General features: G+C 40.2%; 3 protein-coding genes and 2 long non-coding RNA genes across 8 annotated transcripts in view; 2 read left to right on the forward strand and 3 right to left on the reverse strand.

Annotated features, from left to right (window-relative positions):
- The window catches only part of LOC124272951 (proton myo-inositol cotransporter-like), an 18,911-nt gene extending 10,952 nt beyond the window's left edge, over positions 1 to 7,959 (forward strand). Inside the window, exons 7-10 of the mRNA XM_046708197.1 lie at positions 157 to 283; positions 4,141 to 4,370; positions 5,934 to 6,082; positions 7,370 to 7,959. Coding sequence (XP_046564153.1) covers positions 157 to 283; positions 4,141 to 4,370; positions 5,934 to 6,055 — 479 coding nt within the window. The 3' untranslated portion in view covers positions 6,056 to 6,082; positions 7,370 to 7,959. The remainder of the gene's footprint in view (positions 1 to 156; positions 284 to 4,140; positions 4,371 to 5,933; positions 6,083 to 7,369) is intronic.
- Positions 7,960 to 18,779: 10,820 nt separating this feature from the next.
- LOC124272962 (GTPase IMAP family member 7-like) lies at positions 18,780 to 37,389 on the reverse strand. Of its 4 annotated transcripts, none has more exons than XM_046708210.1 (9): positions 37,218 to 37,389; positions 32,370 to 32,626; positions 31,469 to 31,584; positions 27,826 to 27,995; positions 25,643 to 25,871; positions 24,698 to 25,080; positions 23,108 to 23,195; positions 22,240 to 22,355; positions 18,780 to 21,533 (listed from the first exon to the last, which is right to left on the reverse strand). In XM_046708210.1, exons 8-9 carry the CDS (start codon positions 22,349 to 22,351, stop codon positions 20,578 to 20,580), a joined length of 1,068 nt encoding a protein of 355 aa, XP_046564166.1. In that variant the 5' UTR covers positions 22,352 to 22,355; positions 23,108 to 23,195; positions 24,698 to 25,080; positions 25,643 to 25,871; positions 27,826 to 27,995; positions 31,469 to 31,584; positions 32,370 to 32,626; positions 37,218 to 37,389; the 3' UTR covers positions 18,780 to 20,577. The 4 variants fall into 4 exon arrangements, with proteins under 4 accessions (XP_046564166.1, XP_046564174.1, XP_046564162.1 ...); XM_046708218.1 differs by lacking the exon at positions 37,218 to 37,389 and adding an exon at positions 36,966 to 37,030; XM_046708206.1 differs by lacking the exon at positions 37,218 to 37,389 and adding an exon at positions 35,395 to 35,512.
- On the reverse strand, positions 24,909 to 32,606 carry LOC124273028 (kinesin-like protein KIF17). The gene is made up of 5 exons (XM_046708245.1): positions 32,370 to 32,606; positions 31,469 to 31,584; positions 27,826 to 27,995; positions 25,643 to 25,760; positions 24,909 to 25,080 (listed from the first exon to the last, which is right to left on the reverse strand). Exons 1-5 carry the CDS (start codon positions 32,604 to 32,606, stop codon positions 24,909 to 24,911), a joined length of 813 nt encoding a protein of 270 aa, XP_046564201.1.
- Positions 37,390 to 38,647: 1,258 nt separating the features above from the next.
- LOC124273049 lies at positions 38,648 to 42,831 on the forward strand. The gene is made up of 4 exons (XR_006897528.1): positions 38,648 to 38,755; positions 39,422 to 39,542; positions 40,485 to 40,622; positions 41,831 to 42,831. It is a non-coding gene; the product is annotated as an uncharacterized LOC124273049 (long non-coding RNA).
- A 29,102-nt stretch (positions 42,832 to 71,933) lies between these two features.
- LOC124272995 overlaps positions 71,934 to 72,089 on the reverse strand; it is a 4,931-nt gene continuing 4,775 nt past the window's right edge. The window contains exon 2 of the long non-coding RNA XR_006897517.1: positions 71,934 to 72,089. This exon is cut by the window's right edge and continues 2,471 nt beyond it. This is a non-coding gene — a long non-coding RNA (uncharacterized LOC124272995).

A 72,089-nucleotide genomic window follows, 5' to 3' on the forward strand; every position in this document is an offset into this window, starting at 1 on the left:
AACAAAGATTTTCTCAATAATTTCTGGGAATACTATGTACTGTTTAACTCGTCTTTGTTTAACTCGATGAAAAGTATTAACCGTATTTTCAATCGTGAAGACATGAGAGTGTTGTGGCAACTAATATCAATAATTGCTGTATTCTGTTGTCACTAGGTCAGTTGATTGCCTTGGTTATTCTTGGACTTGGTTTCTTCCTCTCAGCAACTAATTCTCCCGCTGTCAGCGATGACATTCAGATAGCCATCAATAACGCTACGTCTACACCCATGTGTAATTTCAGGTAATGAGTCTGAATGATACATTTATTCAAAATCTACTTTGCGGATGACATTCTCTTTCTAAGTCAATTCTGGTTTAGTACCGGTAAAGACGCGGGTTAGAATTGGTCTTCAGCAACCCGTGCTTGTCGAATGTTGCGGTTGTTGACCACTGGATTGTCAAGTACAAACTCGAATATTATTTACAGCCCTCCGGAATATATCTGTCATATTGCTGACAGCGGTCTTAAACAGCAAGACCGCCTCCGTGGTGTAGTGGTTAGAGCGTCCGCCCGGAGAGCGGAAGGTCGCGGGTTTGATCCCCGGCCGCGTCATACCAAGAGACGTTAAAATATGGCACTTGTTGGTCCCTGCCTGGCACTCGGCATTAAGGGGTACAACAAGGACTGGTCGGCTCGGAGTCAGTATAATGTGTCTGAATGGGATATTCATGCTTAACTGCTGCATGGTATCTCAGTGAGCTATAGCACTATAAAACCAGCTTAAGTCTGGGCTAGTACAAGCAGCCACACATACACACGCATGCACGTCGTCATATGAGCGAAATATTCTTAAGTGCGACGTTAAACCCTATTTCATCTCACCTCACCCTAAACAGCAAAGAAACAGCGAAACAATTCTATTTGAGAACTGCCATTACAAGCTTAAACAGGCACTTGTATAAAAAATATACTCATAAAAAAAAATTAAGCAACAAGTATTTTCAATGTAATATCTTTATCAATCTAGATAGCGATTTTTGGCGACATGTTACTGAAAGGTAAATATTCAAAGAATACATAACCTTTAGTGACTGTCAAATTGATTTATCTGATAACATTAATAACATCACCCGAACACAACCACCATCAGAAACAACATGCAAAATGTGTGGCATGAATGTGCTCCATTCTTCGCACATGCACCCTGATCGGTGTAAACCTACATGTAATCAATCCTCTGGTGCAACAAGCGGGTCCTAACTTCATTTTTATGGATGATAATGCCTAAGAAAGAGTTGCTAACGATGTTGTTTAGATCAACAACATCACACATATGGACTGGCCTGCAAAGTCACTTGATCTTAATCCAATTGAACATGCTTGGGACATTATTGGAAGTCGTGTTTATGGTCTCCATGTTCGCCCAAGACTCTGGATGACCTTGAGCAGGCGTTACAGAGAGAATGGCAGAACATTCCACAACAGCAACTTTAAAGGCTCATTTGGTTAATGCGTAGACGTGTAGAAGGTTGCATTTGTGCTCATGGTGGTCATTCGCGTTACTGAACACTGCTTCACTGTTCAAAACTGACTTGAACCTTAATGTTAACATTTTGCTCCATCAATGCAGCACATTTTGCACGACTTTTTCACAGGTACACGCTTTTGATGATTTGTAAGTCTATTATTGCTCAATACCCTTTCATTTCATTTTGTTAATCGTGTGTATACATCTTTCACCTTTCTATTGCATCATTCCACGATTTGCTATTTCAATAAATGAAAATGTAATGAGACTAAATATTTGTGTTGCTTAACTTTTGTGAGGGAGTACATAGCGACATAGTTTCATGTTAACATGAAACTCAGATAACAAGTGCCAAGGCAGAATTCGCGGTTTCGGGAATCAAATGCATAACAGGATTTGAGAGAACATTCAGTATAAACTGTTACACAAATGAGTACATATATTCGGAAACACTGCATTATACACTAAACACTTCTACAAGATGGTAACAAAAGTGTTGCCTTGCCCTGCATTGCAGTCATATGTAAATTAGTATACTAAAGCGAGCCATAACCACCGGATCACGTTGTTTGACAAGCATGAATTACTGAAGACCAATTGTAACCAGGATCTTCATGGAGTGAAGTATAGTCGGCATCATTAATGAAGGGTCAAGCTATTGGTAACACTATTTCTCAAAGGATGTTAAATCTTCGTTTTTGTTTGAAATATATACAACTAAATGTTTTACAAACTTTCTTAACATTATGGAAAAACACACAGGCCGTTGTCATTATTACGTTCTTTAACGTCCGATACATTCTGTTACAAATGGCACATTTTCGTTTCAAATTGTCAATGTGGAAATCCACCTGCCACTTAATGTCAATGATTTCCATGGAAAGTGAAGGACAATACATATGCATTGATGCTTTTTCACTGTCGTTCACTGTTCAGGTACCTGTTTGAAATCGCAGCTTAAAATGAGACGTTTTCGGACACTTGTTGAAATGGGTCAGGCTATAGGCCTTCTGGAATCTGGGCAAACTCAGCAGCAGGTTGCTGTCCGCTTTAATGAGAGTCAGAGTGCTGTTGGTGGTATTTCAAACCAATGGGTGGGTAGAATAACCACGTCGACCAGGTCGCCCCAGAGGTTCCTTAACGCAGCAGATCTTCAGACAGAACACTTCAATGTTAACAATGTAAGGATATCCAGGAGCACCGTTCGTCGACGTTTAGGGAAGCAGGACTCCGCTGTAGGCGACCTGCAGTTCGTTCCACCACTAACACCACGTCACAGGCAGGCGCGTTTGAAATGGAGTAGACATCATGGCCGCTCTAATCAACGTCAATGGTCTTATGTGGTCAAATTCACAGATGAAAGCAGATTCAATATGTCCTTCCATGAGGGTCGGCAGATTTATCGTCGCAATGGAGAGCGAATCACAGATGCAACTTTGGCCACGCATAACCGATTTGGCAGGGGGTCTTTCACCGTTTGGGCAGGGATAACTCCTACTAGACGTACTCCACTGCACGTAGTCTTACCGGACAGCGTTATCGGGACGAGATCCTGGCTCCTGTAGCAGTACCATTCCTGCAAGCTAAGCATGGCTTTCATGGTCGACCCTCATTACTGCAAGACAACGCTAGGCCTCATAGGGCCAGGATTGTCACGGAATTCCTTAGGTAGCAGGGTGTAGAGTGGATGGAGTGGCCAGGATGCTTGCCAGACCTCAACCCTATTGAGCACGCTGGGATGAACTCCGTCGACGTGTGTACACACGTCTCCCAGGACTCCGCATTTTCTAGTAGAGGAATGGAATGCGATTCCGCAAGCCTTCTTTATGAACTTGATAAGGAACATGAGAACAAAGTGCACCTATTTCTTGGACGCGCGAGGAGGGTACAAAAGATATTATATGACCGAGTGCTTCATGTTTGTTATTTTCATTTTGGGGGGTTGGTCTATTCAATTGATGTTTGCTAGTGCTGTTTGAACTTTTTGTCTGTATGTCACGATGTGTCACGTTTTTCAACACATTAAACATTGTGGTGACACTCTTAGTTCTATTATTTATTAATTCTATTATTCTTTACATGTGCTACCCGTGAAGGTCCAGGTTAGAATGAACCTTCAGTAACCCATGCTTGTCGTAAGAGGCGACTAACGGGATCGGGTGGTCAGGCTCGCTGGGTTGGTTGCCACATGTCATCGGTTCCCAGTTGCGCAGATCGATTTTCATGCTGTTGATCACTGGATTGTCTGGTCCAGACTCGATTATTTACAGACCGCCACCATATAGCTGGAATATTGCTGAGTGCGGCGAAAAACTAAACTCATTTACTCACTTTGCATGTGCTATATATCGTTTGACCCTTTATTAATGACGCCTAGTATATATTATAGTTTTCTCTAGTCCTTATTCAACTTGACTATATTTTCCCCCCTTACATATATGCCGTTATGGCATTGTTTCGCTAACTGAGCAGATTCTTGTCACACATGTTGCTACCGTAGTCATTTTTGATAATAACTGCATTTATTACAATTAGCAGGTGCACATGAAAACAGTATATTTCATCTCCATAGTCACAAGGACAAAAGCCATTACATCTTTACTATGTCAACATATATATATCTTTTTAGAACATGTGAGCAATGCATCGACTCTTCACAATGTGGCTTCTGCTACGACGTACTCTCAAGAGCCTCGTGTGTACCCTTGTCGGTAAACGGCAGTGCTACAGCGGGGAGATGCTCTTCCTCCGTCTCTTTTAACAGTTCAGACTTCACCCTGGAGACACAATCCTGCCCAAGTGATTATAAATGGATTCCAGTGATTGGTTCTTCGCTATATCTGGCTGTATATGGCTCTGGTAAAGAATTTGTGACAGGAATCAGTTTTTTTGTTTTCTGTACTATTTATTATTCTGTTTTCTGAGTTTCTGTATTGTGTAAACGATGCACACCTTATTTAGTAAAATTTATTGTGTATCCGTAAACAGTAAAACGATGAGCTCATGACCCTTTAACTGGTGACCTATGGTATTCTCTACATGGTACATCTTCTCGACTACCAAATAACAGCTCTATTTTCACAGCAGAAGCTAACGCCATATTAACAGCTCTTAAATATATTAATAAACACCGTAAATATAATCAATACCTAATCTTTTCCAATTCTCTTTCGCGCCTTCAGGCTATTAAAAGTCTTTCTTGTAAACATCCACTTTTATTAGAAATTATTGAATTGTATAATGAGCTTGCTACTGGCCAATGCGACATCGTCTTTTGTTGGTTACCCAGCCACGTTGGCATTTCTGGGAATACAATGGCTGATCTTGCTGCCAAGGCAGCACTCAATAAATCTGTGACACCACTTCTTATTCCATACTGTGATTATAAAGCTAGCATTAGAACCTACATCCGTGGTCTGATGCAAAAGAAGTGGGACGCCTAAGTAGGTATCAACAAATTGCATGAATTAAAACCCTATATTGGTTACAATTACTTGGGTTGCCAGTCCAGATTTGAAGAGGTCATCATGCGACGATGTCGTATTGGCCACACAAGATATACTCATGCATACCTTTTTGAAGAGGTGAGGATCCTCCGTTTTGTATCCCTTTTGATGAGACAACCACGGTCAAGCATGTCCTGCTTCACTGTGTTGAATTCTCCGTCATAAGGGATAAGTATTTCAAGATCAAAACAGTAAAGGACCTTTTTAATAAAGTTAATCATCATTTAATCATTGATTTTTTAAAAGCGATAGATTTGTTAAATGAATTTTGATATACGTTTTGTAAAGTTTTATAATTGGTAGTAAAGATTATCAACTTAGATTGTTAGTGGCTGTATCCTCAAAGGGGGTTGAAGTAGCGCAAAATTATTGTCCTCAAACTTTCAAAGTAACATTTTCACGTTCCAAGTTTTTTAAACGTAGTATTTTTGTTATTTTAAATTTCGGCTAATTATCCTGTCATCGCCGACGGCTGAAGGGATGGTGTAAATCCAGCTAGGCTCCATGCAGGTAGCAAAAGGTAATGTAAGTCCCCATGGTCCCTAGTATGGTGATCTACCTTCAGTTGTTGGCGATCTATAGCCCGTGTTTTATATGCTGTATTGTCTTCTTTAATTAAAATCTTTTAGTTTGACATGCTAGTTTTATGTTCATATATGTGATATTCTAGTATTTTTACTGTCCATCGTCGACAGGTTTTACTCTCCAAAATGTTTTCATTTTTCATTGTCTAAATTGTTTTCGTCACGATATGGCTGAGATATTGCCGATGTGACGTTAAATTTTCACTCACTCACTCACTCACTCACTCTACATGCTACAACATTTAAATTTTGTGAGTTGCTTATCTTCAAGACCATTGTATTCTAATGGTAAACCTACATGGCTGTTTTAAAAGAGTAATTTGTGTTTCAGGGTGTTGGTGTTATCTATGTCGTGATAGCTGAAATATTCCCTATGTGGGCACGTGGCACATGTAGTTCCATAGCTACTGCAGCTATATGGATGAGTCAGACCTTGTCTGTTTCACCTTTCTGACTGTGGCTGAAGCTATCACTGTATATGGTAAGTGATATCAGGCTTCCCGTCGTGAGTGACCCTAGTTTGGTTTAACGACTTGATCAGTATTTTAGTAAGGGCAGCACTTTATTTTCTGTGTTTCTCATTGCCCCACCGACCCTTCTAAGTTTATTGCAGACGCCAGAAAAAAACTTGTTTTCTTCATTCCAACACCGCCGACTCGAACCTAAAACGTACCGCCTCGTCATGTAAAATGTTTATCTTTTAATCAGTCGCTGCCACAAGTCCAAAGAACGCGAGAAATTGTAATAAGAATTACAATAAATGAGAATCAAGAACATTATTCAGATAATTTTGTCTTTATTAAGGTTGTTGTGGGGTTTTGTTGTTTTCTGTTTGTTTCGACCGACCGACCGATGTTCAGAATTTTGTGGCTACGTGAAACACACACAAAATAAATGATGCCCTTTTATGAGAAGGTATGTCCCAACATCATTCATGTCTAAAACTTCTACTTTTTGTGAAACTAATGAACACTTGGACACCAAGAAACATTGTCAACCAGGGATTTACACCCTCCATTTTTGTTTTCTGGAATACGTAAATGCCTGAAAACTTACAGAATGAATTACCTTTGAAGATCCAGGTTAGATTTAGTCTTCAGCAACCCATGCTTGTCATAAGAAGCGACTAACAGGATCGGGTTGTCTGGCTCGCTGACTTGGTAGACACATGTCATCGTATCCCATTTGCGTAGACAGATGGTCATGCTGTTGATCACTTGATTGCCTGGTCCAAACTCGATTAGTTCAAACCACCGCCATATAGCTGGAACATTGCTGAGTGCGGCGTACACACAAACCAACATCTGGAGCATGAACGTCCCCATTTTGCAACAAGATGGGCTTATAATTTGAAACATGTAAGATTATACACTGCTTTTGTTTAGTGAAATCTCCAAACCATTAAAAATGTCTAGTAGACTTTCCTTAGAGTACACTGTGCACATAAAAAATATGTTTCAATACATCATGTAACATTTCTGATTTCAAGATTTACATAAGTCTCAAAACATGCGAGGTAAATTAAGCTGCAAATATTTTAAATCTTAGTATATTTGTGCTTTTAATTTCTGGCTAAATTCTCCTACAATCACCAACGGCTGAAGGGATGATGTCAATCCGGGGGGCGCCCATGCATGTAGCAAAATTATCTTAAATACTTTAATTTGTGTATTTATCATGAATTTATAACTATGTTTAGTCGCGATATGGCTGCAATATTGCCGCTGTGACTATAAACTTTAACTCACTCACTCACTCTTATTTCAAGGTATGTTCTGGCTGTATGCGGGGTGCGCCTTACTTGCTGCTATTTACATACTGATATTCATGCCGGAAACAAAAGGGGTGCGACTGGAGAAAGTTGGACTACTGTTCTTGACAGACGGCGAGAAGGTTGCACTGCGAAGAACCGAAGTGGACTCAGATACAAATCTCTTTAGTGAATGAATATGTATCAACTGGCCAATGCCTCACATTCATTCTACGGAAAATGGCCAAATTTTGCCACTGACTGTACACGTTGTTCTTATCCCTATATTCATATTCCGGAGTCAAAGGTGATAACTGACTTTGCGAGGTGCGAACACATTCAATACGGGAAAAGTGCCATCTTTTTTAAAGCAAATGCAAGCAAAATCAAACGTGGAATCCGATTTCGTAATAAATGTATTCGATTTTGTCATAATTTAACGGGAAAAAATATATAACACCCATGAAACGAATACTTGAGGATCACAATCCCAGTTACATGTAGATACCACACAATATTCATAATCAAGGACATCCCGATTATGTCGTGGATATAATTTACAAAGTTTTCATGTACAGAATTGAATAAATGACTGTTTCAATTTTAAACACCATTTAATACAAATGAAGTAAGTCAGGAGCATCCCATCACTATTCACCGCTTGAAACAGACATATAAAAGACAATACCTTTAAATTAAGGAAACTTTGCCAGTTGAGTGACATCATTCGTGACCAACTCGTGTTATTCCAGAACAAGCCGAACAGTGACCTTGGAGGTTACGGGAAGGGGCGAATGGTGTAACACAGGTGACGAATTCCACTATCTTCTTATGCATTTGAAAGAGAGGGGAAACTACCCAGTCATAAATATTATTACATTTATTCCAAACTGTGTAAAATGAATTAACTTTTTAATGGCTGAAAATAAGGAACGTAAAGACTTGACTTGTACATCTAATCTCGCTGCTAACGACAAAAGTATAACGTTTAGTTGGGATGTGTCATGTGACATTAACTCATAATAACCGACCCGTGAAGGTCCGGGTTAGAATATTGATCTTCTGTAACCCATGCTTGTCGTAAGAGGCGACTAACGGGATCGGGTGGTCAGGCTCGCTGGCTTGGTTGCCACGGGTTAGAATATTGATCTTCAGTAACCCATGCTTGTCGTAAGATGCAACTGGGATCGGGTCAGGCTCGCTGGCTTAGTTTGCCACATGTCATCGGTTCCCAATTGCGTAGATCAATGCTCATGCTGTTGATCACTGGATTGTCTGGTCCACACTCGATTATTTACAGACCGCCGCCATAAAGCTGGAATATTTCTGAGTGCAGCGTAAAACTAAACCTACTCACCCATGATAACCACAGTTGCGCTGCGAATCGAAGCTGGTTCAGCAAGTGTAATATATGTTATATTTGAGATAACACTTTCTCAGTAAGTAAAGATTCTGAGTACTTTTGTAAGGTTGAGTCTAATTCGGGTTTTACGTCGCTTTTAGCACGGCAGGGAACACCAGACATAGGCCTCACATCGTTGTACCCATGTGGGGAATCGAACCCGGGCTTTCGGCTTGACGAGCGAACGCTTTAACCATTAGGCTACCCCACCGCCTCATACACATTTTATGACGTATTCACATTGATTTACCTTTTTTTGTTATCAAGCTCTATATCAGCTAACCTAGCTGCAACCCACAGTTGAAATATATCTGACTAATTAAGAGTTATGGTAAAAAATTAGAACTGAAAATTACATATGATGTTGATTGCAAATGTTGTTAACATTTTTCTATAAATCAATTTTCTGCACTCGTTGATAGGTTGTTTCATAAACATTAAATAGCATGGGTGACAGTAACTAATCCAGTTAAAAAGCTATTTATCAGTTCAGACTGAATTCATATGAATATGGATGAATCGGTATAATGTATAAGCGAATTATTTTTGTATTCACATGTCAACAAGAGGCTGTTTTGTATTGTTATTTCAATAAAGTAGAAATACGTAATATACACTCTCAAAAAGAAACGCAACCCTGTTTTTTTTTTTGGTAATGTTTATATCAATTTTAACTGGTTATTACATTTGTATTTTTAAAGATAATGCCATGAAATTTGACATGGTGAACCTTAGGTCAGCACGGTATAAGGTAACAGTTAATGCAGGTCAGTATCGAACTCTCAATTTACGCTAGGGGGCGTTGTCTTCAGTATCTCGTTGTAGAGCCACGAGCTCTAATCACAGCAGTGCACCTCCTCGGAACAGAACAAATCAGACGGCGGATGTTTTCCTGGGGGATTGCTCTCCACTCTTCCTGGAGTGCTGCGGCCAGTTCAACCAACGTGTGCGGTTGTGGTGTACGTGCACGAACACGACGATCCAGCTGGTCCCACAGATGTTCGATAGGATTGATGTCTGGCGATCTGGAGGGCCACGGCATCACGTTGACGTTTGAATTCTGTAGGAATGCCACTGTTGCACGAGCTGTATGAGCTGTATGAGCTGTCATGTTGAAACAACTCCCTCTGTTGGTCGATTATCGGCAGAAGATGTGGCTGTAAGACGTCATCAATGTACCGTTGTGCCGTCAAATTGCCACGAATGATGACCAAGTCTGACCGTTGGTTGTAAGACATGGCTCCCCATACCATGATGCTTCCTCCTCCAAATCTGTCGACCTGTCGAACGCAGTTCGGTGCAAAACGTTCATTTGCTCGTCTATAGACACGTTGTCTACCGTCACGTCGTTGAAGAAGAAACGAGACTCGTCACTAAACCAGACTCTTCTCCAGTTTCTTAGGGTCCATCTCCTTACGTTAGTACACCACCTGAGACGTTGGCGTCGATGTTGGCGTTCAAGACGGGCCCAACAACTGGTCTTCTTGCACGTAAATTTGCCTCATGTAAACGGTTCCTGATGGTTTGGGCCGATACTCTCCTCAAACCTGGCACCTGTGTTGCAGTGATGGTGGGTGTGGCATGCCGATTACGTAGGTGGCTGGAGTCGAATAAAGCGATCCTGAGCCGGTGTGGTGATCCTAGGTCTACCGCTCCTGGGACGATCTTCAATTGCATGGAACTGTGTGTAACGATTCCAAAGTCATTGAGATTGTTGTTTTGTGTACGTTTAGATGACGGGCAACTGTTCCAAAGCTTTCCCCGGCCTCAATGCGACCAATGGCAATATTTCGATTTGCTGTACTCAAACGGGGCATTTTCGAACTTGATTTGCAGAGCAAATTATGAGAGAAAAATTACAAACTACGCGTGCTTTTAAAACCCTCTACATGAACTGTGTTTTCAACGATTTGCACGTGCAACAGGCTTTTAGCATTTTGTACATGACAATTTCGCACTTTCTCAAATAACACGGATACAAAGGTCATCATGTGTGAAAATGGTTCCGTTTGGGAGCTTATACTGATCAGATGGGAACGTATTAACAGTATTTTGAAGAAAATTCTAATTTACATTCACCATCTTTATTCTAGAAATGATGTCAGATATTTAGATAGGGGTTGCGTTTCTTTTTTGAGAGAGTGTATCAATATGGCTGAAATATTGCCGATGTGACTATAAATTTTAACTCACTCACTCACTTTAACAAAATTATAACCCCAAGCTTTCTACTGCAGCATCCCAAACGCGTGCCATTTTCAATAATACAGGATATATGTCTTAAGACGTTTAATAGTGGCACGAATGAAATATACTCATGGAAACGAATAAGGGAACACATGAAAGTACAAGTGTCCTTTATTCTTTTCCAGGTTTTTTCACAAGGTATGTATTGCACTGTGGGTGAAATTCTGGAAATAAATAAAGGAACACTTGTACTTCATGTGTTCCTTTATTCGTTTCCATGAGTATATTTTCTCGTGTAATTTTCCTCTTTTAGATTTTCCTTCGATGAAAAAATACATGCCATATTAAGATTGTACTGTTTATGTGTGATCTGCAACGGAGCATGTTATCGATGACAAACTGGTGAAAGTTGGGTTCTGCGATTGGGAGCCACAAGTTGACAAACCTAAAATATCATATGGGCCCAGCAGACGTCTCTCGTACGCCTAAGGGACGCAGTTCTATGCAGAAACACACAAGAATTAAGTATCAAATTTTACGTCAGATACGTCTAAGCTTTTTATACTTACCTCAATTATCTCTGATTTGTGGTGCAACTGGCTTAGTTCGTATTCAGATATCAACTTTAGAGGTGTAAGGTGTTACAAGAACAATAAACTCTCCATATGTATTACGACCTGCTATATACAGGTATTCAATGAAATAAATAGTCGGAGAGTATAACATGAATGTCTGGTCCATGGTGTGGAACCTACAAGCTGGTAAACCCAACAACACAACAAAGAAACGCAGGGAATCATGGGGTAGGGTAAGGAATGCAGAACATGTGAGTGAGTGAGTGAGTGAGTGAGTGAGTGAGTGAGTGAAGATTTTTTAGTCACATCGGCAATATTTTAGCCATATCGTGACCAAAAACAAGTTATAATGTCATAATACATCATGGTTAATTATAAAATCCTGTCGGCAAAGGACAGTAAAAGTAACTAGAATATCACAGATATAACTGTAAAACTAGTATGAAAATCTAAAATATCTGAACTATGAAAGACAATACAATATACAAAACGGGCTATAGGGCGCCAACAACTGCAGGTAGATCGCCATACTTGGGACCATGGGGACACCGCAGAACATATCACAGACTGACTGACTGACTGAGTTTGGTTTTACGCCGCTTTTAGCAATATTCCAGCAACATCACGGCGGGGGACACCAGAAATGGGCTTCACACATTGTACCCATGTGGGGAATAGAACCCGGCTCTTCGGCGTGACGAGCCAACGCTTTAACCACTAGGCTACCCCACAGCCCCCACATATCACAGAACACAAGACAGGTTATCTGCACCAACACGACATCAGCTCAATGTTACATGTGTCCTTGTTCCATGACAGCTTATATAGGTTAGTATATCGCGTTCATCAGTCGATACAGGCTATCCGGTCCAGTGACCAGTTTTTCACAGTGTTCAGTGTCATTTCTATTCATTCATCTCATGTAGTAGTCTCTGACCGGATTGTGTGCTGTTACTACTGCACTTTCCTAAACGTTCTGGGGAACCCCAGGAAAACTGGTGCTCCATTAATCTCCAGGGTAAAAACGTTATTTACGTGTACTCAAATAAAAGGATGCGTGCTCGAAGATCTGATGGGCGATATCATTTTACAGAAGAGTGAGTATGGTTTTACGCCGCCGTTAGCAATATTCCAGCAATATCACGGCGGGGACACCAGAAATGGCTTCACACATTGCAAAAATCATGTGGAATCGAACCCGGGTCTTCAGCGTGACGAGCGGACGCTTTTACCATTAGGCTATCCAACCGCCCCTTTTACAAAAGAGATTTGAAACTATAAAATAACTTTCCTGACATCATAGCTTAACAAAATTTCTTTAAATTTATGTGGTAATATTTAGGGCTGCGCAATATAACCGGTTTACCGGTATTTACCGGTTCAGACATGAAAACGATACGTATTGCGATACGCTGATCAAAAACCGGTATTTTGACTTGCATTCGGAAAACTTCGTAACACTCGGAAATCTTCGGATATTTCCATGTTTCATTTGTGCCAAATATTATTTACATTTCTATTTTGTCATGATTAAAGGTTGTTGTTAAAGCTTAATCAAGTATAGTTTTTTGTGTGTGTTTTTGCTCTAAAAATCAAGCTTTAACGCCATTATAAGTAGTTCTTTGTTTAAAAGTACTTCTTGCAATATATTGCAATACATATCGCAATATATGCTTTCGCATCGCAATATATCGCAGTATGAAAATTCTCTGCAATACCCACCCCTAGTAATATTCACCAAATCACTTACGATAATTGCTCCAAATATCTCTTGAATCTCTTGAAAATGCCTAAAGCGTGGAACACTCTATATTCCCAGGTTTGAGAACGTTTCAGTTGATTTATTATACCGGATGATATAATGGGTTCAATTGCCCATACTGACACCGAGATGTCATCTAACGTTTAACTCATAGGGATGCTTTTGTGGTTAAAAGCAAAACAAACGCCATCAGTGTATGTTCCGCTGCCTGACTTTTGTGGATGTCGCATAAAGATACTCTTTATGTGTTGTGAAACCTAACCTGGCACAGAACCACATAATCCTGAGCAGAGCGTACAGCCAGGCATTTCGTGTTGAGGCCAGGTAGCTTGCAGAGTGAATATAACAGTCAAATCCGTGGTTTGTTTGTTTGTGTTGTGTTGTTATACGCTGCACTCAGCAATATTCTAGCTCTATGACGGCTGTCTGTAAATACTCGAGTCCGGACAATCCAGTGATTGACATCATGAACATCGATCTACACAACGTTGATATGTGTCAACCAAATCAGCGAGTCTGACCACCCGATCCCGTTAGTCGCCACGTGAAAACTGAATGGAGAATAGTTCTACGCTGTCTTTCCAGTGATGTTTGTTTGTTTCTTGTTTTACGCCGCACTCAGCAATATTCCAGCTATATCTCGGCAGTGTGTAAATAATCGAGTCAGGACCAGACAATCCAGTGATCAACAGCATGACCATCGATCTACACAACTGGGATACGATGCAATTGGGATGCATCAACCAAGTCAGCGAGCCTGACTACCCAATCCCGTTAGTCGCCTCTTACCACCAGCATGGGTTACTGAAGACCTGTTCGAACCCGCACGGGAAGTATTCTTATAATGAACTGATGAGTAGTAAACATACATAACAGAACCACATGGTACAAACGATACTAGGAAATGGCAGCGGACATCAATTTTACCTCTGATGCGTATAATTTAGGCAAGTCCAATTCATTCGTCAATACTCGCCCCTTTCCGTAACCTCCGGCTTGTCCCGGAATAACACGAGTTGGTCACGAACGAAGTCCAATTCTATCATAAAACAGTTTGAAGTTTTCATTCGCCTTGAATATTGTAGACCTCAAAACAAACAAACAAAAATCACAAAAAATTATCGTCAAACCCGGACCTTCACGGGTTCCAGTGATTTAATAGATTTAATAGATCTCATACCGGGAACCCTTGCCGTATTTAGGTCGTGGGATACAATCTCGGGTTTATGTTTTCGCCTTGAATGTTACAGACCTCTGAGCATTTGATAAATACTTGATCTTGTAAGTGTCGAAATCAATACGGACAGAGATGGTGTCACATAGTTTGCCCTGAAAAATACATTGTTCGCACCACCCTTAGTCGATGTCTAGTAGAGGGAGCAGGGTGGTCTGTCATCGGCTGTGGCATGAGAAAAGGTGACATTTGAAAGCGTCAACGTCATGCACCAGTTTGAGCAAGTTATGAGGCTGGCAGAACAGATGTGGTCTCAACTGACTGACTGACCGAGTTTGGTTTTACGCCGCTTTTAGCAATATTCCAGCAACATCACGGCGGGGGACACCAGAAATGGGCTTCACACATTGTACCCATGTGGGGATTCGAACCCGGGTCTTCGGCGTGACGAGCCAACGCTTAAACCACTAGGCTACCCCACAGCCCCCACATATCACAGAACACAAGACAGGTTATCTGCACCAACACGACATCAGCTCAATGTTACATGTGTCCTTGTTCCATGACAGCTTATATAGGTTAGTATATCGCGTTCATCAGTCGATACAGGCTATCCGGTCCAGTGACCAGTTTTTCACAGTGTTCAGTGTCATTTCTATTCATTCATCTCATGTAGTAGTCTCTGACCGGATTGTGTGCTGTTACTACTGCACTCTAAACGTTCTGGGGAACCCCCAGGAAAACTGGTGCTCCATTAATCTCCAGGGTAAAACGTTATTTACGTGTACTCAAATAAAAGGATGCGTGCTCGAAGATTCGATGGGCGATATCATTTTACAGAAGAGTGAGTATGGTTTTACGCCGCCGTTAGCAATATTCCAGCAATATCACGGCGGGGGACACCAGAAATGGCTTCACACATTGTACCCATGTGGAATCGAACCCGGGTCTTCAGCGTGACGAGCGGACGCTTTTACCATTAGGCTATCCAACCGCCCCTTTTACAAAAGAGATTTGAAACTATAAAATAACTTTCCTGACATCATAGCTTAACAAAATTTCTTTAAATTTATGTGGTAATATTTAGGGCTGCGCAATATAACCGGTTTACCGGTATTTACCGGTTCAGACATGAAAACGATACGTATTGCGATACGCTGATCAAAAACCGGTATTTTGACTTGCATTCGGAAAACTTCGTAACACTCGGAAATCTTCGGATATTTCCATGTTTCATTTGTGCCAAATATTATTTACATTTCTATTTTGTCATGATTAAAGGTTGTTGTTAAAGCTTAATCAAGTATAGTTTTTTGTGTGTGTTTTTGCTCTAAAAATCAAGCTTTAACGCCATTATAAGTAGTTCTTTGTTTAAAAGTACTTCTTGCAATATATTGCAATACATATCGCAATATATGCTTTCGCATCGCAATATATCGCAGTATGAAAATTCTCTGCAATACCCACCCCTAGTAATATTCACCAAATCACTTACGATAATTGCTCCAAATATCTCTTGAATCTCTTGAAAATGCCTAAAGCGTGGAACACTCTATATTCCCAGGTTTGAGAACGTTTCAGTTGATTTATTATACCGGATGATATAATGGGTTCAATTGCCCATACTGACACCGAGATGTCATCTAACGTTTAACTCATAGGGATGCTTTGTGGTTAAAAGCAAAAACAAACGCCATCAGTGTATGTTTCGCTGCCTGACTTTGTGGATGTCGCATAAGATACTCTTTATGTGTTGTGAAACCTAACCTGGCACAGAACACATAATCCTGAGCAGAGCGTACAGCCAGGCATTTCGTGTTGAGGCCAGGTAGCTTGCAGAGTGAATATAACAGTCAAATCCGTGGTTTGTTTGTTTGTGTTGTGTTGTTATACGCTGCACTCAGCAATATTCTAGCTCTATGACGGCTGTCTGTAAATACTCGAGTCCGGACAATCCAGTGATTGACATCATGAACATCGATCTACACAACGTTGATATGTGTCAACCAAATCAGCGAGTCTGACCACCCGATCCCGTTAGTCGCCGTGAAAACTGAATGGAGAATAGTTCTACGCTGTCTTTCCAGTGATGTTTGTTTGTTTTCTTGTTTTACGCCGCACTCAGCAATATTCCAGCTATATCTCGGCAGTCTGTAAATAATTGAGTCAGGACCAGACAATCCAGTGATCAACAGCATGACCATCGATCTACACAACTGGGATACGATGCAATTGGGATGCATCAACCAAGTCAGCGAGCCTGACTACCCAATCCCGTTAGTCGCCTCTTACGACAAGCATGGGTTACTGAAGACCTGTTCCGAACCCGCACGGGAAGTATTCTTATAATGAACTGATGAGTAGTAAAAGCATACATAACAAAACCATATGGTACAAACGATACTAGGAAATGGCAGCGGACATCAATTTCACCACTGATGCGTATAATTTAGGCAAGTCAATTCATTTCGTCACCACTCGCCCCTTTCCGTAACCTCCGGCTTGTCCCGGAATAACACGAGTTGGTCACGAACGAAGTCCAATTCTATCATAAAAACAGTTTGAAGTTTTCATTCGCCTTGAATATTGTAAACCTCAAAACAAACAAACAAAATCACAAAATTATCGTCAAACCCGGACCTTCACGGGTTCCAGTGATTTAACAGATTTAATAGATCTCATATCAGGAACCCTTGCCGTATTTAGGTCGTGGGATACAATCTCGGGTTTTATGTTTTCGCCTTGAATGTTACAGACATCTGAGCATTTGATAAATACTTGATCTTGTAAGTGTCAGGAAATCAATACGGACAGATGGTGTCACATAGTTTGCCCGATCGATGCTCATGCTGTTGATCACTGGAGTGTCTGGTCCAGACTCGATTGTTTACAGACCGCCGCCAGACCGCCGCCGTACGTGAACGAACACGTATGTCATCATGATCCGAGTTAACGAGGAAACCATTAAGGCCTAGTGTGTACAGCCTACGATTGGGCAGTCATATAACATAACAGTTGTATGTGTATCAGGTCATAGTCATCCCCATACACAGGCTGATTGCACTTTTAAGGTTAAATCTTTGCCATCATTCTCAGAGGCAGAACCACTATGATGTTCAAGTTAGAATCCATATTCAGTACTGGGGACATCGATTCCAAAGTACACGTCTTTGATCTAAACTGATTACAAGACATTTCACTATTTGTTACGAGGGAGGATTGCAGAGAAAGGGACAGCCAGGTGTGCGAGAAAGGATGGAGACGGCACAGCACAGGTTAATGAATCAATAACGTTGTCGGCACTTGTGCACGTGCTTCTCTAACACCTGGCTGTCCCTTTCTCTGCACTCCTCCCTCGTAACAAATGGTGAACTGTGTCAATATTTTAATGATAGTTTGATAAACAACTTTTTTAATTTTAGGACATAAATTCTGCAAACAAATCACAGAGTAGGTCTGATGTTTTGGTTATGATCAGCGTTTCATTGAGTATTATATGTTTATAAGTTTTCGAGTTAGATTGCAATTCATCGGTCCGCTTTTGAGCCAAACGGACTATAACACTCTGATCAAAACTACAATCCATGTAGTTACCTCCTTTCATGTGCATGATAATTGTCTCACAGTTGATCATAAAGTGAGTAATCATAGCTACAAAGTGAAAATCTGTCACAGCCGCAGTGAACTGATTTTCACTGCATACATTTCTTTTTAGCTATGGCAACAGTTTGGATCTCACATCTTCATACAGTGAACATTCAGTCGTTGAGTGTAATTCATCTTCTATTATTGTATCCTGACATTCATTTTTACAATACTCACATATGCGATCACACCTGTCAACTCCCCTTAAACGTCCTGCAACCTATATACATAGCTATATTGTGATGAAGACTGATATTTACTTTAAACACATAATATAAACACTGATATTAACATTAAACATACATGACAGATATTTTGTGGCTTATAACGTACAAGTTATTGAGGAGGTATTGGGTACATTTTCGGACAATGTCTGTCTTGAACAGTCTTGCATTATCTATTTAACAATGGAGCCAGAATTGGATTGTAGCCAACACTCCTAGAACCTAGTTGTCCAATAGAGATATACATATATATATATATTGCACAGATGCATCTAAATATCATAACATCCGATAACTTCCTCTAACATATTTGCAACTTGGCAACTGGGACCAGCTATAAATGACATTAAACATGCCTACCGATTTAACCATAATAGCTGCCATTTATGAGTTGGTTTTGCATGCTATAATATCCCAAGACACATAATATACTCAACTAAAATGAAACGGGACGCCACGGAAAAATCAACCGTCATTTATTGCATTAGATAAGTCAAAATAAAAATATACAGCCGTTGCGAAAACACAATATTGCAACAAAACGGTAAGTGTTCATCTGTGAGACGTAAGTGTTCATCAAATTACATGAATCTAAGCATGGATCATCAGGAAGCCGATATCCCCACTTGACAGATGTGGCATTTGTTCGCCAATGACGCAAGTCAGTATGTATGTCCTCTCTGTTTGTCTGAAAACGCAAATGATTACGTACGGCCTGGGCAGAGACATCCTTATGCCTAGCTAATATCTGACACAAGTTGGAATCGGTTACTTGTTTAAATATACCGATTCTGTACAGCTGCTACCCCTTGGACTGGTTGTCCGAGGATGGTCACTGTCGTTTCGATGTTGTTAAGGCGGATAGCAAGGTAGCCAGTGATTGCCCTTGTGATATTGAAACCTACAGAGACTGCCCAAACAGAAACGCATGCTTCCAGTGGACCAATACTCATCTTTAATTTGTCTTTCCTTGTGCTTTATATTTTGATACCCATTGATTTGATAATCCAGAAAACACAAAGCATCATTTGAAGTTTGGCATTTTGTTCATTGTTTCAGTTTGTCTATCCAGGATCATACAGATGCGCATGCCACAGACATGATTTGCACGTTCATTGTGATTTGTTGAGGTTTTGATAATAGTTTTGTTCTATGATCACCACACACAACACATGACGGTAAAACAAACGTTGAAATTTGTTGAGTCTACATGCATACCGTAACTTATTTTAATCAGTCTTGTTCATAACCCTGCACCACATATTTGATCAATAAAGAAAGCACTGGTACAATCTGTTGCACAAAATATCTCCAATGTCATGAGTGGTTGTGAGTGTCAAAAAACTTTGTTTAAAAAAAATGTCTTTGACAAGTCTTCTAAGGAAAAAGATCGCATTAACATTATAGCGACCTCGAGTAACTGTGTGTCACAACGAGGAAAACAAATAGATTATCCCTGTCGTGACTTACAAACATTCAAGATTACTCGGAACAGACAATCCATAATTCCTAAAAACCTCTTTGTTAAGTGGATCTTATATTCACACTTTACATCAAATAAATAAATCAATCCACAAAGGAAGCAACTTCCATAATCCTGTATTGTAAATTATGAACATGTTATAATTAACTAAATATTATGGATGTAAAAACAACATACATGTGATGAGGACACAGATAACATGAGTTAAATACAAGCTGCACATGATGTCTTCAAGAAATCTAGGTTTCTCTGTAATTCGGATGTCAGGACGTGCTCTGTACATAAAGAATCCCTCACACAAACACGTAGGTTTCAATGTCAGTTTCTTTTTTGGGACCGTTGGCACAGACATAGGGAGACCGAAACAATTACTTCTCCTATTTTATCGATAACCTTTTTGAAGGAATGACCTTTTTGTTCTTGCCTCCCTCCTCGCCCTCATTCGTGCCTCTCGTGCCACCTTTCTCACATGTTCATTATAATCCTCTTCATAAATCGTCTGAAGAGTGATCATCAACTGAGCATCATCCTTCTCGAGCATGTCCATTTCTAATTCATATTTCTCTTTCAAGAGTCTCATTTCTCCTTCTTTCCTCTGATTAAGTTCTTCTATTTTCCTTCTCTCAACTTCAGTACGTTCGGCATTAGCCACCTGCGCTACCTTTATATCACGTTCCCTTTGACATCTAACACTCTCTTCATTTTCTTTTAGTGTCCTTAGTTCCTGTTCAACTTGTTTTTGCTTCTCAGCTGCTTCCTTGTCTAGTTTCTCCCTTAGTTCCAATTCTTTCTGTTTCTGTTTTCAGCTTCTTCTTTGGCCACCATCATTAGACTTTCGTGTTTCGCTTTCCAAGCCCTTTCTTTCATTTCTTCCCTCTCTTTCAATTCACGCAGCATCTCGTCTGTCTCTAGCATTATTTCTGCCTTTTCCTTTTCATATTTAAGTCTCTGTTCTTCAGCCTTTCGTTCTGTTTCTTCCATTTTTGTCATCAGCAACTCACTCCGTGCCTTTTCCATTGCATCAAGTTCAGCTTGTTGTTCCATCTGAACATAGTCCATTAACTCCTCTTCTTTCACTTTCATTGCAAGCTCTGCTGCTTCATACATCGCATTTGTGTAACAACCCCCACCATTATGGGCAACCGTCTTGTCAATGAGGTCAGTGAGATTCTTTCGAAACACATCCTTTTCTTCTTCATTACGATTGTTAACAACGATGTATCTATCCTGACAATCCCTGACCAGTTGTTGTAACACTTGAGAACTTCTTCTTAAGTGGTCGTCAATGGTTATGCCATCGTGTACAAGGTTGTCCTTTCTTGTGAAAACTATTATCATGTAGTGGACTACGTTCTCTCCAAAGTATTCCTTGTAGTACTCCACTGTCCTCTGTTCTTCTTCGGTAAATATTCCAATCTGGGTCACAAATATCACAGCATGTAATCCAGGGGACGTAAGTGCTACACATTTCATAATCTCACGTTTCCTTTCATCATTTGATTCCAGTGTATCAAACATTCCGGGGGTGTCCACAATAAGAATCGACCTGTTTTTGAATTCTGCAGAAGCATAGTTGGACTCTTTTTGTGATGGATATTCCGCTTGCACGGGAATCAAATATTCTGGATCAATCAAAGTATTCCCGGTTGCACTTTTACCAGATCCTGTCTTACCAATGAGAACGATGCGCAATTCTCGGATTGTTTCGTCATCAGGGGTTACTTCATTTTCTGAAAGAATTAAAGTTCACCTATGACTGAATTGTAGATGAAACCATTTGCTATATTTGTATAAAGGGTACATATTACGTATCAATGAGGTGCGATGGGGTAGCCTAGTGGGTATTGTGTTCACTCTTCACGCCGAGGCCAGCTTCGTTACCCACACGGTTACAATGCGACCCTATGATCATTACTAGGGGCGGTGGGGTAGCCTAGTGGTTAAAGCGTTCCTCTTCACGCCGAAGACCGAGTTCGATTCCCCACATACGTACAATGTGTGAGGCCTATTTCTGGTGTCCCCGCCGTGAATATTGCTAAAAGCGGCGTAAAGCCATACTCACTCTCTCACTCATCACCTAGGACATATATACACATTGCACACATACATATATATATCAAAGAGTGACATACGGCTCTCGCTAAAATAAAATTCGATCAAGGTTACAACATTCAAGGTCTCCATAAAACTTACAAAAGTTTTTATTGTGGACATGTACAAATTTGACATGCGGACGTGGGCCTTTTTGGTGAACAGTTGCTTGCTTTATGCATGTGTTTATGTTCGACAATATGCTCATCCTATTACGAGCCCTGATATCGTCACTATTTGACGGTGATTGATATGCACATGTTAAATATACTCGGAATGGTACAAACGACGGAATTGGTAAAGGTTTTGTCATTCTTCCTTCAATGCATATTATTTCTCGCATACCTATGGTGATCATTGGACACTCTTTCATCCTTCTCATATCCGCCTCAAGCCTCGCCTGCGTCCGCCTGGCTTCTTCAAGCTCCTTCGTCATCTTGGCCATCTTTTTCTTCATATTCCTAATACAAACATATGTAAGGTTATGGTTAAAGACCCTGTACTATCACTTATGCCGAGGTCAATTGCATCAGCTTCCCATTGGTAGCAGGTACCATATATCAAATGGAACATCGAAGATGCTGTCTCTATGGTGTACCACGTTCAATTCTAATTAAGCCTTTGATTTTACTGTGGTGTAGCGTTGTGGGTTATCTTTACAATAGTATGAAGGCATGTTATGATATGCTGATATTTATTTTGTGTTTCGAACCTGACATGAAGATCTCCTCCAAGATAAATTATATCATTCTACATACCACATCGTCCGAAATTAATCATAATATCAATATTCTACTTGTTTCACTGTTCATGTCTATGAGAGATGTGGGTTTACGCTGCTTGTTATAGAATTCCATCACTATCACGGCGGGGGACACCAGAAATACACTGTTAATGTCTATGAGTGATTTGGGTTTACGCTGCTTGTTATAGAATTCCATCACTATCACGGCGGGGGACACCAGAAATACACTGTTAATGTCTATGACAGATTTGGGTTTACGCTGCTTGTTATAGAATTCCATCACTATCACGGCGGGGACACCAGAAATACACTGTTAATGTCTATGAGTGATTTGGGTTTACGCTGCTTGTTATAGAATTCCATCACTATCACGGCGGGGGACACCAGAAATACACTGTTAATGTCTACGCATAAAGAAGACTTTTAACAAACATATTTCTCTGACAGTAGGTATCATTATAAAGCTACCCTCTGCATCGCTGCTTTCTCTGCTTGAAAGTACGCTGCCTGTTTTCATTTTCCTTCTGGCAGAGCAAAGCCTTTTGCAGGTCGGCATCTGCATGTGTGAGAAAGCATAATGTGAAAAGGACGGAAGAAATGTGACGCCTAAACAGCGTTGAAAAAAGTGAACTGTGTGTGGTAGACGTGCTGTTTGTATTTTAAACAGTTCATAGTATGTTAGCTAAAGTATTGTATATACGCGATCACCAATATGAAATTTGAATTGTTTAACGCATTTTGTCCTTGTTCCTTATCCACTCGAACCGGCCCCTCTCCCACAAACACATAAACTCACACGTGTCACAAGTACATATATTAAGAATATGCCTCAAAACATAAGTACAGGCCACAAATGCATGCCAGAAGCACCTGTCACAAGCACCAGTCTCAAGTATATGTCACAGGTACGGGAAACAAATACATGCCACAAGCATCTGTCACAAGCACCTGTCTCAAGTATATGTCACAGGTACAGGCCATAAATACATGCCAGAAGCACCTGTCACAAGCACCTGTCTCAAGTATATGTCACAGGTACGGGAAACAAAGACATGCCACAAGCATCTGTCACAAGCACCTGTCTCAAGTATATGTCACAGGTACAGGCCACAAATACATGCCAGAAGCACCTGTCACAAGCACCTGTCTCAGAGTATATGTCACAGGTACTGGAAACAAAGACATGCCACAAGCATCTGTCAAAAGCACCTGTCTCAAGTACATGTCAAAGGTACAGATACAAATGCATGCCAGAAGCACCTGTCACAAGCAATGCTGTCTCAATATATGTCACAGGTGCTGGAAACAAAGACATGCCACAAGCACCTGTCACAAGCACCAGTCTCAGAGTATATGTCACAGGTACGGGAAACAAAACATGCCAGAAGCACCTGTCACAAGCACCAGTCTCAAGGTATATGTCACAGGTACGGAACAAAGACATGCCACAAGCATCTGTCAAAAGCACCTGTCTCAAGTATATGTCACGCAGGTACAGGCTACAAATACATGCCACAAGCATCTGTCACAAGCACCTGTCTCAAGTATATGTCACAGGTACGGGAAACAAAGACATGCCACAAGCATCTGTCTCAAGTACATGTCTCAAGTATATGTCACAGGTACGGGAAACAAAGACATGTCAGAAGCACCTGTCAAAAGCACCTGTCTCAAGTATATGTCACAGGTACGGGAAGCAAAGACATGCCACAAGCATCTGTCTCAAGTACATGTCTCAAGTATATGTCACAGGTACGGGAAACAAAGACATGTCAGAAGCACATGTCACAAGCACCTGTCTCAAGTATATGTCACAGGTACGGAAACAAAGACATGCCACAAGCATCTCTCTCAAGAACATGTCACGGGTACATGCCACAAGCACCTGTCTCAAGTACATGTCACAGGGAAACAAAGACATCCCACAAGAACATGCCCTATGAACATCTACAAGTGCAAGCCACAAGGACATGCCAGAAGACAATGAAGAAGACTTTGAAGCATAATGAACATTAAATGTGACATTGAGAATGTAGTCCCCAAACTGCATATACAAACCAGGTATTCGACTCTTGTCCCCAGTCTCTGCCCAAGTCGAGCCCTAAGGTCCTGTATCTCCCTCTGAAACTCTCTCAGCAGGGCATCCTTCGGGTCTTCATTGATCACCGGCTTGTTCTTGATGGTCTTTTGCACTGCTAGCCGGCAAACCTGAGAGTGCTTAGTGTCTCGTCATAGTTGTAGTCGGCCGGGGAGGAGACACAGGCCACCATCAGTGTGCACGGGCATTCCCACCCAGGGAGTCCTGAAGCAGCTTTGTCAACTTGGAGTCTCTGTAAAGGGTATAAGTTGGTTCTTGCCCTCTGCTAATGTTGAGATGACTCTTCCGAGACAGTGAAGAGTTGTTGATCTTGATCCTTCCTTGAACCTCACGCCGGCGGCTCCTGTTGTCATGGAGATTCAGAGAGAACGGATACAGTGAAATGGTTGGTTTACACGAAAATCTTAAACTCATTTTCCCCAAAAAGTAATATATATACACCCAAATCCGCATCTAAAAGCGCCGTAAAACCATACGCAGTCAGTTCTACATTACGTTATGAATGTCACGTAAAGTCAAGTCACACTTGCTCACTGACTGACACAATGACTCACCCTTCCTTTGACGTTTCACTGACCTTACGAGATTGCGTTGTATCACTCCACTCACTCACTCACTCAGTCTTCTTTGGAGTTTCGGCCAGTGAGGCAACCCTAGTTGTTAAAGGGTTCGCTCGTTACTCCGACAACCGGGGTTCGATTCCCCAAATGAGTACAATGTGAGAGGCCCATGTCTGATGTCTGAGGTATATTCGTGGAATATTGTTACAAGCGGCGAGTGTCACCAACTCATTTGGAGTTTTATTGGCCTGGAGAGACCTGTGTTCTGTTAAATGTACACACATCAAAGTATCAAGAAACATCGATGAAAGTTAACTGCAAGTACCAGATTATTCGTCAACTCACCAGTCTTGCTTTTGTCTTTCACTCCTGCCAGATCCACAAGGTTGAGTTTGCCCGCTCTGATATGTCCGTTTGTCCTCTGGTCCAGTGCGTCTCAATGCTGATGGCGAAGACGGTGTGGCTGCGGGAGGAATCGCTGTTCATTTCAGTGGCACCTGTAGAACGCCTCTCAAGCCTTTGTTCATGAGCCGCTCACACTGAACCACTGTGTTGACTGGGTGTTTCGAGAGTCCTGTGTTTGTGGTAAAGAATACGGTTTCACTGACGACTGGCTCACATTTGTCATATTGTCCAATTTGCATTTATACATTATCCATTTGGTATATGTATGCTTTGACAGATAAACTGTTCCTTTATTAGTTCAAATGATTAAACTGTTTCATGACCTTCTGTTCATCGCTGTACTCAACTCCATACACTCATGATCACTGGGGGCGGTGGGGTAGCCTAGTGGTTAAAGCGTTGGCTCGTCACGCCGAAAACCCGGGTTCAAGTCCCCACATGGGTACAATGTGTAAAGCCCATTTCTGGTGTCCCCACGCTGTGATGTTGCTGGAATATTGCTAAAAGCGGCGTAAAACCAAACTCAGTCAGTCAGTCAGTCATGATCACTGATTGAGGTGCTTGTTAAGAATGTGTTTGGAACACATATTACCACAGCCTATAGGTTAAATCGTCTGCTGGTCTCGCCGTAGACCCGGGTTCGATTGGTGACATGTATTTACCACTAACGATATTGCCAGAATATTGCTGAAAGATCAGTAAACCCACAACGAATGTCACGCAGCGAAATAGTTTCCAAATGTTGGTAGCCAGTGGGACTATCTATGCCTGAAAGTTACCAGCCCACAAAAAATTCTCGATTCCGAAATTGGAAATGTAGACACGGGTTTCATCATTAAGCTGCTAATACACTACCCATCAAAACTTTAGACTCACTAGAGTAAATGTAGCCACTTACTTCAGTCAACTGTTCTAAACTAGATTTTCCAAAATATTTCATACTGTTTATAGGTACTGTTTACACGTGAGCTGATGTATTGTAAAACAGATTCATAACGTTGAAAAGATTATTGTCATGAGTTCAATAAATGATGAAACTCAGTGTAAATTGGAGAATTCTTAACAAAACTTTACACAAAAACGCAGCTGTTCACATGCACGATATTTGCACATGCTTTTCAGCAATTTAATGTATGATCATCGTGCGTAATTCATCTCCATAAAGTTTGAAGTTGGTTCTTCGATGTAACCATATATATATACATAACATATAGTGAGTGCTTTAACTGAGTCTAAACTTTTGATGGGTAGTATATGATGAACATTAATCAGGCCATAATCTTGCATGATTTAAAGGTACATTATAACTTAACAAGTCGGAGAGAAGTGATATACTTTACAAAATGACCCCATGGAAATTGACTAGCCAGTCGGGCCAGTGACTGTGGAGAAATTCTGGCCCGACTGGGCTAACAGGTCAGAAGCTATTTCTCGTACACTGCGAATGTGAATGTGTTGGCTATTCGTTGGTTATTCTCTCTCGTTGCCTTTCTCTTTCTTATGCATATATCTACATGTTTATGTTGAACTGTTAAGGTTTATTTGTTGTTTAATACCTCACTCACTCAGCAATACTCCCGCTACATGACGACCGTCTGTAATTATTCCAGTCTGGACCAGACCATCCTGTGATTGATATCATTAGCATCGATCTGAGCAATTGAAACACAATGACGCGCATCAACTAAGTTTGATTGTTTCCTGTTTAACGCCGCATTCAGCAATCTACGGCTATATGACGAGAACAATTTAATTTATATCAACATTAAAATCAATCAATTGAGAACTTGAAAAATCTGTCATCGAAAGACAGTAAAACTACTAGAGTATCACAGCTCTAAATCTAAACTAGTACGCTATCATAAAACGATCTCACAACGATACAATATAAAAACGGGCTATAGAACTGAAGGCTGATCACCATACTAGGGACCATGGGGACTTACAGTACTTCACGGGTCTCTCGGAAGGCGAATCTGCATCAAGCTGTCTTCTTTATGTCAGCGTATGCAAAGCAATGAAACTTGTTTGCCTATAATCATTGCCTTGCTGATCTTATCAGATCTTATCAGAATTGTTTTAACAGACATGGATATGGTACAAGCTTCAACATAAACGCCTACCTTTTACATAGAAGCCTTTATTAGGAAATGATCCAATATCCAATTTCTCTGTCAGGCTTTTCCCTAATAAATCTCTGATTTCTTCGTTGTAGATTTCATAACACGAACAGTGTACAACCCACTGCTGACTCTTGTTGGAGGACACGTTCTTGAAGATGTCGTCCACGGCCCTAGAACAAAAAAGAAACTTTTGTTACGTGGTTGTCTTCTTGTAAAAGACAAATCTGACGTCAGTAGGCCATCGGGGCAGTGGGGTAGCCTAGTGGTTAAAGCGTTCGCTCGTCACGCCGAAGACCCGGGTTCTATTTCCCACATGGGTACAATGTGTGAAGTCCATGTTTTGGTGTCCCCCGCCGTGATGTTGCTGGAATATTGCTAAATGCGGCATACAACCATACTCACTCACTCATTGAGTGGGCCCTCTGTATTTGGTATGCGTTTCACTTCTGTAACCTAGATCAGGAAGAGGGCGGGTGGGCAAAAAAATGAACAAAAATGAATGCCCAAAAATGTGATTTTCACTAGTTGGGGTATCTATGTACAAAAGAAGTTATGAAATGTTAAAACTAAATCACTTGGAAATAGTTTGTAAATTGATTTGTGACGTAGGGCGAGCCGCTTTGCTTCTGAAACAATTATTCAGATTATACAGATGACGAAAGATCAAGCCCACCAAGCCTGAGGGTAAATTGAGATAAGGAAACGTTTTATCGCTTCATGTCATTCATGATAATTGATGACAGACGGGAGATGGGAAACACACAAATGTTTAATGCATGTAAGACGTGGGTAATAAATAAAATACCACACTCGGTCTCATTACATACGAATTATACGAAACGAGTGTCCTTCCTATGGTATCTGACCGAGCGAAAGAAACCATAGGAAGGTCACGAGTTTAAACTGACAAAATAGCGTAGTTTTGGTATTGTTGTGGTTTCAAACCGAAACCGGTTTCATAAAGAGGTTGCGGAAGAATTTTGTTCTGACGTAAATTTTTGCATGACGTCACACTGTATTGACGTCACTACGCCATTTCTAGTCTGTCCCCTTGGTAACCGACGTCACGATGCATGTCAGTTGCCATCGCCTCGTACAGCCTCCTACAGTAAACTACTCCGTAGCACCCAGTTTCTTGGTTTGAAGTTGCTTCATTCGGCTAACATCACTGGTGGAAACATTGCGTTTATTTTTTTCGACGTATATAATGTCTCAGTTCGACTCACAATTAAACAGCGACACGGCAACGTTCGCAATGTTGACATTCTCACAATGCATCTAAGTTGTAGAATGAATGAATTCACGTGTTTGTTATGAATGAACAAGCAGTTCCGTCACAACGTGACCGAACTGAGAGGTAATCGGTTATCCAATCAAATCGTTAGAATCTCAGGTCAAGTCGTTACGACACAGGTCAACGCGATACGACACTCGTGTGACGTACGAGATTAGTATGCAACTACCCATACGTTGACCACGTGGGTAATAAAATGACATATAACCTTTAACTGTGTAAACATTATCATCATATGCTATTATGACAACAGCTTCACTTTTCGGTCACCGTGTTAAGAAGGTATCGCCCAGCCAAGTTTAAGCCAACATAAGAACTATTGGAACCACTCCAAGGCAGGAGACAAGGGGAAATGGGCTTAAGCTTTGTATATAAACCTGTGTGTGGAACTTAAATTGGTAAGCCAGAACCAAGTACACCCACTCCATATCGCTATGTTACCTTGGTATGATCCTAAGTTGGGTTGAGGGTTCTGATACTCCTTGCATAGTAAAGGTCTACAAGCCCGCACCAACTACACCCATCCCATATCTCTGTGTTACCTTGGTATGATCCCAAGTTGGTTTGAGGGTTCTGATACTCCTTGCATAGTAAAGGTCTACAAGCTAGCATCAACTACACCCACTCCATATCTCTATGTTACCTTGGTATGATCCCAAGTTGGTTTGAGGGTTCTGATACTCCTTGCATAGTAAATGTCTACAAGCCCGCATCAACTGCACCCACTCCATATCTCTATGTTACCTTGGTATGATCCCAAGTTGGTTTGAGGGTTCTGATACTCCTTGCATAGTAAAGGTCTACGAGCCCGCATCAACTACACCCATCCCATATCTCTGTCTATGTTACCTTGGTATGATCCTAAGTTGGGTTGTGGGGTCTGCTACTCCTTGCATAGTAAAGGTCTACAAGCCCGCACCCATCCCATATCTCTATGTTACCTTGGTATGATCCTAAGTTGGGTTGAGGGTTCTGATACTCCTTGCATAGTAAAGGTCTACAAGCCCGCATCAACTACACCCACTCCATATCTCTGTGTTACCTTGGTATGATCCCAAGTTGGGTTGTGGGTTCTGATACTCCTTGCATAGTAAAGGTCTACAAGCCCGCACCAACTACACCCATCCCATATCTCTGTGTTACCTTGGTATGATCCCAAGTTGGTTTGAGGGTTCTGATACTCCTTGCATAGTAAAGGTCTACAAGCTAGCATCAACTACACCCACTCCATATCTCTATGTTACCTTGGTATGATCCCAAGTTGGTTTGAGGGTTCTGATACTCCTTGCATAGTAAATGTCTACAAGCCCGCATCAACTGCACCCACTCCATATCTCTATGTTACCTTGGTATGATCCCAAGTTGGTTTGAGGGTTCTGATACTCCTTGCATAGTAAAGGTCTACAAGCCCGCATCAACTACACCCATCCCATATCTCTGTCTATGTTACCTTGGTATGATCCTAAGTTGGGTTGTGGGGTCTGCTACTCCTTGCATAGTAAAGGTCTACAAGCCCGCACCCATCCCATATCTCAATGTTACCTTGGTATGATCCTAAGTTGGGTTGAGGGTTCTGATACTCCTTGCATAGTAAAGGTCTACAAGCCCGCATCAACTACACCCACTCCATATCTCTGTGTTACCTTGGTATGATCCCAAGTTGGGTTGTGGGTTCTGATACTCCTTGCATAGTAAAGGTCTACAAGCCCGCATCAACTACACCCATCCCATATATCTATGTTACCTTGGTATGATCCTAAGTTGGGTTGAGGGTTCTGATACTCCTTGCATAGTAAAGGTCTACAAGCTAGCATCAACTACACCCACTCCATATCGCTATGTTACCTTGGTATGATCCTAAGTTGGGTTGAGGGTTCTGATACTTCTTGCATAGTAAAGGTCTACAAGCCCGCATCAACTACACCCACTCCATATCTCTGTGTTACCTTGGTATGATCCCAAGTTGGGTTGTGGGTTCTGATACTCCTTGCATAGTAAAGGTCTACAAGCCCGCACCAACCGCACCCATCCCATATCTCTGTCTATGTTACCTTGGTATGATCCCAAGTTGGGTTGAGGGTTCTGATACTCCTTGCATAGTAAAGGTCTACAAGCCCGCACCCATCCCATATCTCTATGTTACCTTGGTATGATCCCAAGTACGGTTGTGGGGTCTGATACTCCTTGCATAGTAAAGGTCTACAAGCCCGCATCAACTACACCCACTCCATATCTCTGTGTTACCTTGGTATGATCCCAAGTTGGGTTGTGGGTTCTGATACTCCTTGCATAGTAAAGGTCTACAAGCCCGCACCAACCGCACCCATCCCATATCTCTGTCTATCTTACCTTGGTATGATCCCAAGTTGGGTTGAGGGTTCTGATACTCCTTGCATGGTAAACGTCTTTCCAGAAGCGGTCTGTCCATATGCAACTATGGTGCCATTATACCCTTCCGTTACACTCTGGAAGACAAGGAGAAATGTCATACGTATGATTACTACGGCATTCAACACCATTACTCTTCCCAAGCCGGGCCCCATCTGCTCCTACGCTCTGCAGGCTCACATAGACATCTCATAGTCTGAATCTCATATCTGAATCAGCACGGTTTTAACCAAACACGCCATTTTGGATTATTTTCTCACTTCACATTGTCATGCCTTGAGGCCACTTTTATATAAAGTAAACTAAACTCACATACACGCACTTACAATTCTCTGTATGACAATGAATATTCACATTTCACTTGTATAACACTTGTTTAATCATCACCATGGTCTGTCTGACAGTCCCTGAACCACATTATCTCCCCTTCTGCGAACCCTCACTGCAATGCAATAGCCCAAGATGACGCACTAAATACAAAATTTTCCAGTCTCGAAGGTCCAATTGTCACAGTTAAAATAGAGATATTAATTTCATATACTGAGAGAAGGAAATAAGGGATCACATGAAAGGACAAGTGTTCTGTTATTTTTTTCCAAGGTTTCTTTACAAGTTTTGTGTCGCATAACTTGAGAAGAAAGCTGGAAAAAATAAGGGAATACTTGTGATCCATTAATTGTTTTCCTGAGCATATATTAACAAAATTAATATATCTATTTAAATTGTAACAATCGGACATGCGAGGCTGGAAAATATAGTGCTTCATCTTGGGCTATTGTACCGCAACGAGGGTTGTGCAGAAAGGGGAGATAATGGGATTCAGGGATATATTTAAAGGCTAGTCATTAGTCTAATCTCTGACCTTCACAATAGGACACACGATGTCGCTATAAATGTGTTGAGTTGTAGTGTCGCCAGAGTATGCCCGGTCAAAGGTAAACTGCTTCCTGCCCAATCTGTCCGAGTCCTGCTTTGTTACAGTGCAGGATCCCCCTTTGCCATCAATGGAGAGCACTGGCTGACATCCTCGGGTGTGTTCCGACTCGCTCATTGGGCGGCATCTTACAATGACTTTCACCAGTTCTTCTTTCGTTGCCATGGGTTACGGATGTGTTTGAACTGGAAGAAACCACATACTCAATACAAAAGAGGTCAAACGGTTCAGTTATCACTGCCATACATAGAGATGAAAATACGTTATTATTACTTGTTACAAGGGCGGCGGGGTAGCCAAGTGATCAAAGCGTTCGCTAGGTTAGAGCACACTATTGGCATCACAGGAACGGCATTACAATGGTTCCAGTCCTACTTGTCAAATAGAACAATGAGAGTCAAGGTCCATAATGCGACATCATCCATCAGAGAAACCCACTTTGGTGTACCGCAAGGCTCTGTGCTTGGTCCGATTTTGTTTTCACTGTACATTCTTCCAATAGGTAATATCATCCGAAGTCACAACATAAAATTTCATGGTTACGCAGATGATAACCAACTCTACATAGGAATTATACCACCTAATGTTGAACACGCAAAAGATGTTATGGAGAGCTGTATCGCTAACATCAAGATATGGATGACAAACAACTTTCTGAAACTCAACGACGACAAATCTGAGTTCATGATCATTGGAACTAGGCAGCAGCTTCGCAAAATAGGCGAGTGTAGTCTCACAGTTGGAGATCAGTCTATCTGCCCTGTGCCCCAGGTGAAGAATCTTGGTGTTGTTTTCCATTCTTCAATGTCCCCAGAATCACAAGCCCTAACAGCAGCAAGATCAGCAACCTTTCATCTCCGCCGAATAGGAAAAATCCGCCGCTATTTGGACATTGACACAACCAAACTTTTAGTACAGGCATACGTCATCTCACGCCTAGACTACTGTAACTCCCTCGTGTCAGGAGCAGCAGCAATCCAACATCTCCAGCTTGTACAAAACAGAGCTGCCAGGATCATTACCAGGACAAAATGTCAGGAACACATCACACCTGTACTGAGGTCGTTGCACTGGCTCCCAGTAAAGAGGAGAATACAGTACAAAATAATTTGCATCACCTACTCAACCCTCTATGACATCAATTCACCAGCTTACCTCAAAGACATCATCGAAATCTATCGTCCAACTCGTGTCCTGAGGTCTGAGAAAAGAGGCAGCCTGAAAATGCCAGCTACAAAAACGTCCATGGGAGACAGAGCTTTCAGTGCTGCTGCACCAGCTTTGTGGAACTCTCTGCCAGTTGAACTAGATCAGTATCTTCCCTGGAAGCATTTAGGAGCCAACTAAAAACTCATCTCTTTCTAGCTACCTACTAGTTTCTCCACTTTCTCCGCGCAGCGCCACTGAGCAGCACCGGTTGGACATTAGGCGCTTAAACAAATGCATTATTATTATTATTATTACTAGTCACGCCGAAGGCCCGGGTTCGATTCACCATATGGGCACAATGTGTGAAGCCCATTTCTGGTGTCCCCAGCCGTGATATTGCCGGAATATTGCTAAAAGCGGCGTAAAACCCAACTCACTCACTCACTTGATACAAATTTTACAGCTTATACATTGTTCAACGGCTTTAATTACTGACACATGAAAACTGAATGGAGACTAGTTCTACGATGTCTCTCCAATGATATTTGTTTGTTTGTTGTTAAACGCCAAAATCAGCAATATTCCAGCTATTTCTAGGCAGTCTGTAAATAATCGAGTCTGGACCAGACAATCCAGTGATCAACAGCGTGAGCATCGATCTACGTAACTGGCATACGACGACATGTGCCAACCATGTGAACAAGCCTAACCACCCGATCCCGTTAGTCGCCTCTTACGACAAGCATAGGTTGTTGAAGACCCGGATCTTCACGGGTCCCAGTGATGTAGTGGATCTCGTATCGGGAACTATTTCCATATTTATTTCCACAAATCCATTCGCAACTACTCGTGTTATTCCGGCAAGCCGGGTGGCGAGTCTTACTCGTTCATTTGTTGATAGGATTACGCAACTGAAACGAAGACTTATAGTCACATATCATCTTTACATATTCATTTCTTCGACACTGGTCCTCTTTTGATTGTTCCAATTGTTTGCTTAAATATAGATTTGGATCTCAAAATCTGTTTCTACCCTTGAACGATATATGTGACTGAGAATTTTAGAAATCAACATTTTCATTGTGATTATTCATACACAGTTTTTTATGACATTTCTCGCCGTGAATAGCAACAACATTGCTGATGCAGCGTTAAGCAATATTTACTCACTCACTCACTCACTCACTCTCTCGATTATGTAGTTTTACTATAAATTGCCACATTGTCTTCTGACTTTGAACTCGCGGAGCAAGTGAAAAACGATTCGATCGGCTCACGTGACCCAATTTGTCAAATCCGATTAATCGATCCTAGACTTGTGCTGCTGATCTTCAGTGCACTATTCAAGGCCTATCATTAAGATTACGCAATCGAAACAAGGAAAAATAGGCTCTTATCCTGTTTACTTACCACTAGTATCGCGAGCAGTACACTGTCGATTTCCTATTCTACCATATTCTTCTGCATATTATTACGAAATATATATCATATTAGAATGAAGATATTATACACAGGGTAATGATATGATATGATGCCATCGGTGTTACCAAGTTTGTTATCGAGTAGCAATAAACAATGACATAAATAACTGTTATAATATATACTTACAAGTTGACCATCAATACTTGGGGCTGGGTGGGTTAGTTTTTGTGAAAACGGAGAACAAATTTTCATATCACCAAAACATTCATGATTCTTAACCTTTCTTGTTCAGTTTACGATGGTCATCATATATGTAATATATTGTCCGATTATATATGACAAATATTCAATACATATAGGTTTGGTAATATTTTCAACATACCGTTTTTCAGCCAAGGGGATAGACGACTATTTGTACTCTGTCGCAGATACGATTATTTCAGAAATAGGGTTTTGCCTACACCACGGTTATATATAAACTTTAGGTATTACCTCCGTCACGAGACACGCATTTCCCTTATCGCATGATAAGCTGATTAAACGATGACATCGTTACCGTTTCGGTTGTTGTACGCTAGGTAGGTCGTTGATATTTAGCCTTGAAAGGCTGTAATGTAATATGTACAAATAGCCAACATGACAATTACGAAGGAGATTATGAATACACTGATTATCACTATTTGAAAGCTATTCATAGACATGTGGTAATGATGTTGTCGGAATTTTACGGTGGACTTGAATTTTTGTAATAATGTATTACGATTATGGAAATGTTGTTTGTCGCTTATAGAATATTTTTGACAAGTTATTCTCTGAAAGTCAACTATATTACCTGACTGTGTAGATCAGAATGTGAACGTACATCAAGACACACGATCCAGCACAACAGTATTTCATGACTGTGTAGATCAGAAGGTAAACGTACATCAGGTTACATGATCCAGCACAACAGTACTACCTGACTGTGTAGATCAGAAGGTAAACGTACATCACGTTACACGATCCAGCACAACAGTACTACCTGACTGTGAAGATCAGAAGTAAACGTACATCGTTTATACGTTCTAGCACAGCGACAGTACTACCTGACTGTGTAGATCAGAAGGTAAACGTACATCACGTTACACGATCCACCACAACAGTACTACCTGACTGTGTAGATCAGAAGGTAAACGTACATCAGGTTACACGATCCAGCACAACAGCAAGTATTACCTGGATCAGCATTAAATAAAGATAGATCAGAAGATAACAGACTACCTGACTGTATCAGGATCCAAACGTACATCACGTTACACGATCCAGCACAACAGTACTACCTGACTGTGTAGATCAGAAGGTAAACGTACATCACGTTACACGATCCAGCACAACAGTACTACCTGACTGTGTAGATCAGAAGGTAAACGTACATCAGGTTACATGATCCAGCACAACAGTACTACCTGACTGTGTAGATCAGAAGGTAAACGTACATCAGGTTACATTCAGCACAACAGTTACATACCTGACTGTAGATCAGAAGGTAAACGTACATCACGTTACATGATCCAGCACAACAGTACTACCTGACTGTGTAGATCAGAAGGTAAACGTACATCAGGTTACACGATCCAGCACAACAGTACTGCTGGCTGATCGTAGATCAGAAGGTAAACGTACATCAGGTTACATGATCCAGCACAACAGTACTACCTGACTGTGTAGATCAGAAGGTAAACGTACATCAGGTTACATGATCCACCACAACAGTACTACCTGACTGTGTAGATCAGAAGGTAAATATACATCACAATACAGATCAGCACAACAGTACTACCTGCACAACAGCACAGATGAATCACATAAAGATATATATCCAGTGGACACAATCCAGCACAACAGTACTACCTGACTGTGTAGATCAGAAGGTAAACGTACATCAGGTTACACGATCCAGCACAACAACATTACCTGGCATTGCAGATCAGAAGATAAAGATATATCTAGTTACATGATCCAGCACAACAGTACTACCTGACTGTGTAGATCAGTAGGTAAACATACATAGGATTACACGATCCAGCACAACAACATTACCTGGCATTGCAGATCAGAAGATAACGATATATCCAGTTACACGATCCCGCAACACGGTATTACCTAGCAATTAAGATCGTGTTGAGCTGTACACTGAAAATGAAAGTAAAACGAGGAAAGACTTACGATCGATACGATTTAATATTCAAGATGGCAACATCTGTGTCTGAATAATGACGTCAGCGTTGTACACTGCAGCAAAGGTCGTGACTGTCGAGCCGAGAGATGAATACAACCTGATCAATACCCAATGTTACTAACTCTCAGCGAAATATAACGCAGTAAAGGTCACATCGCGCACCTTGACATACTGAGGCACTCACGCTACACATGCTGAGTGAGTCACGCAGCACCAGTCTGTTGTCACTGTCCCAATGGTGGAGAGAGATTGACAGTTTTAATACATCGACGATATATCAGTACATTGAAAACATCAATACATCGACATATATGGGCATCATCTGAGCCAGATTGCTTTAAGGTTTTCACCACTTTCCAGTTGCCTTTCGTATTTTGACAGGCCCCGTGCAGTTAACGAAAACCCGAGATCGGTCTCTGAAAGACCGCTGCCCAGACAGAGAGTTTATTGAATTTTGATTGTGTTGTCATTTTGCCCCATAATGCATTTCCTAAAGTTGACCTATTATTCCAAGGTATTAAGAACTAAATATGCGTTTCACGGTGACAGAAAGTTCACACGATCTCAGCTAATCACGTCACGGGGGCGGTGAGGTAGCCTAGTGGTTAAAGCGTCTGCTCGTCACGCCGAAGACCAAAGGTTCGATTCCCCACATGAGTACATTGTGTGAAGCCCTTTTCTGCAGTCCCCGTCGTGATATTCCTAAACTCTAAACCCACTCACTCTTCACGACACGTCTTGGCAGGTACGTCACAGGTTCCGATGTTCATGATATCAATCACTGGATTGTCAGATTATTTACATACCGTCATAATGGTGCATAATATGTAGCAACAATATTTATAATACACAGTATATGTACACGTACGTAGCATGTGATGACGGACATCGTTGCACAAGACAACCTATCAAAGCTATCAGTCGCACTTTGACCTGACGGGTAACACGTGATACCATGCGGACAATGTGAAGGCCCGTTTACACAACGCGACTTTATCACAGCAACGTGATAATTGAGAGATTCAAAACACACTAGTCACACAATCTTACCACATTTGTTCAGAGGTGGAGCGATGGGCAAGGTTGATGAATAAATCGCCGAATCATTACGCTGAAGACCGAGTTGTTTCTCTGATGTAAACTTGAGGTTTATTATTGTTGCCTCCCGCTTGGTGAGCTGGGATTTAGTAAAGGCGGCGTCGATACATACTTTCATATTTGTTTCTTTCAGCTGGTATGTTTTTTGGAAAGGCTTCAGTAAATCTACTCGCTCGTCTTTAAGTCGATTTGCATGTGCCCGAGTTCTCTTGTCGTGTCGTGTGATCGTGTCGTGTGGTCGTGTCGAAACCATATGTATGCGTTTCGTATAAGTTGTAACGGATCTTGCTTCATACCCAGTGTAGCTTCAGAGATGTCGCGTATCGCCATCCACATTAACACTGTAGGTACAGCAACAAATGTTCACGATCTACTCAGTCAAAATGTTACCTCGGCTGTTACATGCTGCTGGTGGCCATTCTGAACGGTAAGCGTGGTTGACTTACGCCGTGTAAGATTGACTCGTTAGTCAGACTCTTTCAGAGATATAGGTTCAAGACATTACCACTTGTTAAACCCAGTAACAAGAAAGACCAAGAAACGTAATCAAGAGATATAAAGGACTCGAGCCCAAACCCATGTCACAAGTTACTGACGCGCCGAAGGGAGGCAACCTCGAGTGGTGAGTGAGGATGGTTTTACGCCGCTTTGAGCAATTGTCAAGCAATATTACGGCGGGGAATACGAGAAGTGTGTGAACGTTTAAGTATGTAACAGTAATATTGAGCCGGATTGTTTTTGTTTTACTGTGACAAATGTTAGATTATGAGTTTGTTCTGATGATATGCTGTATTTTACCGTGACTCTCAAAGTGGGGCGGTTGATATATGATTAAATTACAACATGTCAACAGTACAGTCACAATCCCACATACGTATGTACGCACGCACGCACGCACGCACGCACGCACGCACGCACGCACACACACACTTAAATTTAAAGATTCTCCGAAAAATACAGCTTTGTGTGAAGCTCAAATTGCATTTTTGGTTAATCGACCTTTGATGGTCTATCTTTTCGAAACGCTCTCTGTCATCTATTATATTAAAATACATTCAAAATGTATGTGATGATATCCGTTCATCTGTTGCAGTCGTCACTGCCGAGTACTGCAGGTTTGAAATCAGTAAAAGACATGCCAAGTACGCGCGATGTCAATATGGGTGTTGTCCTGGTGAATGCTGTGAACCGCCCGAGGAGGAAGAAGAAAAAAGGTACGTTTCTATTCAGTTCTGAGATACACAATTAATTATTGATTTGTATGTATGATCAGTGCCGCTATTAGGTCTGGTTATCGATATAGATCGTAGAGATCGATAATCGTTGTTAAATATCGATTGATTATCGATAAATATCGGAGATGTAACTTCAACAAAACAATCTGAAAGAATATTATATTTTACATCACTGGTGAGTGGTGACTTTTGCATGGATTATTAAGAAAACCGCGTCCTGAACATAATTTAGAAGTAAAAAACATGAATATAGTTCTAAATTTCTATAGTGTGCCAAAAAGCTAAAACGTTTTACTTTCACAAAAATTATTTTACGATATTATCGAAAACACAATTTTCAAATCGATAATTACTAATGATCTTACCTATCGATGATATTTCCGATTATCAATCATTTTAGCCAGCCCTAAAATACTCGTAATACACGATTCATACTGAATCTTCAGTGCGTCATCACTGGGATATTCAGGACACAGATCGAACGGTTTGGGATTCACAGATTCAATAAACCAACATCAAATTGCACTTTTCCCAATGCTTTGAGAGATTCAATTGTTTTGTTGAGATTAATACCAAGTTATAAAATATATATTTTTCAATGAGTTAACATCGAATCGCACCTTTTCGCAGTGCTTTTGGAGATTTTGTTAAATTCGAGATTAAGAGTGAGAGAGGTGATTTAGATTATGCCGTCAGTATTTGGGATTCAGGGCAGTGGGTGTGTGTGCGGTGTGTGTGTGGTTGGGGTTATCGCACAAGGGGTCACTTACGAACTGTTTGGTGGTAGCCTTTTATAGTAGCCCACTCACTCACTCACTCACTCACTCACTCACTCACTCACTCACTCACTCACTTCACCACCACTCACTTCATCATCACTCACTCACCACCACTCACTTCACCATGTGTTTTCAGTTTCAGTCTGCGTATTACTTGGTGGTTCAGTCAGTGGAGGTGCCGTGATAATGATCATCCTGTACGTTGTCATCGCCTGTCTGTGTCGTTACTTCACGGGCGGTGATGGCGGCGGAGAAGCCGAGATTGACCTGTAACTGTCTAGTACGTATTTTGTAACTTCCCAGGTATTAATCCCTACCAACCATGTAGATGCTTGGTTAGTTGTTATTTTAACGCCGCACAATATTCCAGCTATGTGACGGCGTCCTGTAAATAAGAGTCTGGACCAGACAATAAGCTGGGAGGCCACTAACGGGATCGGGTGGTCAGGCTCTCCGACTTGGTTGACACATGTCATCGTGTCCCAATTGCGTAGATCGATGCTCATGGTGCTGATCACTGGATTGTCTGATCCAGACTCACTGAATTATTGCTGAGTGCATCGTTAAGCAACAAACAAACCGAAATACTTTAAAAGAAGAATTGGCATTGGCCTGCCGTAAGAAGTCCCTGGCTTTGTTTATACTAATAGTCGTTTCCTTGTTGCGTTGATGTCAATCGTTGGTTTGGCTGGTCCACAGAAGCATTTACAGACTGTCGTCATATATAACTGAACATTGTTGTAAAACAACAAGAACAAGCGTCATTGGGTCCCCTACTAAAGCGTGTTGTTTCATATTAAAGTATTATGCTGACAACATATGTAAAGGAAGATACATACTTTCAGCACACTTTCATATATACTACCCATCAAAAGTTTAGACTCACTTAAAGTACTCGCTATATGTTATGTATATATATCTATGTGGTTACATCGAAGATGAATTTCTCCACTAATTTGGGTGAACCAACTGCAAACCTTATGCACGAGGATCATGCATCAAATTGCTGAAAAGCATGTGAAAATATCGTGCATGTTAACAGCTGTGTTTTGGTGTAAACGTTTGTCAAGAATTTGCGATTTTTCACTGAGTTTTTTCATTAATTGAACTCATGGCACTAATCTTTTCAAAGTTACGAATTTGTTGTACAATACATCAGTCCATGTGTGAACAGTACCTTTAACAGAATGGAATATTTTGTAAAATCTAGTTTAGAACAGTTGAATGAAGTAAGTAGCTACATTTACACTAGTGAGTCTAAAGTTTTGATTGGTAGTATAGTTGTTTCGTATAAATCTTGGGGCGGTGGTGTAGCCTAGTGGTTCCGGCGTTCGCTCGTCACGCCGAAGGCCCGGGTTCGAGTCCCCACATGGGCACAATGTGTTAAGTCCATTTCTGGTGTCCCCCGCAGTGATATTGCTGGAATATTGCTAAAAGCGGCGTAAAACTAAACTCACTCACTCACTCGTATAAATCTTAATATTTCAGGTTACCAAGAACAGTGAGGAGTTCCGCACTTTGTGTACAACCCACTTACAATGCTGATGACCAGTTCTGTGATACAGCAAGGAAATCCAAATGAAGGAACACAATGGACACAGCGGTTTATTTCAAGTTTATATCAGCCGTACACGGCACATTTAATTCATATTTCGACCAGTGAGGAGCTGGGTTACAATTGATCTTCAGCAACCCATGCTTGTCGTAAGAGGCGACTAACGAGATCGGGCGGGCAGGTTGGCTGACTTGTTGACATATATTGCGTTACGGTGCTCATGGTGTTGGTCACTGGATTGTCTGGTCCAGATTCGATTATAGAAAGACCGCTGCCATATAGCTGGAATATTGCTGAGTACGGCGTTATGCAAGACATCAAATAACCAACTAATTCATATGTAGGGGAAGAGGGGATAAAATCATTCCGATCCGTCATTCGAGAGTGATTGTCAGGTGCTACCATTGCTCCAGTTGAAATAGAAAGCTTGAGGCCAAGATTAGAGAAAAAGTAATCCTTGCTGGAGTATACTCTTTGACGTTCGCTTGAAACTTGGCAGTTGCTTGATCTCTTTGTTCACTGATCGCTTCGGCACGTTTAATTTGTCATGTTTAATTCTCTGTTCATTGGACACATACTGCATGTGTATTACACGCATCCGATGAGCTGTTTCAAAATGGTTGTTGCTTTCAGTTCAAATAGGAAACGTTTAACTGATGTTGTCTAATGTTTTTCCTGTATTTATAACATATATACACTCAAGGCCAAATGGTCAAGGCCTAAGCTAAAAATCTTACTAAACATCAACACATAAAATTTGATTTCATATCTGTTTATGTTGATAGGAAAGCCACTTGCTAAACATTATTACAACATCAATATTTAAGCAACATTTAATTAAATGACACTGTATCAAAAGGCAAAGTTACATGTTTTCAGTTGTGCTGGAACAATATCTGTGAACTCCAGATTAAAACACATTTGTCAGCGTTTAGGTGTGCATTGCTTCGTATCTTGTGTGTACCTTCTGCATTGCTACATGCAAGTAGTCGACGTTTCATTGACGTGAGACGTCTGATGAGTGAGGAGTGAGTTATAATTTAGCGTCACATCGGCAATATTTCAGCCATATCGTGACGAGAACAATTTCATTTATGTCAATTTAAGAAAATATAAAAAATCTAGAACGTAAAAACCTGTCATCGAAGGACAAAGATGTCTGATGAAGGCATCTGGGATATTCCGCCATTCCTCATTAATGGCCTGTCCCATTTGTCTCCGGTTTGCTTGGGTATTTTGTCGTATTCTGATTTTTCTCCCAGAAAGGCCAATAGACGTTCTATTGGTGAGAGGGGAACGAGACGGCCAAGGCTAAATGTTGATGTTATTGGCTCCCATGAAGTCTGTCACAATCCTGCTGAACATTGTCTTGTTGAAATAATGTCCTATGGTGTTGATTAACCTAAGGAAACTGGGCGAATCACCTGGTCAATGTATTGTTGTGCTGTCAGGTTGCCTTGAACTATGACCAATTGCGTCTCCCAAGCTGAGATGTTGTAGCTCTCTCGGGTAGATTATAAGACACCAAGTGAGCTAATAGTATGCCACGTCTGTAAACAAGGTTCCACTGAATTGGTTGGTTTGTTATTTAACGCCGCACTCAGCAATATTACGACTTGACAAGACAATCCAGTGATCAACTACATGAGCATCGATATATGATATTGGCATACGAGGACATGTGTCAACCAAGTCAGCGAGCATGACCACCCAATCCGGTTAGTCGCCTCTTGCGACACGCATGGGCTGCTGAAGACCAATTCTAACCCGGATATTGAACAGGGTCGGTCCCATTGGAGTGAGTGAGTGAGTTTGGTTTTACGCCGCTTTTAGCAATATTTCAGCAATATATCGGCTGGGAACACCAGAACCTTCAACAGCCATGAATTGAGTTTGTATTACTTAACATGCTCTATGACTGAGGATACTGTCAGAAAGATACGGGGCGGTGGGGTAGCCTAGTGGTTAAAGCGTTGGCTCGTCACGCCGAAGACCCGGCTTCGAATCCCCAGATGGGCACAATGTGTGAAGCCCATTTCTGGTGTCCCCCGCCGTGATGTTGCTGGAATATTGCTAAAAGCGGCGTAAAACCAAACTCAGTCAGTCTGGTGTCCCCCGCCGTGATGTTGCTGGAATATTGCTAAAAGCGGCGTAAAACCAAACTCAGTCAGTCAGTCAGAAAGATGTTATACGTTCATTAGAAGGTGCAATATTTTGTAAACGGATATGTCGAACGTAGCACATGTAGCGTTCATGTATTTACCACCATTAACAATATATTTCTATAAACAAATACATTTCCCAGCGTCAATAAGTGATTTCTCCCCAGTCGACAAAAAACAAACGCATTCAGTTTGGATGCAAATATTTTCCAAGTAAATGGGCCCTTGACGACATGAAAAAATTAATTGGAAAAACACTTAAGGACCTGTTCAACTATTGATGAAATATGGATCGTCACATTGCACCCATTAAAACGGTCAACGCAAATAGATAAAATTATTTTGCCATCGACATGAAAAAACAACAATAACAGTCATGTTCAAACAAAAAATGAGAGTGATGATGAATATATTTGTGCTGGCACTTATACTAATGTCAGTATTTGTGTATCTCAACACAAAAGTGCATATTTCACATTCGTTTGAGTCCCGGATGGGATTCAACCCAACACAAATCACAAATACTAGAATCTGTGCTTTAATGAGACAGATAATCCCAGATATACCATGTGTTAAATTTGACCAAATGGCATTCTAAATGGCATTGATCATTTGTAGCGTTCGGCCGTGGGAGTCGTGCTTATTTACACTTATTAGAGGGGTACACAAATTCATGGTCTAGACTTCAAGTTGTCTGATTTCCATTTTTGTGGAAGCAGCGGTGGCTGAGTGAGTTAGAAGGCTGAATTTGTGTGCTGGCGATTAGGTGTCTGCCTCTGAGGAGACTCAACCCAACAAAAGTGCTAGAAAAATCCCAAAAGTATAACAGTCCAGTGTTGGAGTCCAGTGAGTAAAATCATGTTCATCGATCTACGCAATTTTGATTCGTTGTGTCGTTTGAACCACGTCAGTGAACCTTGTACAACTCCAATATGTAAAATCAAGACAGTTTGTAAAAACTAACGCAATATGTAAAAAAATTAACGCAAAATGTAAAAAATGTCTTTAACGCAATACGTAAACACCTAACGCAAAATGTAAAAACAATGTTTAACGCAATTTGTAAAAGATTAACGGAGTATTAAAATCCAGCTTTTTTGTTGTTTATATGTCCTGGCGACTGAAATTGATTTTTAGAAACTTTACCTGTTTTTCAAAATAACTAAGATATTGCAATAATTCTGTCAAATTAACTCATTTCTAATTTAATTGAAATCTGATCTATAGGCCATTACAAAATGCCTATAATTGTATAATATAATGTATCTATAGAGGTCCGTCTTGATATCATAATCTATTATCGACAGTATCCGTACATAAATATCAACTGTACATGTATGGTCATATGGGTTGTCTTCATTGTCCTATTGAAGGAGGTTTTTTTTTTTGATATTGGTTTATGGTAAAGAATGGGGCATAGCTGGGATATAAAATTACCCTCAATCCGTCAAAACAACTGGTTTGTGCGATATCTCAAGAAGTAGTTTATCAATTTTATGATATTGGTACGGTAAAGAAGGTTCAACTTGAAGTTCTGCAGATATCAGTTTGCTTGTAGTTTGTTTTCCTATTCTTTGCATTGTTTTTGTTGAGAGACCAGTTTGTTCAGATTATTGTCCAGAACAATTGGACAGTGAGAGAGAAATTGCTCCAGAGCAATGGGACAGTGAGAGAGAAAGTGGTCCAGAGCAATGGGACTGTGAGACAGAAAGTTCTACAGAGCAGAGGGACAGTGAAGTTATTGCGGTTCCATTTCTACCAGATCTTGTCATAGAAAAAAATATCACTGCCTACCTCTATTCAGTGCGTTTGACTTCCGCAACAGAGTATTTTAATGCCAGTAGAATAATAAAGTCTGTAAACCGTCGGTACGGTCAAATTGCCACATCAATTTGAGAGAGAGAGAGAGAGAGAGAGAGAGAGAGAGAGAGAGAGAGAGAGAGAGAGAGAGAGAGAGAGAGAGAGAGAGAGAGAGAGAGAGAGAGAGAGAGAGAGAGAGAGAGAGAGAGAGAGAGAGAGAGAGAGAGAGAGAGAGAGAGAGAGAGAGAGAGAGAACAAATTGCCAAGCCATATCATTTTATTCTCCTTTTAGTATTATTAAACAGATGCCCTTATTCATACCTTTATATCATTATACGTCATTGAATAGAAGTACACATTTGAATATCTTCTTCTCAGTTGGGGTTGTTTCCCATCCGCAATTAAAGCTATTGCGGGTCAAGATGCACGCAGTTAGGAACCATTCCAGTATCCCTTAAACCGCCCATCGTTGTTTCATATACATAGTCAAATCATAACTATTGGCGCTCTCTCCTAGATCAGTTGCTAGGTCCGAAGTCCAATGGTCAGAGTTACCATCTCGATGCCAAGTTCCAATTGCAATTAATTCCAACTCCCATAAAAAATGAAGTAAAATTGGAAACATTACAACAACATGCATGTTATTTCAAACCAAATTAAGAAGGATCAATATTTAGTGGTTTTCTTTAAAAACCCAATTCGGTATCACAGATTATCAACAACGGAATGGACAGTTTGAATAAGATGTAATGAATAAAACCCAAATTGTCATTTATGTAAACAGAGTTTGAAGAATAACATCATTCTTTTAAAACTTTCGAAAATAAACTATAAGATCGATAAAATTATCTCAATATACAAGTAAAAATATGTTTATTTTGTCCAAAACATTGCAATATGTTAGTTTTTGTAAGTATAGTCAGTTTTTGCCAAAATTTGTGAAAAAAATTGCAACCCCTACTATTCGAACCTAAAACTGGATTTTACATATTGCTTTATTTTTTTAAATATTAAGTTAAAACATATTCTACGTTTTGCGTTAGAGGCATTTTTAACACATTGCCTTATTTATTTATATATTGCGTTATGTTTTACGTTTTGCGCTAGGTTTTCACATATTGCGTTAGTTTTTACATATTGTCTTGATTTTACATATTGGGGTTATACTAACCTAAACACTCAATCCCGTAAGTCGCCGCTTACTTCAAGCATGAACTGCTGAAGACCAGCTCTAACCCGGATCTCCACGAGTACTTAGGTGAATCTAGTGAGATCATATTCTTGCCCAGTGGGGACGGGATACCTGCGGGAAACACCGACGTTTCGATTCAAGAACTGGGCACGTCAGCACCTCAACATTCCCAAATGCACTGACGTTTGTAATAGTGCCTATGTTATAATGCCGCTGCCACCCATTTTGACCAATGGTGCTGCATTTTATGTCTGTAAACTTGCTCCTTTATTACTCGCATGTTATTTAGTGATCATGAGGTCTGAGGCTCCATCGACAACGATGGAGTAAAGATAGACACCATCTCCACAGCAACGGAATACCTGTCAGCTCCCGTCTGGACGACACGACGGTCGACAACAAATAAATGCAGACTAGTGTTTGGTAGGAGCTTGGTCAAGAATTAACTTTCGACGGAATCGGTTTCAAAATATTTTCCATTTGCGATTCCGGATAAGGAAACCTATTAACTTAATAAATGACTAAGGGGATGTGATGATCACACTCGCTGACAGCAGTTGTCACGTAGGCCTATCTCAGCAGCGTAGATTCATGTTCATGACGTAAATCTCTAGATTTTCTGTTCACGATTCGACTATCTAGTAACCCCATCATGCAGCTGCACAATAGCGGCCGAAATGACAAACTAACGATATCGAAAACTACATCAGGCTGACGATGGGCAACTGTAATTACATAATGTCTGGTGCTATCCGGAAGTGACGTCACAGTTACGTAAACGTTGGAAATAATCTGCACGTGAGTCTGTGGTCCAAGCGTGGAGAGCATCATCCTTCACAAAAGACTGCAGAAAACACCAACGTTCTTGATAATAATACTCGTAGCTCTTGCATGTGAATTGAGTGTGCTGTACACAATATTCTTCACACTGAGACACTGACGTCGTGTCATAGATCGATTTGTCGTTAAGCAGCCAGACAACGTGACCTTCAATCTTGCTGAAGGAACTGGAATACGTCGAGCAGTCTGAAATAGAGAATATTTGCTTCGTGAATTCGAACATGACATAACGATTTGACAAACAGCTGTCTTTAACGACTTGTTGGATAAAACATTAGGCGGTTCTGATAGTTCCAAATGTCAACCTCCACTGAATGTGATCATAACATTTGTGACGAATTCTACAAAGATTTGAGTGAGTGTGTGAGTTAAAATTGTACGCCAAATCGGCAATGTTTCAGCCATATCGTGACGACAGAAATTCATAAATTAGGAATAAATGTTAGCATACTTTTTAAAAAGCTGTCATCGAAGGACAGAAGAAAAACTACAGTAGTTGGCCATCAGTGAGCCATCATTAGTGAAATTTCCATAGACTTACATGTTAATTAACTGTTACAAGAATAATTTGTATTCATTGAGTAGAAGTCTTTGTATTTTGATATTTTGCAAACATCTTGGAAGTCATCTTCAGCTACGTGTACATAATTTTCTTTCATCTTTCCGTTGATTAGTTATCGAATGACACCTGATTAAGCACCATAAGTATAACATAATTTTAATCTATCCCATAGACAGCCATGTTAAACCTGATTGGTATGTCTAATATATGTTGTTTTAATAGTTACAGTTTTATTAAAATTCATGGGAAAATTGAATGGAAATTATGTGTATGTAGCTGAGATGATTGAAAGCAATTCGACCGAAACTAAATTAAAGAAAATTATTCTTGCAAGAGTTAAATAACGTGCAAGTCTATGGGAATTTCACTTATGAAGACTCACTTATGGCCAACTACTGTAGATTATCCCATATTTTTAAAGCTAATTTGTGAACATGTAGAAACTTGAAGCTACTAATTGACGAAAATCGTATAAAAAGGGGGTAGAGATCGCCAGCAACCAAAGTTAGGTCACCATACTAGGAACCGTGGAAGCTTACAATAATTCTGCTTCCTGCACAGTTCCCCAGCAGGATTTATACCATCCCCTTCAGCTGCCAGCGATTGTAGGCAATGCTAACCATATATCTAACAATACAAATTTTCTGCGATTAATGAATAGAATGATAGAATATTCTTTGTATGATGACAACGATTTGGGGCGCCCATCATTATCACCGTCCACCATTGATTAGTTGCAACCTTCATCAGCAACTAGGCAGCAACTGATGCCTCTCACCAACAAATCATTGTTCTGATGTTCAAATGTTCTGATGAAAGGTCGGCATCCCTTCATAACCAGTCAGGTTCAAAATCCCGTAGTAGGGGTGATCAAATCATTCCACCACCCATAAGGATCCGGGTTAGAATAGGTCTTCAGCAACCCGTGCTTGTTGTATGAGCCGACTAACGGGATCGGATGGTCAGGCTCGTTGGCTTACTTGGCACATGTCATCGTGTCCCACTTGCGTAGATCGATGCTCATGATGTCAATCACTGGACTGTTTAGTCCAGACTAGGTTATTTACTGACTGTCGTCTTATGAGTCTAGTAAACCTAAAGGTCACATGCAACCAAAAAATCAAACATAATCAAAACACAATTATCACTTCTTCATGACATATAATATGCATTGCTGATTATGAAAAAAACAAATAAACAAAATTATAAGCGTATAATCGCAAATCAAAAGTGCAATATTTTGTACATGGGTTTACCTCCCTCGAAACGAAGCAGCCGGGATACCGAACCCAGTCAGAGCGGGTGGGTGTGCACTCAAGTGTAACGGCTGGTTCATTAGCAGATGCCGCCTTCACGGGTCATTGTGTGTGTATATATAGAAAGTTGGGTTTTGTAAATACATGCTCATTTTTTGTGTATAACATTTTGCAATCAACAGACATCATAACATGTCATGTGTTCAAGTATCACACCTGCCTGTCTGTGTAATTACATAATGTGACAGAGACCGAACTCGGGCCATAAATCAATGCGTTTTGTTTATGGTGTATAGCCTGATTGGTGTTAAGTTCAAATTGCATGTGGTCAGTGATCGCAGTTGTGTATTGAATATTGTCATTAGCAGACAGGCAGGCAGACACACTGGTGTCAATAAAACAAGACATTGAGTTTTGTCTGTGACAGCGACATATCTATATCACAGTTAGAAATCGTGTCAACTCTAAATAATGACATTGCTTTTAAGTATCGAACTGAGAAAGTGACTCGGTAAGAAGAACGTGTGGTGAAATAGACAAATGAAATTATATAAACAGTTTATTTACTGTCATAACATACAAAAAGCTCGCGCCTGTGAGATATCAACAAAACATTATGAAACTAGCTCACACCAAAGCCTTCACCGAGTATTCACCAGACAGCCCGCTTCCAAGTTGCGCGAACCTATTTCACTGCGCACGTGCTATGAGCGCAGCCAGCTGTTGAAATCCATATTCCCCAGAAAAGTATGGGGAAAATTAGTGAAACGTTTGAACTCCGATTTCGCGCGTTTTTTTTCATCGCGTTATTTTTCAACTTTATAAGTTGAATTTGCATTTTTGACGCTTTTTTTCGGTAAGTCCATACCGAAAGGTATCAGAATCTGCAAAGTTGTGTTTTACGTTGCATGTGACCTTTAACGTCCCCAAAAATGGTACAGGAATAGTTTTGTGTTTATATCGTCGAAAATAGTTATTTAAACAATATATAAAATGTCCTCCCTTGGATGTTGCTACTAAGTGGCTTTTGGGGGGCAAAAACAATTATTTTTTTATATCTGAAAATATGTCCAGAAATGGTGTAAAATCTTGCAAAATATACAACTGAAGTGTACAAATTGTAAATAATGAAAATTAAAACTGAAATGTTTTTATGGCTTGATGTTTGAACTTGGATTTTGGACACTCCAGGACACTGGAAACAAGTAAATGAGAGTTATATCCCCCTTGTTTACAATAGATTGAAGAAGCAGAATGGAAACGAAAGGTTATATATTTGATAAAACTCTAACTACATGAGGCTATAGTTAGCCAAATAGATAAAGGATTAAAAAGACAGCTAAAAGCTACAATTAAAAGAGGTGAGGAGGACTGAGCTGATTCTGCTCCCATAATTAGTCAACAAAACTGTATGCACTGCCGTCGTGTAAGACTACGCACCTTGGTGATAAATGGGACATGCTGTATCAATATTTAACATAACTTGAAGAAACATATGCCAGAAGGATAGATTAGGAAAATATGATATCATTTATATTTTCTATGCTATTAATTTTAAAACAATTTCAAAAGGTGATTGAAGCATAAGTTTGTTCTCTTTTAACTTTAATTGGCAACTACATATTATTATGTGAGCAGAGTGGGTGAGTATTTTTTACGCCGCTTTTAGCAATAATCCAGCAATATCATGGCAGGGGACAATAGAAATGGGCTTCAGACATTGTACCCATGTGGGGAATCGAACCCGGGTCTTCGGCATGACGGGCGAACGCTCTAACCACTAGGCTACCCCACCGCCCCTCTTATGTGAGCAGAATTGAGCGAACCCTTGCAAATATTTATAGTATAACTGGTATTTTTGTTATCTGATTTGAAATCTCAGCAACATTTAAAAAACGGACGGAAATCTTCATGAAAAAATTGAAACTGATTCACATAAATTAGATATATAACATATTTTTACTAAAAAACCATCTCTTTCTTAAAATTGGAAAAATCATTAACTTAGGCTCCTTGTAGTGAGTGAGTTTAGTTTTACGCCGCACTCAGCAATATTCCAGCTAGGGCGGCAGTCTGTAAATAATCAAGTCTGGACCAGACAATGCAGTGATCAACAGCATGAGCATCGATTTACGCCAATGGGATACGATGACACGTGTCAACCAAGTCAGCATGCCTGACCACCTGATTCCATTAGTCACAGCTTACACGAAGCATGGGTTACTGAAGATCAATTCTAAACTTGATCTTCACGGGTGCTGGGTATTTCAAATACTTAAATAGTAGGTGGTGCATGCTTGTTGATAAACCATCTTTAAATTTTGCTCAGGAAACGAAAATATCTCTGACTGACACAGGGAAGACTATAGATCCCATGGTATTACATATCGTTGGGGGTAACTGTCATGAAATCATGTACAATTCAATGTACCGGAAAGTGAAAAACTATAGTGAAAACACCGTTGAATCAAATCACCTCACCCAACATCATCTCAGATATTCAAGTAACCCTGAACACAACCCTTTAAATTATTGGACTTCCTTTACTCAGAATATCTTCTGTTACTGTTAAGTTTTGCTTGGAATAGTATTGTCACCAAGCATGATACTCAAAATTAATTCATATATACAGACTATGAGACCAAGGGTATCTCTGTCATGCCCTTGGTGTTCAGGGTCACCATCACTATAGTTTAAGCCAGCCGATATGTTAATTAATATCTTGTTCATTATCACAATCTCTAGTTACAGATGAAGGCGCTAAGTACAACGCTTCCGAAATGGATGTACACAGGGTCAGTTCATTCAATTTGCAACAGATAATGTAGATCAATCTGAGAACATGGATTAACGCATATCGATGGCGCGTTGGCCAATTAGGTGACTGTTTGCCAAGAATGCTGAGGTGTTGGTGTGCTAAAAGGGATGGGTTCATATGTTACGGAGATGCTGAATCAAATTGCTTGATGTCTTGAACAATTCATGTAGAATATAAAATAAAGCACTAGATTGTATCATTCTCAGTATTGAGTTATGTCACCTTCGTGCCTATGATCAACCTGAATCCCAGACTCAAAGCTGTATTTGCTCAACTTACATGTTTGTGAGCGGTCAAGACAAAGATGTACAATGTCGGTACACATTTCGACAAGCCACATATATTAGGTCAAGTAATCTACACAGATTCATCATATTCACGTGGAAGTCAGCTGGTTGTATTTGACAGATAATATCTCACATAGGACACTGCAATAGATTTACTGTGAGAATTTGTCACCCATACGTTGACATGGAAGTTCAATCATGCATGATCTGGTCCCCTGTACTTCAATCGGTTCCATGAGGTTACAGCAGAAAATATTGATGTTGATTTCAGACTTTAGCCATAAATACACTCTTCATTTAGTAAACCTAAACCTATGTGTTAGTTTTAAAGATATAACAGCTTCTCCTTATTGATAGAGGATAGTTCCCTTTCATATTAATCATAACTTTGATGAGGCAAAAAGAGGATCTAAGTTGCATGTTCCTGAAGTTGTGTTCATTTTACCCTTGAAAATAGAAAATATATGCTCTGAAATGGTTTTAATCCATGGTTTTATTCAAATTATGACTTTTCCAGTCCATGTATTAGTAGTTCCATGCGTCCTCTTTGAAAACATGCATATTAACGTAAACTTGGGTCTGAGATTTTAAAACTTATTCTCTGAAAATTTTAGCTTTTCATGTTTTACCAAATAATAGGATTTAGCATACATCTATTTGACTTTTATAACCCATGTATCAGCAATAGCTTGTGTTCTCTTTGAAACTATCCATAAAAATTACATTTGTGTCTCAATATGAAATTTTTAAAAACGTTCTCTGAAAATTTCAATTGTTCAACTTTTTACACCCAAATAGGCCTTTTCTAATTCACCTATTGGTAGTACCCTGTGTACTCTTTGAAAATATAAATAGAAAGGTAAATTTGTGTCTCAATTTGAGATTTTAAAAATTATTTACCGAAGATTTCAATTTTTAAACTTTTCATCCCCCCAAAATAGGACTTAGCATCATATTTCAAGGGAGGACTCTTTAACACTCATTAGTTATAACTTAAACATGTTGAAAACACTCAAATAATTGCCCTACTAATTATTTGAAGGTGTTGTCACATTTGCCCTGGACTATACAGCTGGGAAATAATGCCACACAATCCGTCACTCTTCTCCTACAGCCTGCAGAACTACCTGTTATACGCACCGTTGGTGACGTGATTGTTACTGGAATTCCGGAGTGTTATGGGGAATACAACGGTTTGTTATGGGAATTCAATAAACATGCGTGTTTTAAATTTGTTTCACTTTAGTGTAAGTATTGACATTTCACCTTACCGAGTGATGTATTTAGATTCACAGATAATCATTACATGAAAGTATGCATTGTTTTAGGAAATTAAATTATAATGGAGCAAGGAAAACATTGTAAACTTTCAAAATGTTACCTCTTAAATCTTTTCTTGACTTAGTAAAGCGGCAATTATTTTCTATTCAAATAATCTTAATTAAAGTTGCACACACTTTGACTTGGAACAATCATTCTATTAATTGATAAGTCAAACATAAATGAAATACTGTCATTGGTTAATGCGTAAATACATGTTTTCTGACAGAGGGGTGCAGTTTAGATACAACGGATTGTTACATGACATTTGCCGGGTTGTCACTGGGCGAGAACGTTTTTGATACGGATTGTTATGAGATGTTCATCATCATCAGATCATGTTCTTTACAGCTAATTGCGATATCGGTGTCACAGATGTGAAAAAGGAGGATAACTTTGAAGATATCATCATACTCTCTTCCTCTCACTGCACTCCTCCCTCGTAACACTGACTGACTGACTGAGTTTGCTTTTACGCCGCTTTTAGCAATATTCCAGCAACATCACGGCGGGGACACCAGAAATGGGCTTCACTCATTGTACCCATGTGGGGATTCGAACCCGGGTCTTCGGCGTAACGAGCCAACGCTTTAACTAAACATACAAACACACACTAAACACACAAACACACACACACACAACACACACACACAAACACACACACAAACACACACACACACAAACACACACAAACACACACACACACACACACACACACGTAACAAATAGTGAAGCGTGTCAATATTTTAATGATAGTTTCTTAAACAACTTTTTTGATTATTAAATCATAATTCATGAAATTAAACATTCGCAATGGTGGAACAATTATAATGTATCATGCCAAATTAGAAAACGATGTAGTCTTGTAGTTTTTGAGGAATGTGACCAAACACCGTCACGGAAAGTTTTCTGTCAGACTGTATAATGAACAGGCTTTATAACGAAAAGACAGATGTAACTTTTAACTTTTAATCTTTTGTTGGTTTGGTAACCCGTCTGTTGAAAACAAAACTGAACTCAACAAAATTGTTATCACAACACGCAAAATCAAAGGTACAGATTAAGTAAAATCTATCGGCCTACGTTATGAACAGCAAATTGCAAAAAAATGCAGAAAATTGTAAACGACAGCTCTCATATTCTATTTTATGATTATGAATTTCTTTCATCAGAACGTCGTCTGCGCGTGCCAGTAGCTAAAACAAACAGTTCTGATAATTGTTGTTGTTTTTTTGTCCATTATGAATACTGTATACCTTAACTTTTGATTTTTCGGAGAACGTTTATCATTAAAGACTAGCTTTTATAGTTTTTGTACACTTTAATAAGTTTAATAACAGTCTCTATAATGTTCATTGTAATAGATGGCGCTGTGCAAGATTGTTAAAATCGAAAACATACAAATACGGTGATTTGAAAGAGCGTTCAAAAATATATACACGACCAGTCAGTCTCTAGCCAGACACGATTTTAACTGGACCGGACCAGCTATTTACTAGACGATGTCGTTCAGATGTGCCGTAGTGTCGAACCCTGTGATACACAGGGCATGACTCCATTTCCTGACAGCAAGTATGCCCTGCAGCTCTCTTGGTGGCAAGTGACAATATATGTGTACATTGTTTTGTTGATGGGGAACCTATTAGTTCAAACATACATTTCAGTACTGAAAACATGTTCCTTCAGATACCATCACAAATCACATGAAATGATAAGATCATACTACATTCTAAATAATTTAGAATATTTTAGTCATTTAACTCCCTCATGCATCTCACCATCTAACTTGGCTCATGTTACAACATTATGTATTTAGCACTAGTCTTATCAACAGATGTAATGAATTATAGAAACTTTGAACATATTGGTGACGTCATTGCTTGCTCTTTTTAAGTAGATATCTCAGATAGATCACATTTTTAAGAAGCTCTGCCAAAACATCCAAGGTTAAGAAACTATAAGTTGCCCTGATCTAAGAAAACCTTATACCAGTTCAGAGCATGCTTTTTCGCATGCAACATTGCAGAAGCTAAAACCTTACAACGTCTCTCAGATACCAAAGTTAAGGTTGTTTTGTTAGATCTGATAATTGAAGTTTTTGTTGTCAAACGTTAAATGTTTAAGTGCTAAAGACATTCATTTTTAATGATTTAACATTACTTGCCATGATAACAACCTGTAGTATTGACAATCCGGAACACGGTGAAACTTAACTTAGTAACAATCCCTTACCGTTACACCCTCCCCTAATCAACATTAGTTATCAACAACTAAAACAATCATAAGTGTTAGTCTGATATGAATCATAAGTGTTAGTCAATGAATATTGATTAAAATTTCCAATGGTATAAGATTCAATGGATTATTTTGTCCACATCAGGATATTTTGAGTTTTCTTTTCATTGAGAGACATTGTGCCTAAAGTAATCAGCAACGATTTTGCCTAAAACATTAAATTGCCATAATTAATGCCAGCAAGAACGACCGTTCCGTAAACACCAAAGTGCATTTTCACGACTATAAAAGTGGAATAAACTTTTCCTGAGCTGTTTTAAATACAGCTTGTTCAGCTTGACCTGATCAAGTGAATACTAATGCATTGCGTGACCGTGTCACAACTGGTTGCGTCTATTCTTGTGAAGGGGTGCACCTTTGTCAGTTGATTGTCAACATGTCCGAACAGCCGAGACAAGGTCTCCGTTTGACATCTCAGTGCGAGTAATCGTCAGCAATGCCCTAACTTTCTTTCAAAAAGAAGCTACAGCTGGTTTAATGTGTCCGATTCGGACTTTTAGGGAGCGAGTAGCAGCAGCGACATTAGTAACATTCTCTGCTCCCCTACTTAATGAAGTTAACTCGACCTGCCGTTTGTGCCATTTGACCTCCTGGGTCATGCATATGTAGAGTAGCTCAGGTCAAGCTGTACCTACGGATGTTCCCATAACAATCCGTTGTATTCCCCATAGCACTCCGGAATTCCAGTATCAATCACATTACAGACCGCCTCCGTGGTGTAGTGGTTAGAGCGTCCGCCCGGAGAGCGGAAGGTCGCGGGTTCGATCCCCGGCCGCGTCATACCAAAAGACGTTAAAATATGGTACTTGTTGGTCCCTGCCTGGCGCTCGACATTAATGGGTACAACAAGGACTGGTCGGTTCGGAGTCAGTATAACGTGTCTGAGAGGGGTATTCATGCTTCACTGTGGCATGGTATCTCAGTGGGCTAGCACTATAAAACCAGCTTAAGTCTGGGCTAGTACAAGCAGCCGCACATACACATACACGCGCATGCACGTCGTCATATGAGCGAAATATTCTAAGCCCAATTTCACCTCACCTCATCAATCACATTACCAACGGTGTGCAGAACTCCTATGCCTGCAGAACTCCTATTGGTAAAATGACAGTCGGTGACAGCTCATTGTTTCTATATACTTACACGAACACTTGGCACGTTTTATGCATAACAACTTCTGTAAACCTGGTTAATATATATTTCTTTGCACTCTGTGCACTGACTCGTCGTAAAAAGAATAAAAAGTTGTTATCTATAAAACGTCATGTATTCATGTTCATCCAACTTCTAAATGCCTTTCAAGAACTTCTATATACTTCTAAATCATCAACAGGTAAGATAGCAGGGCCCCGTTTCACAAAGCTGTCTTAACGCCACGACAATAGTTACGCTTATAAATGCTTTAATGTGGATTTACAAGAGTCGTAGCGCTGAGATCGTTTTGTAAAAACGGAAACCAGTATGACAGCAGGGTTTCCTTTCATTAAGCGAGCGTAGCGTTACAGAAAGTCTTAAGTCGAGGTTGAAGTATGTGAGTGACGATCGTCTTAGCGCTACGATGATAAGAAATGAGTATAATTTTACGCCGATTGTAGCAATATTCCAGCAATATCACGACGGGTGACCCCAGGAATGGAGATTTCGCACATTGTACCCATTCGAAGAATCGAACCGGCGTCTTCGGCGTGACGAACGAACGCTTTTACCACTAGGCTACCACACCGCCACTTTGTAACAGCATGGGATGTGGTCCTAGCGTGCACCAATTAATCATATATCTGAAGGCTGCTCAACGAATAAATGGGTGAGTGAGCATTATGTAACGCAAAAGCAATTTTGCAGCTATTCACAGCGATCTACGAATACATTTACGAATATAAATGCTATCAGTCTGGGTGAGTGAGTGGGTTACAATTTTAGTAGCATCGGCATATTGACAGCCATATAGTGACGAGAACACGTTAACATTGTATCAAGTGAGTGAGTGAGTGAATGAGTGAGTTTAGTTTACGCCGCTTTTAGCAATATTCCGGCAATATCACGGCGGGGACACCAGAAATGGGCTTCATACATTGTACCCATATAGTGATGAGAACACGTTAACGTTGTATCAAGACAGTTCATAGACATCGATATCACACCACTGGTAAGTTGTGAAATGTTTATGCATGGGTGACAAAAAGACGTCCTTACGTTATTTAGAAGATGTCCATTAATATACACTAACTTTGTTTATTGTGTGAATACATTAAAACCTGATACTGTCACAAAGGTTATCGACGATATTATCGACGGCACTATTTCCATGTATGTAATCATTAATAACTTTTCCTATCGCCGAAGGACGCTGGGGTAGCCTAGTGGTTAAAGCGGTCGCTCGTCACACCTAAGACGTGGGTTCGATTTCCCACATGGGTGCAATGTGTGAAGCCCATTTCTCGTGTCCCCCGCCGTGATATTGCTAGACTATTGCTAAATCGGCGTTAAACTAAACTCACTCACTCATCGATTCTGTTAAGCTACCCTTAGTTGTATTCCTTACCCGGCGTTGTTGTTGTCGCTCTTGTAGTTGTTGTAGAAGTCGTAGTCGTAAGGGTGTAGTTGTCTGCGTAGTGGCAGCAGTAGTGGTGGTGGTGGTACTGGTAGTAGGTGTCGTTGGTCTTGTTTCAGTAGATGTCGATTCGCGCTTTGTGGTTGTTGCTGACGTCGTTGTCGCAGTGGTGAAAGGTGTTGTGATGGACGAAGTGGTAGTAGTTGTTGAAGAAGTCGTAGTCGTTGCGGATGAAGGCTTGGTCGGTGTTGTTTTTGCTGCTTCAGTAGATGTCAACCTCAACGATGTGGCTGGTGTTGTTTCCGTAGCGGTGAAAGGTGTAGTCGACTTAGTAGTCGTAGGAGGAGTCGTAGTCGTAGGTGATGTACTTGTCTGGGTAGTGGGAGTAGTAGTGGTGGCAATGGTAGCACGGGTGGTCGATGCGGACGATGTAGTTGACGGAGTAGAGGTATGACTTGTCGTTGTTATTGTAGGCGCATGCGTAGTCAGATTTGAAGAAGAGGTTGGAGTTGAGTTTGGTGAAGAAGACATCGCCGTTGTGGCTGCAGTAGTAGTGGCGGTAGAGACATTGGTAATTGCAGTAGTTGTCGCCGTCGGAGATGACGTTCCTGGTACAGTGCTTCCCGTTTCTGCAGACGCTGCTAACGCAGGACGCAAGCACACATAATGTTTTGTTGCCATTACAGGAACACAAACTTCCATATATCCACAAGGGTTCGGTATACAGGGATGTTTCTGAAAAACAAAAACACAATGATCGACAGTTTATTGTTTGCACGAATGAATAATATAAAACAACACTGTGCGTAAACACATTAGTGACGAAAACCATTATTCCGGGACAAGCCGAAGATCAACTCGTGCCTTTCTCTTAGACATTTCAGTGACTGGGCTCCGCCTATAGGCAAACGGGAATGGCTAAAAGAATTGTCACTTGTCAGCTCGTTGGCCGATAACATCATGTGTATTGCAAATACATGTTTTAATATAAAATGTCTGCCTTAGGTTGGTAAACAATGTGACTGAACACGGTTAACTGTTATCTATATTACATGTAACACGTATGGACAATCAAAACCATGGCTTGAAGGATTTTATGATCTAAGTATACTATTCACAATTTGCTAAGGATCAAATCATTGATTCAACAGAAAACTATGATGTGGGGTCAAATTTGGTTTAAATATCTAAGCCTATTGTAAGCATGGATCCAAGTTTTCAGTATGTCACTGCATTTTGCGGATCCCATACCTGCTATTTACAGGTGATGTGTACTTGTCAATAACCTGTGCTATGATTTGGAAAATGTTGATTGGTGCCATGAAAACCATTTTATGGTTCCACGTGTATCAACTGCATACGGTTAGCTTAAAGTGTCTGTTTTCCTGAAGATGAGTGACCATATCATTACTTATCCAGTTTTAAATTAATTTCAAATCATAAATCTACTTTTAAGTAGAGGTTGTGAATTTTTGTGCTCCTTAACAAAGTGTGAGTAGTATACTTGAAATCATACGCGCTTTCTGATTGGCTTGTGATATTTCACACATTTTTCATCAGTAGGAGTACACGTTTGCATCGTCACGATATCGCTGAAATATTGCCGATATGACGTTAAATATTAACTCACTCACTCACACGTTTGCAGGTTACGGAAATGGGGATGAATGGCTTCAGATTTTCATGTCTTATCTATACCGTCAGATATGTGGGGATGATAGAAAATGACAACTTTACCTATTTATCGATCACTATCAGTGATATCTAAGGCACAATGCACTGTAGATAATCAAACGTCAAAATGGCCTAAATATCAGGTGAGGTGAGGTGAAATTTGGTTTTACGTCGTGCTTGAGAATATTTCGCTCATATGACGACGTGCATGCGTGTGTATGTGTATGTGCGGCTGCTTGTACTAGCCCAGACTTAAGCTGGTTTTATAGTGCTAGCCCACTGAGATACCATGCCGCAGTGAAGCATGAATACCCCACTCAGACACATTATACTGACTCCGAGCCGACCAGTCCTTGTTGTACCTATTAATGCCGAGCGCCAGGCAGGGACCAACAAGTACCATATTTTAATGTCTTTTGGTGTGACGCGGTCGGGGATCGAACCCGCGACCTTCCGCTCTCCGGGCGGACGCTCTAACCACTACACCACGGAGGCGGTCCCTAAATATCAGAACAGAGTGAGTGACTTAGTATTGTTGTACTCTACTGTAGCTGTATCTTTAGCTGGTGACACTCAGAATGGTTCCCGCATGGTACTCAAATGGGGATTCGAACCCGGGCATACGCGCGGACGAGAATTCGTGTATCTCCATAAGTGGTCATCACAATATCAGCAGGACATGGAGCCATCACACAGATATCATTACCGTTTTAGTCAGATTGTGACAACCAAAATAATGTGGTGTTCTCTCATAGATGATGAGGGGCGGCGGGGTAGTCTATTGGTTAAAGCGTTTGCTTGTCACACCTAAGAAAACCCACATGGGTACAATGTGTGAAGCCCATACTGCTGGAATATTGCTAAAAAGCGGCGTAAAACTAAACTTACTCACACCTAAGACCCGTGTTCGAAAACCCACATGGGTACAATGTATGAAGCCCATATTGCTGGAATATTGCTAAATGCGGCGTAAAACTGAACTCACTTACACCTAAGACTCGGGTTCGAAAACCCACATGGGTGCAATGTATGAAGCCCATATTGCTGGAATATTGCTAAATGCGGCGTAAAACTGAACTCACTTACACCTAAGACCCGGGTTCGAAAACCGAGATGGGTACAATGTATGAAGCCCATATTGCTGGAATATTCCTAAAAGCGGCGTAAAACTGAACTCACTTACTCCTCACCTTAAACGAGAACGATATGGATGAAATCAAAATGATTCGGCAATTATTCATTACATGGCATACCTGCATATTGGACGTCCGAGAAAGGATGTCATCGGTAGACAGTTGTAGGCCTATTTCAGAGCTGATCCCTTCAGCGTTCAGTTGACAAAACTTTGTCTTCGGGTTCCAGTTTATAGAAAAACATTTCGTTGTGTACAGACAAACCCTCTCACAATGTGTTAGTGTAATAACTTTAAAGAAGCCATTACCATGTTCTTCGAGAATGTTGTAATACGATCCAGCAATATTCAGAACAGTGTCGACCTTATTGCCGTTACAGATGACGACGGCACACAGGAACAGAACCACATTGGACGTGGTGATCGACTCCATGACTGACAGCCAACTCAGGCGTCGAAATCCGCCAACAGTCCTATAGCTTAAATCTACGTCCCATCCAAGCAATACAGTGCGCATATTCATCAAGACCAACTCGTCGACTTGCGTAAGCGCATTTTGAATCAATTATATACATTAATGGCCTGGAACAGTCTTTGAACCTTAAATAGACATCTAAACGATCAGACAACGATTCTTTCTGTGGCTTGTATTGGTTTCTCGATTACGTTTGTGAGAGATAAAAGCTTCTTGTCATAATACTGTTTATTGAAGGCATACAATAGGATACTAATTGATATGACCATCATGTCTTTGTTATCTGATGTTTTGTTGGAAGAATTTTAATTGGGTTTGAAGGTAGAAATTGTATTAATTGATAACTATAAATATCAATATCTCTCTTGTGAATAGAAACCTTCAGTTTAAATACTTAGCGATTGCACGGCTCAAATGCACAGTCACTATATTGCAAGTAGCAGTTTGTCAGCAGAGTGAAAATCAATTAAAACAAACATGATGCGAATACTGCCAAGAATGAGTATAGCCGCATGTAGTGATATAGGGCTCCAGGAGAGTTCACTTAAACTATCAAGGTTACGGAGAAACAACAGCACATGGAGTCCATGGAGTCATGTATTATGTTAGACTCCGGTCTTTGGGCAGAAGTTGATAAATTAATGTTTTGGTTTCAGCGGGACATTTTCCATACACCACTTCCCCACATGTGTACAATGTGTATAGCCCATGTTCGGTGTCCCCCGTGCCTGGTGGAATCGTTCGGTTGCAAATGCTGACAAAAATGTAAACCATTTGAATCAAGTTATTAAACTCGAAATAACGGCGAATTGCACAAATAAATCACCGTTACTGCCACACAAGTCAGTTGTTACATGAGTCCACTGGAACATGTGTTTTCAAGACTGGACTGACTGACTGACTGAGTTTGGTTTTACGCCGCTTTTAGCAATATTCCAGCAACATCACGGCGGGGGACACAAGAAATGGGCTTCACACATTGTGCCCATGTGGGGATTCGAACCCGGATCTGTCTGTCTGTCTGTCTGTCTGTCTGTATGCATGCATGCATGCATGTATGTATGTATGTATGTATGTATGTATGTATGTATGTATGTATGTATGTATGTATGTATGTATGTATGTATGTATGTGTATGTATGTATGCATGTGTGTATGTATGTATGTATATGTATGTGTGTGTATGTATGTATGTATGTATGTATGTATGTATGTATGTATGTATGTATGTGTATGTATGTATGTATGCATGCATGCATGCATGTGCACAAATATTCATTTTATATTTCATAACAGCAATATTGATCTATTATAAAAATGTACTTTTACGATAGATTTAGTTTTGATAGTTCAGTGTCTCGTAAGCAAATTCCTGGCTGGATGTATGTAACTGACTTGTGACACTTAAATAAAATATTTCTGTCTGTCTGTCTGACTGGCGTAAAACCCAACTCACTCAAACTCACCATACACCTCACACGTACACCTTACATTCGATTCACCGGAGAGTTTAAGAGACGAGGCATGTACCCAAAGAAAACATTGGATTAAGACAATTCCTGCAATTACACAAGGGTCGAGTTGCACAATGCCGTGACTCCTATACCTCGATATATGCAAGTTTAATCATTTGCATGTGATCGCCTAAGTTAAGATCACTTCTGGTTTCTTACTTACATATTCCTGGCTGCATTCACACTTTGGCGCAGTGATGGTTTAGCACAACATCACTGCCACAGGCTAATTGCATATCGCACGACCGCACTTGAGTCTTGTTTGTAAACAAACATGCATATTTGTAAATCAGAAAAGACTGCTCTGATGCAAGCTTTTCGGTGCGCTCTTCATTTTTACATTGTTATATAGATATTCTTCATTTGTAACAGTCGGGGGTAATCCATATTAATACATCAAAGTGACTGTATCGCTTGCTCTCCATAGAGCTTCAATGACAGCTCGTGGTACCGAGTAAAGAAAGGATTGCTACGCAAATCGAAATAGTATTACACGTTTTAGGATATTTTCTCAGAGAAAGTAAATAATTCTATCAAACAAGTTTAATTAGATGTGTAGACTCGTCAAAAGAAAAGCGTTAAGAAATAAGTACAATGTATTGAATGGACTGTGCAGTATGTGACAAGTCGTCATATCTCCCTGGCCTATGCTGGCCGCGTGGAACTCGGGGTAGGAGAGTGGTTTGCATTAGAAGAATTAGAATTAGTACGATCATACAGCAAACTGTGTGTATTTGCAAATAGCAAAGGATTAAAGTTGTATGCTTCTCTCAATAATACGGTCCGCTGTACGCCTCTTTGTAGCAGTGTCACCCGAGCCGGTAGGCGAGAGATAACACTGATACAAAATGGCGTACATCAGACCTAATTCCCCGAGGGAGAAGCATACAACGTATTTATCTTACCGCCATGTTAAATGTACAAAATATCATTATATTTTATTTTAAAAATCAATAAGTTCGCTGCCGACTAAATGGCATGTAAACAAATGGCGTCGGCCTCTAAATTGGATTTCTAAAGTCAGGGAAACATATTCTGAAAAGCTTCAAACTGCTTTAAAAATGGTTGAATGTATAAATTATTTAATTAAAGCAGTGAAGGTCGGTAAAATACATGAGTACATGGTGAAATCAAAAACAGATAATCGAACGGTTTTCGAACTCCATGCACGGCATGCGTCATATTTTGACGTCTTACGATTGTTAGCGATACAGCTTCTCGGCAGACAGTTTGGCGGTTACCGTAGCCACGGGTAATATTTTTCCAGTTGTCACCCTCCTGGGAGGGGTGACACTGAAACCTGTTAAAGCGTCATTGACCAATGAAATTAAAGTATTTTACATGAAGGTAAGATAATATTAAATAACGTGTTCCCATTTTTACGAGTCATCCCTAAGATGCCCCCAAGTCAGTAAATCTTGTATTCCGAGTTAATCATGGTATTAATAGCATGAAAACAGCATGCCGCCCGTCAGAAGCATGCATTGATGACGCTGTGGTTAAGGTGGTAGGACAATAGACCCACAAGGACATAAAGCCCCACAGACAAAACCCTCCTAGGCTAAATGCCCCCATGACAAAAACCCTCAGTGGTAAGGAAAAAAGGTCCTCAATGAAAAGATGTAATAGAATACCAACAAGTCTTTTTGCAGTACATTAATTTATTCTCACATGAATATATTATTTAAAATATAATATGCGTAACTAAAATATAATAAAATATAAGATTTGATATTAGCAACATGATGATGCATATATAATAGCACATAATTCACAAGAGTAAATCAAGCACATAATGCAGTTCATACATGCATTACAGTTCATACATTATAGTTCTGTCTTTGTGCATGTCTCTCTTTCTTCTCACACGCTTGGGCGCTGGTCGAACACACCCGTATCCTGCAGAACAGTCAGGCACATTGCTGCCTACACTGATGGGTGATCGTGACCAACTAGTTTTTGAAGGCGCTGTTCCAGGTTTCGCTTACGCCGTTCGTTCTCTGGTCATTAGTTAGCGTGGCATCTGCTACGTTCCATATTTCGGTGCTGAAGTGAGGGGGTATGCGTCGAAAGCCAATGCTGGGAACACCGTTACCAGTAGCCGGCCACTGGATTCCTCTGAACCTCCCTGACACGTAGTTGGCATCGACGTAACTGACAAGTTCATCTACACCATCCGAGATACACTGCTTCAGGAATGACATACCATGGGACACCTGCTCAACAGGTAAGAAGGCCAGTCCACTGAGCATACCACAGAAGTGCTTCAATGTTGAGTTGTTCTTGTACTCCATTACCAGGCCAAGTTCTTGAATCTTCCTCCATATTGATAGGGTAAGATGACAAAAACATCCTTGGATAGACACATGGGCACCAAACACAGTTCTCAGTCCATTCATTGGACCTCACTCTCGTGGGATCTGCACTATAACCAAATCCCTCATACTTGCTCTCTATGACCTGGAACAACTGTTCATACATGTTCTGTGTCTTGTGGGAGAGGAGGGCATAGACACAAGTGACAGGTCGGACACTTCAGCTCGTATGATATAAATGTGGCTGTAAAACATGGGCGATAAGGAGAAGCAACCATCTATATACCATGTTGATGACGCAGTAAGAGTTCTTAGTGTTTCTGGGGTGGCGAAGACGGTAATTTTCTGGTTTCCAAATTCAGCAATATTTTTCGTGGATCATGAAGGGTCTGGGAGCACTGCCACCGGTGGTATTCCAGGGCTCTTCAGACTTCAGGTCTACCAGGGATTGGGGTTCTGGAGGATAAGATGCAGACTTGTGGCGGCGAATATTTCTCTTCAGACTGTCAAGTCTACCAAATTCTGCCTTTCCTTCAGCTGATGCTAAGTGTAGAGCATTTGCAAATATCTTCCCAGGCTTGGCAAGAGCTACAGGAACACTCTCATACAGTTTATTTTTGAACTTGGTGATACTGACGTTGGTAGTGTCAGAAGGATGATTGTGTTCCTTTGCCACAATCGGATCTTCCATATTCAGGCTGGTGTGGAGAATACCTGGACATTCAAATGCCGATCTATTTGAACATTGCCACCTAGCAAGACATGTATTTGAACTTTTCTTTGTATACATAATCCCATCTAGCGCTAGCTTGACACCACCTTTATTGTTCCTAAGAACCTTCATGATGCAGTGTGATATACTAGACTTGACCATCTTAACCCCTTATACACAGGTGGGGGGTTGATAATATATATGATATACATGTATGTGATATTTGATAATACATTAAATGATGAGCTGCTCCAAACATTAGAGAAGGAAGCAGGAAATAAGGAAACACTTAATTTACTTTCATTTGTACTCAACATATAAATAAGTGTCTATGTAACAACGTTTAATAAACGGTGAAAATGACTGGGCTACTTTAGGTCACTAAGAAATCAAGTGACTTCTGCAGTTAGAAAAGCCAAGAAAGATTTTATAACAAAACTAGACTTTCAAATAAACGATAATCATAGCACTAAACTATGGTGGAGTTTAGTTAAAAATTACATGAACAAAAAATCTGAAGGTACCTCCTTCCCTATTACCCACAATAACGAAGTCTATCAAGAACCAGAATCAAAAGCAAACGTCTTAAATACTTACTTTGTTGACCAAGCAACAATAGCTGACCTTAATATGGATATTCCAAACATGACCTTAAACTATTATAATAGTAATTGTGTGAGTGATTTATTTCTTACAAAGCAGGATGTTGAAGATGTGTTATCATCGTTAAACATTACCAAAGCGACGGGACCAGACGATATTGGAAATTATTCCTTACGTTTCATATCATCTTCTTTGCACAAACATTAACCAAACTTTTAATAAGTCACTTCAGACATCAGTTTTTCCAGATATATGGAAAGAATCATCTGTCATACCAATCCACAAGAAAGGTAATATTAACGACTGTCCTAACTACAGACCAGTTACCCTAACATGTTTATCCAAGGTCTTTGAAAAATGTATATTTATATATGTCTTTAACTTCATGAGTGATAACAATTGTCCCTCAAATTTACAATCTGGATTCATGCCAGGAGATTCAACAGCTTACAAACTTATGCATTTGTATAATTTTATCGCTAAAGCTATAGACAACGGAAAAGAAGTCAGAGCTGTATTCTGCGATATAAGCAAGGCTTTTGATAAGGTTTGGCACAATGGGATTACCCATAAACTAAAAGCCTGTGGGATAGATGGGAAGGTAATGAAATGGGTATTTACAAAATAGAATACAAAGAGTAGTTATTCAAGGTTATAAATCAGAATTAAAACCGACAATAGCCGGAGTGCCCCAAGAATGAGTCCTTGGACCTCTTTTATTTTTAGCATACATAAATGACATAGTTGATGGAATCGAAAGTAATATACGTCTTCTCGCAGACGACACGTCATTTTATGTAATAATCGACTATCCCTATAAGAGTGCATTTACTCTTAACTCAACTTCAGACAGAATATGTAAATGGGCGGAAACATGGCAAGTAAATTTAATCCAAACAAAACTAAAACTATCCAATTTTACCTTCTGGGAAACCTCCCCTCTCGATGAATGGTACCCCTATAAATGAAATGAAGTATCATTAACACTTAGGTATTACTTTTCAAGAAAACCTCATTTGGCATTCCCACATTCATGAAATAATAAGGGAAATTAGCCCCATGATTAACTGCCTTCGTAGTTTTAAATACAAACTGTCACGCAAAACTCTCGAACCAATGTATAAATCATTCATTTTACCTTTATTTGTTTATTGTTGCCATCTCTCGGACTATTGTACAAACGAACAGTCTTTGTCACTTGAACACCTTCACTTAGATTCCTTACGCACAATATGCGGTGCAGTCAGAGGTACGAGACATGCAAAACTATATACTGAGACAAACCAGACCTCCTCAGCGAAAGGAAGAGAAACTTCCAAATTAAAATTATTTTGTAAAATGGTAAACCATATGGTTCCCGACTATCTTTGTGATCTTGTTCCAGGACATGTGTCTGAAAACAGTAATTACAATCTGAGGGACAATGAAAATTATCAGACTATAAGATGCAACTATTTATTCGTTTGTGCCCGACACAATTATATTGCGGAACAACCTACCCACAAACTGCTTCCTCTGTTGGACAATTTAAGAACCTGTTCACACCACAAGCTGAATCAAGTACAATGTTCGATCTTGATTTTGGTAGTCGTTTCTGTCAAATAATATACTGTCGTCTTAGACTGGGATGCAGTGACTTAAACAGTGATAAATATAATCGTTTCATTTCTGATAATGCTTCTTGTTCCTGCCCACATGATTATGAGGATATTTTCCACTACTTCTTCATGTGTCCTAAATATAATGGCATTCAATATCAATCGTATTTTTATGAGAAAGGTTTCTCCCTACGGGATGTGCTAAATGGTAATAACTCAGTATCATATCAGACAAATATGGATATTCTACAGTCAGTGCATCAATTCATTATTTCATCAAAACGATTTGATTCATAAAAATGTGTAGTTTCTATTATTTTCTTATTTGTATCAACTGTCCACACACAGAAAATAAGGTAATTTGGTATTATATAAGATTGTTATCATTCAGAGATAACGTGTTCCACTTGTTATAATTATTATGTACAACATTATGTATATATGTGAACCTATATATGTATTATGGAGCGGCATTAATATAAGCCGTTTAGGCTTGTTTACCCATCCTTTTCGTTCACGAATACGATATGTTTAAACTATAACATCGCGTGATGTCGGACGTATGACGTCACAATGCTACTGCCTCTGTCACAATGGTATTAGACCTTGCTTGACTTGCGGAAAGCTGAGAGTTATCACACTGTAGGCAGATTCTATCATTTTATGTTGGCAGTAGTAAACAGAATACTGAACTCCTCCTGAAATACCATTTTATAAGACTCGTGAAAGATTTAGTAATAAACTCGCTTTCGCTCGTTTGATACCAAGTCATATACTCGTTTAATAAAAATGGTATTACATGGAAGGTCGTTTAGTATCCTCTATCTATGTGGTTTTAGTGGAAGATTGTTCCACTCTTCAGGATGAGCATTGGCAAGTTCCTTTAGAGCTGCCCGAATGAGGTCTGGTGACCTGGCACACTAGTCCATAAGGACAATGGTCAACTGTTCTAGGCATGGTTATAAACCTTGATGAGGTGATGCGCTATCGTCAAGAAGAATAAAGTCCACCAGCATACCGTCTTACGTAGATGACCAGAATGTCATCCATGCAGTGTACATCTTTCATCGTGCCCCGCTGAATGACAAGGAGACCGGTTCTGCCGGCGCTCCTGGTCCCACATCAAATCAAGATTGAGCCGGCGCCACAGCAGTCATGTTTACATTCGTGACCCACTCGTGTTATTCCGGGACAACCTGAATAGCGACTCGTGCCCCTCTGGAAGGATTTCATATTGGCGCACCAACATCAGAACAACTTTAAACAAGAACGATAACTCTATCCCTGTTTGATTCCAATGTTTCTAAAAGTCACCGAAGCACATGTACCTTGTATTGCTAGGTTGTTGTTTTTTGTTTTTTTACTTATTTATTTTAAAGAATTAAACCTCTTTGATACAACTAAAAGGAGAAAAACATATTTGTTAAAGACATATTCTAATGTAATTATTACCAGCTGTTCACCTTATATTTCCAATTATGTTAAATTTCTTAATGGGGTTTAATCATGACAAATGGGAATTGTTTTATTGAATATACAAAAAAAAAATTTAAATCATCTACATTAAATCTCAAAGCATTAACTCAAAAATGACTTTAAAATATTTCTCAAACTGAACATTCATGTAACCTTGCTGTCACACCCTTGGTGGAATTTCAAATGAATTCGCTGATAAAAATATGAATAACCAAAAACAGTTAGATTAAAATATCCCTAGAGCTATGAAATATAAGCCCAATGTTAAAGATTAAGGTTGATTAGTTACATACAAATGCGATATTATTGTTTTGAAACTCGTAGCGATTATAATTACATTTCCTAAAATTGGTCGAAGCGCACGTACAATCTCCATAACAAGCCCGCAAGATCGTCAGAAATACACTCAATTGGATCCATGAGAGCAGTTATGTCAACAAACGCACGTGCGTGTATTTGAATCTCTCACCGTCAATCGCATGATTCTTATTAAAAACTTCACAAAAGGCAGCAAAATCGTTTTAGCTACGTTCTTTGTACTTTCAATATGACGATATATATTTTTCATTATTCTTTAAACAATGACATAATGCCATAAACGATTTAAGTACTCAGGATTGTTTTTATCAAAGCACCGCGCTCATTTACGCGCGTTCTGATTGGTTTGTCGTATTTTCGCACATAACAAGTATCGAGTGGGGGACGAGTCTTCTTGGAGGTTACGGAAAGGGGCGAGTGGTGACGAATGTCATGTTGAGTAACGTAGGAACCCCCATTACATTTACCATTGTCTACGCAACAAACGACAATTTTTGAACGCTGAATTGGCGGTGGAGTAGCGAAGTGGTTAAAGCGTTCGATCGTCACCCGATAACATTCAGCTTATGTTCAAAGTGGCCGTTTACCCACCCCACTTATCTTCTAATTCGTTCTGGAAAAGGAAACCTTTTCACAAATACCTAAAATGGAATTTCCAGATTAATTAGACATCGTATGACCATATAATCACACATGCTCATTTTCAACTTCTTAAAACAATGTGATTACTTCATGGAGATATGAACCGCCTCCGTGGTGTAGTGGTTAGAGCGTCCGCCCGGAGAGCGGAAGGTCGCAGGTTCGATCCCCGACCGCATCATACCAAAAAGACGTTAAAATATGGTACTTGTTGGTCCCTGTCTGGCGCTCGGCATTAATGGGTACAACAAGGACTGGTCGACTCGGAGTCAGTATAATGTGTCTGAATGGGGTATTCATGCTTCACTGCGGCATGGTATCTCAGTGGGCTAGCCCTATAAAACCAGCTTCAGTCTTGGCTAGTACAAGCAGCCGCACATACACATACACATACGCACGCATGCACGTCTTCATATGAGTACGACCCAATTTCACCTCACCTCATTGAGATATGTAAAATATTCCACAACATGCTTAAAGAAAAACACTCTGCAACCAACAGCAAACAGTGTTTATTCATGAAAAATAGGAGAGAACAAACCATCAGTATAATTAGTATTTGCTCGTTATAATAGTGGAACTTTGACTAATATAAAAGTAGATACAGGATAATACCATATATACATTGGTCGGATTTTAGTATGATTGGAGGT

The sequence above is a fragment of the Haliotis rubra genome, unplaced genomic scaffold, assembly GCF_003918875.1.
Source record: "Haliotis rubra isolate DU_JTF1 unplaced genomic scaffold, ASM391887v1 Scf1031, whole genome shotgun sequence".
NCBI lineage: Eukaryota > Metazoa > Mollusca > Gastropoda > Lepetellida > Haliotidae > Haliotis > Haliotis rubra.

Coding starts and splice junctions, on each gene's coding strand:
- LOC124273028 (XM_046708245.1), bottom strand. CDS start 32,606: ATGGCAACGAAAGAAGAACTGGTGAAAGTCATTGTAAGATGCCGCCCA. Junction 25,761..27,825: donor TAAAGGCTTCTATGTAAAAG/GTAGGCGTTTAT, acceptor TTCCTCCCGCAG/CCACACCGTCTTCGCCATCA. Junction 25,081..25,642: donor GAAAGACAAAAGCAAGACTG/GTGAGTTGACGA, acceptor CCATGACAACAG/GAGCCGCCGGCGTGAGGTTC.
- LOC124272962 (XM_046708210.1), bottom strand. CDS start 22,351: ATGAAGAAAAAGATGGCCAAGATGACGAAGGAGCTTGAAGAAGCCAGG. Junction 21,534..22,239: donor GTGTCCAATGATCACCATAG/GTATGCGAGAAA, acceptor TAATTCTTTCAG/AAAATGAAGTAACCCCTGAT.